The sequence below is a fragment of the Heteronotia binoei genome, chromosome 13 (genome assembly GCF_032191835.1).
Source record: "Heteronotia binoei isolate CCM8104 ecotype False Entrance Well chromosome 13, APGP_CSIRO_Hbin_v1, whole genome shotgun sequence".
Lineage (NCBI taxonomy): Eukaryota > Metazoa > Chordata > Lepidosauria > Squamata > Gekkonidae > Heteronotia > Heteronotia binoei.
Window position 1 is genome coordinate 34,535,793 of NC_083235.1, and position 53,426 is coordinate 34,589,218.

The 53,426-nt window shown below is 44.1% G+C and overlaps 2 protein-coding genes across 2 annotated transcripts; both read right to left on the bottom strand.

The window, feature by feature from the left end:
• Positions 1-4,876: 4,876 nt before the first annotated feature.
• Positions 4,877-17,931, bottom strand: LOC132581039 (keratin, type II cytoskeletal 1-like). Its single transcript, XM_060252076.1, has 7 exons — positions 17,419-17,931; positions 15,630-15,841; positions 12,045-12,105; positions 8,683-8,778; positions 7,393-7,557; positions 5,598-5,723; positions 4,877-5,101 (listed from the first exon to the last, which is right to left on the bottom strand). The coding sequence occupies exons 1-7, from the start codon at positions 17,899-17,901 to the stop codon at positions 4,877-4,879; spliced, it is 1,368 nt and encodes a 455-aa protein (XP_060108059.1). The 5' UTR covers positions 17,902-17,931.
• Positions 17,932-30,130: 12,199 nt separating this feature from the next.
• On the bottom strand, positions 30,131-47,112 carry LOC132581040 (keratin, type II cytoskeletal 4-like). Its single transcript, XM_060252077.1, has 7 exons — positions 46,633-47,112; positions 44,886-45,097; positions 42,890-42,950; positions 39,931-40,026; positions 37,661-37,828; positions 33,778-33,903; positions 30,131-30,358 (listed from the first exon to the last, which is right to left on the bottom strand). Exons 1-7 carry the CDS (start codon positions 47,065-47,067, stop codon positions 30,131-30,133), a joined length of 1,326 nt encoding a protein of 441 aa, XP_060108060.1. The 5' UTR covers positions 47,068-47,112.
• Positions 47,113-53,426: the final 6,314 nt, after the last annotated feature.

Below are 53,426 nucleotides of genomic sequence, written 5' to 3' on the forward strand. Positions count from 1 at the left end.
CCACAGTAGTCACCATATCCTCCTCCACCACTGTAGCTCTGACGTCTTCTGCATTGTCCATATCCTCTTCTGCTGAAGTCTGTACCATAGCCTATTCCATATAGTCCACCATATCCTCCAATTGCAATAGGGCCATATGCACATGGACCTGGGTAGCCAATGGCATTTTCAGTATAGGGAGGGTTGACAACATCTACAAAGGATAATATATAAACATAAATTTCAGCTTAAATGTAGACCCTTGGGTTAAGAAACTCATGTTAAAACATAAGCATTGGGCTGCCGGATCAGGCCAATGGTCATCCAGTGCAACATTTTGTTTCACAAAGTGGCCAATTTGATGCCCACAAAAGGTTTATAGTACAAATTGAAGCCAGTAACAACTTGGAGATCAATAAAATGTTCCAAAGTATAAGCTTTCATGGCTCAAAGTCATTTCATCAGAGAAAGAGGTACAAGTGTACAAGGGTCAAAGCCTTCCCCTGGAATTGCTCCCCAACCTGAGAATTGGCTTGGTGTTGTATACTGCCTCCGAACTTGGAGGTTCCATTTTAGCCATCATGACTAATAGCCACTTGGGGACCTGAATTTGTCCCATCCCCTTTTAAAGCCATTATCTGATCCAACAACTGCACATTAGAACAAAGTTTAAGTCCAGTGGTTAAGACCAACAAAGTTTTATTCAAGGTATGAGCCTCAGACACCCTAGGGCTGCCCCTGAGTATGAGGTAAAATCTCATGTTCAGCACTATGGATGATAAGTATTTTTAGAGCTGATAATGATGATATTCATAATCTTGGTGAATTTTAAATATTTGAGGTCTTAAAATGCTTAAACGCTTGATTCTGTTCTGCTTCAGCTCAAAAGAGGGCAAGAATAGCACTGAAAATGAATGATTCTAATACAACATAGCCTTGTTTATACTTACCAATGCTGACAAAATTGCCTGTGCAGATCCTATTAAGGTAAAAGAAAAGAGAATAATTACTGTAGATCCGGGAAGAATTCACTAACTTCTCCTGTGCCAATCTCATTGTACAGCATTGGAATTGCAGAAAGCATATTCATACAACTAACGTGTTTAATTAGTTTCATGGGAAATGCACTAGAAGTAAGGTCAGCTTTGCCCACTGAGGGTGGGAGATTTCCCAGCCAAAGTGGGCCTTTCACGTTAGGTTTACCATTCCCAAGGTGGGGTCAGGGGATCTCCTACTTTTCTGGGCTCCTGCCTGCTGGTGGCCAGCTTGCTGGCAGGACAAAATCCCCCCCCCCCCAAAAAAAAACCCAGTGGCATTGTGCACAATTTGCTGACATCAGTCAGAAGTGATATGGCATGTTGGTGACATTGAGGGGTGGTGCTCTGGCTTATGGACAAAACTGTAGTTTGAAGGCAATTTTACCATAGAATTTTGCCCCCAAACCAGAGCTTTATCCCCAGCATCACAGGCATGCCTACATCACTTATGGCTGATATATGCATGTTGTACAATGTCTCTGTCAACTCCCAGAATTCACCCCGCCCATTCCCCTATTGGCACAACAATCAGACTTGGCAACCCTATTTCCTGCTGGCACTCCAGCAGTCTTCAGAGAAAAAAAAATGCAGCCAGTGACAGTGTGACATCACTTCCAGGGAAGCCTAGATGTGATGACACACATTTCTAAGAATTGCCAAAAACTCTATGATAAAACCCAGAAATGATGTCAGTCTGTTCTAGGAATTGCTGAAAGCTCTATGGTTTTACCATGGTGTTTCTAGTGTTTCCTAGAGAAATGTGATGATGCCTTTTCTCAGAAGAGAGGTCATGCAATTGCTTACAGCTATCCCTGCCATATTCCCCCTTCCTGTCTCCTTCTGGTTGCCAGAACGGACCTGGAAACCATAACAAAAAGTTACTATTGGACTAATTTTATTTATAAAGCAACAGCCACGTGCTTAGTTCTGTAAAATCACAACTGTACAGACTACATGACCCTCATAATCTTCATAAAATCCCTATTATATCACTTATTTGGGGAATTTTGGTACTCTAATTAACATCACATATCCCAGATGCTCTGTTGTAGTTGCTTGTTGAAGTTGTAGTTGCCTGCCTGGGGCCTAGTTTTTACAGAACTGGTTTGGCTGAAATTTAGAGCTGCCAGCCTCCTGGTCTGGGTGGAGGTTCCCCTGATTTTGAGGGCTCTTTCCCACCCCAGGCCACTGAGCTTTTTCTTTCTTTCTGTTGAGCCTCTCCCTCTCCCCCCTTGGAGGAACAAGATGCTCCTGCAATTGATTGCAGGAAAATTAGACCAATCCCTCACTACCAGTCACTCCGCCCCTGGGCTTCTGCTTTCCTCAGATCAAGCAATCAATTCCCTACCAGTTGCTGCGCAGGTGCATTTTGATCCTCAGCTCCCTCCAATTTCCTTCGCAGCTTCCTGCTCTCTCCCTCTCTCTCTCTCTCTCGGGGCGTTTTCGCACTGACCTTCAAGTGGCGCGACCACCCTCTTCACACCGGAGGATCTGCGCGGATTTCGCACAAGAAGCGCCGGAGCACCCAAAAGAGCCGGCGACTTCCGTCGCGAAACCCGCTCAAACGGAAACCGCCAAGAAGCAGGAAAACGTTTGAGCGGCTTTTGCGACGGAAGTCGCCGGCTCTTTTGGGTGCTCCGGCGCTTCTTGTGCGAAATCCGCGCAGATCCTCCGGTGTGAAGAGGGTGGTCGCGCCACTTGAAGGTCAGTGCGAAAACGCCCTCTCACTCAGAGATTTGGAAGAGGGAATCACAAGTCAAAATGCAGCTGCACAGTGACTAGTAGGGAACTGATCACTTAATCCAAAGAAAGCAGAAGCCCAGGGGCCAAGCGACTGCTAGTAAGGAATTGGTCTTAGTTTTAAAGGACTCACTCTGTTATTTCTTTTTATTGGCCCCAGCTTGACAAGCCCTATTGGCCATAGGTCGAATTCCTCATCACCAGCCTAAAGTCATAGGTTGGATTCATCATCACCAGCCTACCACTCTGCTTTGCTAAGCATGGGCCTCTCCTTCAGTACAATGAGCTTTCATTGGAGCCTCCATGTGAGCCCATGAACACAGACCTATGAAGCTGCCTTATATATGAAGTCACACTGTTAGTCTACCAAGGTCAGTATTGTCTACATCAATATTGCCCCCAAACTTTTTGAGTTTGAGGGCACTTTTGGAATTCTGACACAGGGTGGTGAGCCAACCTGAATGAGATTATGCATAACTCTAATAGTAACTCTTCAGCATACTGTTTTGAAATATAATGCATATAATTACAGCTTACTGTAAGTCACTCAGTGAATATCCTTGTGCTGTGGTGGCCGCTGCTTCTGAAGCAACATTTTAAACAATCTGCTCAGCCAGTCGGAAACTCTCCTAGGCAAACACCCCATCTCGCCCTATGCACTTTCTAAAAACACTTGGCAGTAGAGTTGTCAGGTCCCCCCTGGCCACTGGCAGGAGCTGGAGGGGCAGAGAAGGTATCTGGCAGCAACAGGCACCATACTGGGGACCCTTAGTCTAGACTGACAGGCAGTGGCTCTCCAGTGTCTCAAGTCAGGGTCTAGTACCTGGTCCTTGTTAATTGAAGATACATGGGCTTGGACCTGGGATCTTCTGCATACAAAGCAGATGCTCCACTACTAAGCCACAGCTTTCCCCCAAAGTGCCAAAAGGATGTTCCATACTTAGCTGAGCAATGTTAGGATCTAATACACTGTTTTTGTTCATATTTATTGCTATGGACAGTGCCTTTTTCAGAAAAGAATGTCTGGCACCAACCAAAGGTAGGGTTAACCTGACCTCTCCACAAACCTAGATGATTGCCTAGGGTTCCAGAGTTAGAGGAGTGCCAGAAAGTCTGTGCTGAGTGGAGGGAGCACTGTCTCATAATGAGTCACCCATTGGCTTATCTAGCCTAGGGTTACCAACAAGCTAGAGAATAACTATCCTGCCTTTTAATAGAGGTTTACTTTATTCTCTAATGAATGGGCCCTTCCCTGCCTAGAGCACTGAAACCCCTTGGGCCAGCTCTGAGAACCTCTGTCAGCACAAGATAAAAGTTCAGTGCGGCCCCAGCTAGGTCCTTTCCTGCTGTAGCACATACAAACACACCCAGCGTTAGAATGTAAAAGAGAGCCAGGAAGATATCTCTAGGTCTGTAGCTGCTTTTGGAGGGGGGGGGGTGTCATTTTCATTTCCAAAGCTGAGTGCATATAGGTGTGATTCTGCTAATTCCATTATTATTCTGAAGTGAACTCATATTGGTGTTAGTCTACTGCTAGACTTTATTGATTTTGTAGGGCATTTTTAAATGAACGTTGTTTCAGTAAATGTTATTGTTCATTTTGTGTTTAGAAAAAAATTAAAAATAAAGAAATAAATTTTCCAGAGGACCAAGAGTTGCTTCCCATCCTTTCCCAAAAGAAATCCATCTCAACCGTCAGTTGATCTTTGGATACGGAACAAAAGATCTGTTCCCAGTTGCCACTCAGCCTAAATAACTTCCCCATGATATTTCAATTATCTGATGAATTCATTTGTTTGGGAAGAAGTGCACATCCCTAGAGCAGAGTTGCCACAGAATTTTTTTTCTAATGTGAAATTCTACTTGAATTTGGAAGTTCAGGGTCAGAAAAAGGATCAGAAGGATTTGCAAGGGAGTTTAAAAGAATGCCACAACAGGTCACATTTCTCGAAAGCGGCCAGTGAATTTTAGCTATAAATCCTAAATGGGTACAGAATGAAATCTGAGCCAAATTTGCCCAGGAGAAACATCTTTGTGGATATCAAAGGAGGCTAAAATATTTGTAAGATTTCCAAATGTCAAGGATGTTTGTGCATGCAGATCTTTAGAGCAATCCATTGTTACCTGCTCTCTTCTCCCTCTAGCAAAGTCTTATATGTAGCTATTTCAATATCCAGGGCCAGCTTGGTATTCAAAAGCTCATTGTAGTCCTTCAGCAAGCGAGCCAGGTCATCCTTGGCCTTCTGCAGTGCCGTTTGCAGCTCAGTGTGCTTATCCCGGGCATCTTTAAGAGCAACGTCACCCCGCTGCTCAACATCACAAATGGATGACTGCAAACAATCAACCTGTCCCCCCCCAAAAAAAAAGCGCCCACAGCTGAATTGATCCAAACAAGAAATGTCACCAGTATATAAGTTATCGTGGTAATAAGTGTAAAGCCACAACATCAGTGGATGTTAGCAAATAAATTCAGAACCTGATTTGGCTAATATGATGTCACTGAGAACAACTGAGAGCAAAACTGATTGGACTAGATAGATAGATAGATAGATAGATAGACAGACAGACAGACAGACAGACAGACAGACAGACAGACAGACAGACAGCCGGCCGGCCGGCCGGCCGGATGGATAGATGACAAACAGACAGACATAGAGATATTTATCAAATAGAACTGGAAAAACTCCCAAAGGAAGGGATGTTTCAATTCTGTGGAAAAAGTTCACCACCACCACACAGAAATGACAAGCTTGTTTATTCCATTCACATTGTTCTAGGATATATTCCATTCACATTGTTCAGATCCAAAGAAGAAATAATATATGCCATGGATTAGCCTACCTGCTTCTTCACTATGTCATGTTCAGACTGCAGCTTATTGAGCAACCGGGTCAGATCAGCAATTGCATGTTGATTGATCTTCAGATCATCAGAATATTTCCCTTTCTGCTGTTGAAGCTCTAGGAACTAAGATCCAGAAACAAGAAACAGGTCTGTCACTAACGCAAAATTTGTCGGCACTTCCTCCAGTGAAACACTTGAAGGGTTTTTGATAGCAGCCCATGAGTTTCAGTGAATCTAGCAAAATTTCTCAAGGTTGATTCCATATATAACTAGGTTGTCACCAGGCTTCATTTGAAGCAAATGAAATGGGGAGGGATGGTGGCTCAGTGGTAGAGCATCTGCTTGGTAAGCAGAAGGTCCCAGGTTCAATCCCCGGCATCTCCAATTTAAAAAGGGTCCAGGCAAATAGGTGTGAAAAACCTCAGCTCGAGACCATGGAGAGCTGCTGCCAGTCTGAGTAGACAATACTGACTTTGATGGATTGAGGGTCTGGTCCAGTATAAGGCAGCTTCATATGTTCATATATATTCAAATATTGAAGTAAATTTAGACACAGTACTGCAGTACTGTGGTCTGAACTCTCTGCTCACGACCTGAGTTCGATTCTGGCGGAAGCTGGATTCAGGTAACCGGCCCATGGTTGACTCAGCCTTCCATCCTTCCAAGGTCGATAAAATGAGTACCCAGCTTGCTGGGGGGAAAGTATAAAAGACTGGGGAAGGCAATGGCAAACCATCCCGTAAAAAGTCTGCCGTGAAAACTTTGTGAAAGCAACGTCACCCCAGAGTCGGAAAGGACTGGTGCCTGCACAGGGGACCTTTCCTTTTCCTAAGGCAAAATATCTGAGGAATTCTGAGGGGAAAAACAGGGAAACAAAACTGTGGAAACAATTTCTAGACTATTACAAATAATTGTATATATTGTGAATCATAAGAATAATTTTACATACGTAATCGGCAATTACAAATATAACCAAGTCCATATCTCTTAATAAACGAGCCTATTCTGAAAATGTTTTGCAATACATTAGTTATGGCTTGAAGACTCTGCTGTTTTCGTTTGAAACTGATGAATTTGTTCACAAATACATGGGAAAATCTCCAAGCTCTTGAGGAAGAGAAACTAAATTGAAATGATTGTTGGGCTTAGACTTATTTGACTTCATACCTGTCTAAACCAGAAAAATCCATTTGGACTTGGATTTATTGACTTTATACTTATCTACATAGAAAAAGTTTGCTTGGAGCAAACTTCTATCCTTTATTACTGTTTCCACAGTTTTGTTTCCCTGTATTTTGCTTGCATACCATGGTGCTCATTTTGTATTCAGAATTCTGAGAAATGCCAGTGAATTTTGGCAGTGAAAAGGCAATGAAACTTCTTAGGAATGGGATAGAGTTCTCATACATCCCATAACTTTGTCAGATATTATGGGAAGGCACGAAGTCACAGCAGCTGCCAGAAATCACCCCAGGAAGAGTTTAGGTGCCACTTTTCCCATGATGTATCTGTCTGTTCACAAGTACCTGTGCTGTCGTGCTGTTTAAGACAAGTAGCCAGCTGTTGAGATTGTATAAACTAGAACCAGTGCATGCCTCTTAAACCACTACAAATATGTCCATTGTGTGCTGTGGCAGTGAATGGACTTGCTAGATAAGAACATCCATGAGCAGTGCACCCCTAAGCACAGTTGCACCCTCCTAATCCCACTGATTTCAATTGACTTAGAAAACTGCAACTCTTTTGAGGATTGCACTGCAAATAAACGTAGTGCAGTCATGCTCTTTCCTACCCTGCTTTCATATAAAGCTTTTGCTTCTTCTTTGCTCCTCTGGGCAACGTTCTGATACCAGGCTTCGACATTTTTGATAATGAGGTCAGCATCTATGTTTCGGCTGTTGTCCATTTGCAAAAGGATGTTAGTGTCATAGACCTGACCGTCGAGCTGTGCTAGTTCCTGCAAGACAAAAGTCTGTGTCAGAATCAAGTATGCAAGGAAGTCCGTTTCTTTCTAACCCTTCTGCAGTTGGTTTACTAAAGGCCCTTTCTGCACTTGGACTTCAACCTGGGTTTTCTCTGAGTTCAACTTGTGGCCATTTACTTTGCATTTATCCCTGGTTATTACAGCATCCTTATATCCTGGGACAACTGTGGGGCAAAACCAAGTGACCTCAATTAATGTGGAAACAAAGAATAACCTGAGATTGAGAGTGAACTCGAGTGTAGTGTGGAATGTCAATTGGGGGACAGGGTTGAACCTGGATTAAAAATCTAGTGTGGAAAGGCCCTAAAAGAGACAATGGGTTGAAGCTCTGAGACCTTGATACCAAATGAACAGGGGCTCCCTGTGCTTAATCAGTGGTAAATGCCTAATTACTTTGTACATGTTCCATGTGCTGACCAGGGCTTTTTGTTGTAGCAGTAACTTGTTTGCATATTAGCCACAGCTCCCTGATGTAGCCAATCCTCCAAGAGCTTGCAGGGCTCTTCTTACAGGGCCTACTGTAAGCTCCTGGAGGATTGGCTACATCAGGGGGGTGTTCCTGCTACAAAAAAAAGCCCGGGTTAGCAGAGATGCATTGTAGGATTCAAGGCAGATTGTAGACAGTTATATTGAATTGCAAACCACCTTGGCTGCAATGGCAGAAAAGTAGCATATAAACATATTTAAGAAATATCCATATAAATACATGCTTCAAAAAAGGGAAGAAAAACATCCTTGTGTTCCTTTTCACTAATTCTGTGAGGCCTATTCCATAACTGTGAATAGAACTGACTCTGTTCCCACAATCACTAGGATGCCCTTTGAAGACTCGTCCAGCCAGGTGAGAACTGCAGTTCTGAGATTCTTTCCTGTACAATGGGACCATTATGGTGGCAGAAGTGTGTAAGGACTATTGTGGGAACAGTGTGGGGGGCATTGAGGCAGGGTAGTAGGGCAGTGAGGTAGGGGTGGTGGCCTCAGATAGAAAAACTCCCTGAGCTTCCACTGGGCACAGAGTGCCTCCCCGAATCATATTTTCAGTCTTCAGGACCTGAAGGTCTCTCTTTTCACCAAAGAATTTGTGTAGTCCACCCTTACCTCTGCATGGACGCATCTACGGAATTCTAGCTCCCGACTCAGTAGATCCACTTTCCCCTCCAGTTCTGCCTTGCTCAAGAAGATGCAGTCTACATCCTAAAAGAGGGTTTAACAGACAATTAAACATTATATACCTACAGTAGCTGAGAGTGTAGTGGCTAGATAGTTGAATCTTGAAGAGATTCTGAACAAGCATCTAAACGATTTCATACATCTGGGAAGCAGGGGGTTAATGTGACACTTTTTGTACAATTCCAAAAATTCTATGCAAATGTTGATGTGGAATTTTCTCTGGGTGCATGGATAATATTTGATGTTTGGTTGTAGCAGTATTTGAGAGGTGGCAGGCTCATCTTGATCAAGAGCAGATTGAGCAATGTAGTAGTGGTCTATAAACAGAGGTCTATACCCTTCAATGCCCATTCAATTATCTGGAAGGCTGTAATTCTGCTTAGGTTGGCTCTGTTGGCCTCTGACAACAGACACACAATAAATAATCAGTCTTGTGGTGAGTGACATGTAATTGTATCTAGTGAACTGTTCATTTGGTCATTTAGCTAATCAAAACAGGTTAATCCTCAGGCCTTTTTTAAAGCAGGAAAGCACAGGAACGCAGTTCCGCCTGTCCTTGCACCAGAGGGTGTGGCCTAATATGTAAATGAGTTCCTGCTGAGCTTTTTTCTACAAAAAACCCCTCGTCGTTTTCGCACTCACCTCCAGCCGGCGCGACCCCCCTCTTCACCGCGCAGGATCTGCGCGGATTTCGCACTAAATGCCGTGGAGCAGCCGGAAGAGCCGGAAACTCCTGTCGCAAAAGCCGCGCAAATGGAAACTGCTTTTTGGCGGTTTACGTTTGAGCGGCTTTTGCGCCGGGAGTTTCCGGCTCTTCTGGCTGCTCCGCGGCATTTAGTGCGAAATCTGCGCAGATCCTGCGTGGTGAAGAGGGGGGTCGCGCCGGCTGGAGGTGAGTGCGAAAACGAAGCCTGTGTGGAACAATGGTGATGTCAGGGAGTGTGCAATATGCAAATGAATTCCTGCTGGGCTTTTTCTACAAAAAAAGCCCTGCTAATCCTTAATTTCAAGGACAATTGGTTACTGAAAAATTTATGAAATTTCAAAATTTTGCAGACTTTCAGTTCTATTAAGAATGTTGATTTTCTATGCAGAGAGGAAAAAATAAAGAATCTCCAGAGAGATGAACACAAGCCCCTTACAGGTTCATTGAAATCAGTGTGTGTGCAGGGGAGTTGGCAGAAGTCAAAAGCCCACACCTCTGTCTATATGTGATCCCTGGCTTGTGAGCACAAAGTCTTTGAGCACAGGAAATGTGCATGTAGGGTTGGGAATGCTGCTTTGTAAGGTCAAAGGAAGGGAGTTTATGTATACTTCCTATTCCTGCAGACTTAACACTTGCAGGTGATCACATATAGGGCTTGATTATACCACACATCATGTCATCCACAGAGGGCTACAGGGAGAGATTCTGGGAACATTGTCTAGCAACATGGAAGGCTCCCTCTGGGAAGGAGAGCTGGAAAAAGCCAGCTCTTGGGAGATCAGTCTCATGACAAGGACAAAGGAAGAAGCAGAGCGTGACTCTCTCATACTGCTTTTGGCTCAGCCAGTGCAGCTTCTCATGTGTAGGGCTGCCAGCTCTGGGTTGGGAAATTCCTGGAGATTTGAGGGGTGGAGCCTGGGGAGGGCTGCGTCTGGGGAGTGGCCTGAGCATAGTGAAATGCCACCTTCCAAAGCTGCCATTTTCTCCATGGCAACTAGGGTTGCCAATCCCTAGTTGAGTTCTATTATAAAGTGGTGTATATATGGTGTATATTTTGTATTTTTGTATTTCATATATTGTGCTGCCACTGTTCTTTTGCAATCCCTAGTTGAGGGCAGGGGATCTCCTGGTTTTGATGACCCCCTGCTTCAGGGTTAGCAGAAAGAAGAGGGAGATGTCTATTGGCCATTATATCCTGTGGAGACCAGTCCCTGTGGGGTATAATGGAGAATCAATCTGTGGGTATCTGGGGCTTTGGGGGTTCTGTTTTTGAGGTAAAGGCACCAATGGCATTTGGTACCTCATCTCAAAAAAAAGTTTCAAAAAGATTGGACCAGGGGGTCCAATTCTATGAGCCCCCAAAGAAAGTGTCCCTATCCCCCATTATTTCCAATGGAAGGAAAGCATTTAAAAGAAATGCAGTCCCTTTAAATGTGATGGCCAGAACAATCATGTTTCTCTCATCCTTGCTCCTGGCTCCACCCCCAAAGTCCCCAGATATTTTCTGAGTCAGACCTGACCACCCCAAAGGCAGCTGATCTCTTTAGTCTGCAGATAAACCGTAATCCCTGGAGATGTCCAGGCCCCACCTGCAGTTTAATATCCCTAAGGGAACCATGCTGACCTAGAATAATAGAATCACACAAGTGGAAGGGAGCTCCAGGGTCATCTAGTCCAACCCCCTGCACAATGCAGGAAACTCACAAACACCTCCCCGCTAAATTCAAAGGATCTCCATTGCTGTCAGATGGCCATCTAGCCTCTGTTTAAAAACCTCCAAAGAAGGAGAGCCCACCACCTCCCGTGGAAGCCTGTTCCACTGAGGAATCGCTCTAACGGTCAGGAAGTTCTTCCTAATGTTGAGCCGGAAACTCGTTTGATTTAATTTCAACCCATTGGTTCTGGTCCTACCTTCTGGGGCCACAGAAAACAATTCCACACTATCCTCTATATGACAGCCCTTCAAGTACTTGAAGATGGTGATCATATCTCAGCCGCCTCCAGGCTAATCATGCCCAGCTCCTTCAACCTTTCCTTATAGGACTTGGTCTTCAGACCCCTCACTATCCTCTGGACCCATTCCAGCTTGTCTATATCCTTCTTAAAATGTGGTGCCCAAAACTGGACACAATACTCCAGGTGAGGTCTTACCAGAGCAAAGTAATACCATCACATAAGGTGATGTGGACACTATACTTCTGTTGATACAGCCCAAAATTGCATGTGCCTTTTTAACCACTGCATCACACTGTTGACTCATGTTCAGCATATGATCCACTAAGATCCCTAGATCCTTTTTGACCTAGTCAAAAGTGGTTTGTAAGGTGCCAGTCCTAGCTGGCATACACTGCTCTGCATAGGAAATGAGAACCTCCTGTCATTTCCTGTTGTTCCTACGTAACAAGTGGCAACTTGCAAGCAAAAGGTGATATGAGGCATGGTGGGGGTGGTGGGGACCAAGGGCACATAAAATACTATCAAGGATTCCATATGATCCTTCAATGGCTTTCCTTAATTAAACAAGTAAAGCAATTAACATTGTTTTGTGCTTCAGGTTTAAGGCAGCAAACTGAGACCTCCTTACCTTCTTGAGCAGCACAAATTCATTCTCTGCTGCTGTCCGTCTTTTGAGCTCCTCTTCATATCTGTTAAAATAGAAATTAAGAGCTCTGTGCAACTCAAAGCCATCATACCCCAGCCAGTAACCGTAGGTTACAGGGTTACTTTCCCCCAAAATGCAATTTAAACCAGATATCCTAGGGCTATAGTCAGACTGGAAGGTTGGTGTGGTATGGTTGCACCAGTTATCTCTCCGTTTCATTTGGGAATGGAGAATCTTGGTCAGACACCACACCCTGAGGCAGCTTTGCAATGTGCCGGGCCCACAATCAATCATTTATAATATTACAGCAAGTCATCCATGCAGCATGGTTTGGGTTTAATAAAGTTTTCCTGGAGCATGCACACATTGTGAGTTGGGTAAAAACCTGCCTGGAACGGATTGGAAGGTTCAGACTTCCCATTCGTTTTGTGTGTGCTCCCGTGAGTTCATACATCTAGAAATGTGGGATGAATGCACAGACATCCATAAGCACCAGACTTAGGGTTGCCAAGTCCCCTGTGGCCTCTGTCAGGGGATTTTTTAAAGTGATATCATTGCACAGACACTCTAGCAATTTGGAAGGGGAAAACTCTATGGTACCTATTGTATCATAGAGTTTTCCCTCCCAAGTTGCTAGAGCGTCCAGGAAAAGCATAGAGTTTTCCCGGAAATGCCTAGAGCGGCCAGCGGGCGGCATCGCCGGTGCAATGACATCACTTCCAGGTGACATCATTGTGCCAGCAACGTCAGGGAAGGTTCCCCCCACTGGCCCAATGTGGGCCATCGGGTTGGGAACCTCCAGGGTGGGAGAATCCTGTCCTGCCCGGGGACTTGGCAGCCCTAACCAGACTTTCTCCGGTGGCTGTTTACTCTGCATCCAACTCATCATACAATGGGGTGAGTATGACTGGGGAAAGGGTGCCAGATGTGGGTGTGTGAATGAGCCCATTAAATCCATAAGGGAACAGCAACTATATCAGGCAAAACTGCCTGTCTAACCACAGCCTAGGACAAACTCTTGGCACTGTAAAGAAAAAACTAATGGCTGAATCTCTCTGGCCTCCAATAGTTTTGTTTGCTGTTATGCTATGTGGACTGCAGATTCAGTGTTGCCTCTGATAATAAATTAAATGATCTTTCCATGGATAAAGAACACAACACAAAGGGACCCCCAGAGACAAAGCAGGGGTCTCAACATATTTGATAGGGACTGTATGGGTATGCAAAAATGATTTTATAAATGAACTATATGGGGGTAGGGGACGAGAAAATGCTTGACAAGAACTGATTTTACTCCCTTAATTCAGAATGCTGGGAATTGCTGAGAAGGGAAAGAAGGGGGGGAGGGGTAGAATTAGCTGACTGAACTACCTAAGAATCTGAAGAAACCTGGAGGGGATTTCCAAATTATACTCCTCCCACAGTTCCTCACTGGATTTTGCATCTTTAGAAAAGTGACATTATTTCCCTATAAAATACTTTCTACTTATTTGATCAGTGTTGACAATGCAAAACATTAAAACTCTTGACATGACATTAAGGGGCCTTCATACATAAGAACCTGTTTACAAAGAAAGACAATTCCTCCCCCCTTTAGAGGTGCCAGTTCCCCCAGCCACTGGCAGGGGGTGGAGGGGTAGGGTTGCCAGATTCAGGCTGGGAAACTCTTGGAGATTTGGGGATGGGATACAATATCCCAGAGTCCACCCTCTGATGTATCCATTTTCTCCAGGAGGACTGATCTCTGTAGTCTGGGGGATCCCCAGGTCCCACCTGGAGGCTGGCATCCCTACTTGAGGGCTATTTCATGCACTACCCAAAAATTGAGCTTGTGGTACATATTGACAGTTTCTAATTGGATTGAAAGGAATGGGCGTATAGGACAATGTTCTGTCCCCTCTTTAAGAAAGTTTTTTGACAATGTAACTAAAGGCCAGCAGGCTCTGTTAGAGAAGAAGAAGATGAAGATATTGGATTTATATTCTGTCCTGTACTCTGAATCTCAGAGTCACAGAGTGGTCACAATCTCCCTTACCCTCCCCCCCCCACCACAGCAGACACCCTGTGAGGTGGATGGGGCTGTGCGAGGGCTCTCACAGCAGCTGCCTTTTCAAGGACAATTTCTACGAGAGCTATGGCTAACCCAAGGCCATTCCAGCAGGTGCGAGTGGAGGAGTGAGGAATCAAACCCAGTTCTTCCAGATAAAAGTCCACGGACTTAACCACTACACCAAACTGGCTCTCTAGAGGTGGAATGGGAGTGTCCTTTCAACAATCCAAGTTTCGCATTTTGAAAACTGATGAACTGGAATTAATTTTTACAGCACAGGCACTTTCGTCTATTGAGAAATTTGGATATAAATTGAACCATGAACTGTGAACTTTGTAATAGGGTTGCCAAGTCCAATTAAAGAAAAATCTGGGGACTTTGGGGGTGGAGCCAGGAGACATTGGGGGTGGAGCCAGGAACAAGGATGTGACAAGCATAATTGAACTCCAAGGGAGTTCTGGCCATCACATTTAAAGGGACAGCACGCCTTTTTAAATGCCTTTCTTCCATAGGAAATAATTAAGGATAGGGGCACCATCTTTTGGGGCTCATAGAATTGGACCCTCTGGTCCAATATTTTTGAAACTTGGGGGGTATTTTGGGGAGAGGCACTAGCTACTATACTAAAAATCTGGTGCCTCTACCTCAAAAAATAGCCCCCGAGAGCCCCAATACCCATGGATCAATTCCCTATTATTCTCTATGGGAATCGTTCTCCATAGGGAATAATAGAGTGCCTAGTAGACATTTCCCTCCCCCCATGCTTTCTAAAGGGGGGAGAGGGCCTCCATACCAGGGACTCCCCCCTCTGTGCCCCCTCCCTCTCTCTCACACACACACAAACACTTACCGTACTTGGTCTTCTTCCAGCAGAATTTGCTCGCTGTGAAAACGAAAGTAAGGCTGCACAGGAAAAGAAAGGGAGGGGCCGTTCCTGTTTCCTGTGCAGCCTTAAAGGGCCATTCCTGTTTCCTGTGCAGCCTTAAAAACGGATCCCAAGCTGTAAAACAACATGATGCCTACAGGTATGTTCTCTCTCCCCCCACCCCCAGATTTTTTAAGAGCGGGGGAGGAGCTTGAAAATTCGGGGGTCCCCCGCCAGGGCGGGAGGGTTGGGAAGCCTACTTTGTATACATAATGAATGAACTAATGAGACTTTTTAATATATTGATTGGGAAATTGTATATAGTTATATGCATTGATTGTATGTATTTATGCATTGATTGCATGGAACTGACATTTAGATAATTAGAATATGTAGTTATTTATTTACGGTATATACTTTCTTTACATTAACCTCTAGGTGGTGCCTGGAGATTTCCTGGAATTACAACTGATCTCCAGACTTCAGAAATCTCCCCTGGAGAAAATGGCTGCTTCGGAGGGTGAACTCTATGTGTTATACAATGCCAAGGGCTCTCGCCTTTCCAAACCTTGTCCTCCCAAGGCTATACCCACACATCTTCAGGAATTTCCCAACCCAAAGTTAGGTGATGCTGATGTGCAAATGATCTTACCCGGTCTTGAATTCCTCCACCAGCTGCTGAATGGAAGCTTCTTCACTGGTGAGATGGTCTCTTTCACTTAACAAGCAGTCAAGCTGCTTTTTCATGTTGCTGATGAAATTTTCATAGTAGGGTTCAAGGTTCTTCCTTGCTGGCAAGGCACACTCTTGTAAGAGTCTCCACTTTGTTTCAAGAACTTTGTTCTGCTGCTCAAGGTATCGGACCTGATTTTTTTTAAAGAAATTACAATGTAATAGGAATTTGTATTAGAAAATAGTCTCAAGAACAAGTGTACTTCCAAAACAGACATTTAAACTTTTGTTTGTTTGTTTTATTATTTATCATTGTTTATTTATTATTTTGCTTTATAACCCACCATCTCCAAGAATGGGCTCAGGGTGGGGAACTACATATAAATCTTACAGGAAAAAAATACAGCCAATTACAAGTTTTTCGGTCTGCTATGCATTTCTGCAAGGAGTGGACATCACAGATGCACTACTGCATTTCTAGGAATAAAAATCTTTCTTAAAATTAATAGAAAGACTCCTAGAATTGTCAAGTAGATATTAAAACCAGCATCGTAACAGATTTTTGTTTTGAAGTTAATTTATTAATTTAGCAGGAATTATTATTAAGATGTGCATGGGAGGAAGGTCCTCATTAATTTCACAGGAAATAATTTATGCATAGTGAAATTAATGGGAAAATGGAACCGGGCAGGCAAGATCCATATATAGAATGGAATTCCTATAATCAGAATTGACTATTACACTGGTGTGCATCTGAGTATCTGTTCTACAGTGAATCTACACACACCATGTTCAGACTGCATATCAGATTCTGTGTATGCAGTAATTCCAAATCTCTGCTTCTGCAACAAGATGAACAGTTACTTGTTCTTCATACATGGTAGTATACACATTTGAACAATTTTCCTACACAATGATGACAGACATGTGTGAAGCAGCTCTGGGATCTACAGTTTTATGAATTAAGAAAGCAAAGATACACTGCTCTGTTCAAAATCCTACTGAAGTTTAATCAGTTGGGCTTGCTGCCAGGAAAGTGTTTCTAGGATTGCACCTCCAGGCAGTCAAACATCTAGCAAAGGACCGAGGTGACCCATCCTTTATGAGTACAATATAAAATAAAAGAAATAAATAACAATCAAATTTGAAATGGATCTGCAGTAAGTACAAATGATAACAACATCTAAGTCAAACAACAAAGATCTCTGCCAAACAAAACAATGCAATGGGGATACAACTGAAGAACTGGAAAAGAATGAAAGTCAAGAATAAAAACTGTTTTAAGGCAGAGAGAGAGAGAGAAACCAGTGTAGGCAGAGAACTGACTAAGACAACAAAACTCTCTAAGGTCTGACATACCATACAGAAGAAAGAGTTACAAAGGTAGAAGACACAGAATTGAATTAGCTGCCTTGATGGCCCATGTAAAATAAATAAATGACATAAACTGAAGTATAAAGAACATTGCAATATACAGCCTTATTTATACAGCCTCCTGAGCTGATCCATTATACTACAGTTCTAATTCCAAAATCTGAAAACACTATAATAAAATATTTGTAAGCAAATCTCAACTATAACATCTGTGCATAACCCATGTGCAGAAGAATAATGCAAAGCAAACCCCATGAGTCGGCTACATATTGATGTTATGGTGCAAGCAGCAGCATAGGGATTTGTATTAGAAAAACATGACTTGTGGTAGTTCTGGCCCACCTTTTTGTTTCATTTCACACTAAACAGAATTTTAGAACTCTTTGATTGATCACCTTATCAATGAAACATGCAAATTGATCATTCAGGGTCTTCATTTCTTCCCTCTCATGGTTCCGTGCTTCTTGCTCCTGGGGGTCAACTCCCACATGGAGGGGCTTCAAGAGCTTCTCGTTGATTGTGACTCCTCGGATGCCATCACCTCTGAAGCTGGAATATCCTCCGACAAGTCCTCCATTTCCAGTATGGCCCATCCTGCCACCAAACCCTATGGTCCCATAACCCATATGACCATAGCCATAAGCACCGTAGCTGCCATAACATCCAGAATTGCCATAGCCACCGTAGGAAATTCTTCTGCTTCCACCCAGATTGGAAAGACTTTGACTGCTGAAGCAACGGACTCCGTATCCATTTCCAATAGGATGGCCTACAGAGGCCACGTAGCTTCTGTGCCCGCCTAGTCCACCCATGGCAGATGCAGAGCTGAATCCCCTTCCTCCATAGAAGGGCATCCCAGCAGACACCTGTTGTGCCATTGTGACCTGCCCAAAGTCAGAATAGGATGTTCCAAGGAAGCAGGTGCAGCAGAAACAAAGGAGAGAGCAGCCCTCTGGCACAAGACTTCAGAGTCAACACTTATATACCATTGAAAAGCTGAGCTTGATTGGTTTAGTTTTAATTTAGATTTTCCCCGGGTTTGGCCTGCCTCAGGGCCATTACAAATGCTTTTCAATGTGCAAAACATCACAGTAAACATAAACTTATGGAATAATGAGAAATTTAAAGGAATTGCTTTGTTTGCAAGCTTCATTTGACTGATATTAAGCTTGAAATTTATTCCTGTGGCTCGCCTTAATTATAAAGTAGAAAGTTATATAAGAGAGTCTTCCACTTTTGCCGGCCACAATAGATATGCTGTGGAGGCACATGTGATAGCGCCAGTTAAAGCTGTGGTTTTAGGATCTTCTTTAAGCATCCCTGTCACTTCACCCAACTTTTGAAGCTCATATTTGCTCCTCTTGAATGAATCATGGGAGTTTTGCACAGGCAAAGGGATGTTTTCCCCAAATGGCATGTATCCCTTAGAGTGCACAAAGAACTCTGGATTGATGCAGTAAGTTTACTCCTTTCTGGCACCACTTTGTTCCTCCATTCATTTGAGAGGAAGGAATGTATCTCCAGGGCATTCTTCATTAAAATCACTGGGGAATCTCTTGTACACAAAAACTCTGTGTGTACATCTGCAAACAATATTGTAATAAACAAGTGTAACTAATTTTTTTAACTTTATTTTTATTACGTTTATTTAAAACATGCCACATACATTTTTGTCATTATTCAGTTGCACAGTCGAGTCTGACTCTTTGCGACCCCATGGACCAAGTCACGCCAGGCCCTCCTATCTTCCACCATCCTCTGAAGTCTCCTCAAATTTGTGTTAGTCACTCCACAAAAAATGGGGAAGGGACAGGGGGGAAAGGCAAAGCATTCTAGGATGTGGAGTAAATTTTAACAGTAAAATCCATAAAAACAAAAACTTTTACAGTCAAGAGCAATATCAACAAAAAATCAAGGTAGGAAGGGTCAACGTTGCATTGCAAGTTTTAACATAACATTCCCCCAACAAGTGTAACCAATTGATTAAGCTCACATATAAAAGGCTGAAGAGAGGAAGAAAGTTCCTTTAACTGTTGCAGTGTTGGATCTTTCCTACCTCACCACCCCAGTTCATAATGGGAGACATTGGAGGGTGAGATGTTACAAGCAAAAGTTGATTTTCAAGAAGCATAATCTGTTGGATGGGGAGGGACAGCGGCATGGTATAGCCTGATCTTGTCAGATCTTGGAGGCTTAGCAGGGCTAGTACATGGATGGGAGACTGCCAAGGAAGACTCTGCAGAGGAAGGCAATGGCCAACCACCTCTGCTTCTCACTTGCCTTGTGAGGGTTATCATAAGTCTGCTGTGACTTGACAGTACTTATGTAAGTAATCAGTTGTGGGGTGCAAATAAAAGACAAAAGAATGCAAGCTCTGGTGGGAACAAATGGTTTACTTGATTAACTCTTTAGAGAAGTGATTCTTTGCTATGAGAAGCAAAGAGAGACAATTCCTTTGTGTGTAGAGGGACTGTCCTCACAGGACTGGATCCAACTATCTACTTGTGCAAGGCTCTTTGCCCCTTTCCCCTGGGCCATGGGACCCACATGGGCCAGTAGGCACATAGATCAGTGGACTGCAGTGAGGAAAGGGACAAAAATACATTCCTGTCTCTCTCCTCTGCCCCCAGTAGGGCTTACCCTTGACTGTCTGGCACCCTAGGCAAGGCTAACTTCTGGCACTGCCCCCCCTTCCACTGATAATATCACTGAGTCACATGGAGGGCACCCAATTTGTTGCCCCCAGAAGGCTGGCACCCTAGACAATTGCCTAGTTTGCCTAGTGGCAGGGCCGTCCCTGGCCCCCAGGCTGCTGGAAAAGAGACCATAGGACCAGTTTCGCATCTCCCCTTCCTGCCCACATGTGTCCTGTGACCCCAGGAATCCACTTCCTTGTGGTTGGAACTGCTGAGGGGAGGAAGGGAGAAAGCAGGGAAGATCCACAACCATCAGTGCCTTCTGCTGATGGTTTGCTTGATCCACACCATGGTATCAGCACACCTACTATGACACTCTGGTGCTATAACATCATTACATGTATGTACTTATATGAGTAGACACTGGAAGACTATAGCATCATTACATGCACAGATGCAGGGCAATGAAGCTTGTGCTTCATCACAGCACACCTTTCCTGAATTCAATGGCTGCCATAAGCTCTTTCTTTCACAAAGCATTTATTCATTATTAAGACACTTTGAAAAAGAATGCTTTGTATTTGCAGCCACAACAAACCCTATGGGGGCAAATAAGTCATTAGCAACTTGAAAGAGAAGAAAATTAAAACATAAGGCATTTCCCCCTTCTAGCTTGATCTTTGGGATATTATTGCAGGTGACGTCTGGGTGTGGACTTTGGATGGAGGGCAGGAGGCAGAAAAAAGGAAAAGGCACAACACGCTTTTGATGTTGAGACACAATATGAAAAGTGTTATCATCTTGCCTGGAAGGAAAATACAGCACCTTTCAGCATATGGCTGTTCCATTTTGCTTTGATGATGGGAATTTTGGCTTGCTATAAACATTACTCTCATTTTACCTTTCCCACACAGATTGGTGAAAAGCTAAATTTCCCGTCAGCATTACACACATAAACATTTAGTTAAATAATATTAACTTAAGCTGCCTAGCATTTGAGAGTGTGGGTTGTAGGCGTCCTATGAATGTTCTCAATTTCAATTACTCACCTATCCCTTCATTGGAAGCAGCGTTTTGTCTGAGTTCAGCAGTGCATGAAACATCATTTGGCCAGATAAATCAGAGACATTGATGTGGCTGGGAAGACAATAAAAGATACTGAAATAATGGATGAATAAACTCCCTTAACAGCTTCATGTTAAATCCATGTTAGTCTGTAACAACCAGAGAGGTAAAGAACAATGTGATGTTGAGAAAAAAGGGATTAAAAAGACATTTTACAAACATTTTAACTAAATAAACTAGTGTCACATCTTTCTTGAGACTGGTAGATGTTAGGTTTTAAAATCTCCTCCTTTGTTTTAGACACCAAAAGTTGCAGATACATTCTGCCCCCCACACCTCAAAATGAGACACAAGAAACCAAAGATGTATTTGTTTGTTCATTTGTGTTATTTCTAGTCTGTCTTTTTTCGCAAGGTGACCCAAGCCAATATGGTTTAGTCTAGATGTATTTACTAGCATAACATTTAAAAATTCTTTCTTTCCTTCCTTCTGTTTCTCCAATGGCCTGTAACATTGTCCTCTGCTTTTGTTATTATCACAAGAACCCTGTGAGGTAGGTTGTGACCCAAGATCATCCAGTGAGCTTCCATCCATGGCAGAGTGCGGATTCAAACCTGTCCCTCCAAGCTCCTACCCCCACTATAACCACTGCGCCATGGTGGCTCTCCAGCATCATTCTAATATGACACCCGGAGAAAGATGAAAACAATCCATTTTTAAATGCCAGAGGACAGGGAGCGATGCAGACCATACGACCCCTGTAGTTGTTAGTAGTATATAAATTGGTATATCTGGTAAACAGCCTGAAGGATCTAAAGATGGAGTTTTTATAAGCCAGCCACTCATTAGCTGTGTGCCGTGGAGGCTGGGAGGACTCCCTTCAGTGCCAAACAACATCAGCCATGTCTTAGTTACTTTTTTGCTAGGGGGAGGGGGGAGGAAGAAGATAAAGTTTGGCACATCTCAGCACTGTGGAAGCCAGAAGAAACAAAGCCAGAAGCAATATAGGCTGAGTTTGGAGCCAGGCTGTTGTTGCCCTGAAAGTAAACCATGGAAGACAGCCAGTGTGGTTAAAATGTTGAAGTAGGGTCTGAGAGTCAAACCCCATTCTGCCATGGAAATTCATGAGGGGACAATGGGCCAGTCTCTTTTAGCCTAACTCATATCACAAGGTGGTTGTGGTGGAGATAAAATGGAAGAGCAGAGAACAATGTTTTAAGCTGCTTAGGATTCCTTATTAGGGAAGAAAACAGGGCATAAAGCTACAAACAAAGTGAAAATAAATGTCGGGAAATATGGAATCTTTTTACTCTGAGGAGTTCAATTTAAGCTGAAGATCTTCAGGTTTGCGGACATGAGTTCATAATAGATAGCTCACTGAAAATGTCAAGACAGTGTGTGATTGTAATAAAAAAGGAGGGGGGGTAAAAATTAATTTTTTTTAAAGCTATGCTTTTTATTAGGAATTATTAGGAAGGGAATTGAAAATAAATCAGCTGGTATCATAATGCTCCTGTATAAATTGATGATGTGGCCTCATTTGGAGTATTGTATACAATTCTGGTCACCACACCTCAAAAAAGATATTATAGCACTGGAAAAAGTCCAGAAAAGGGCAACTAGAATGATTAAAGGGTTGGAACACTTTCCCTTTGAAGAAAGGTTAAAAAGCTTGGGGCTTTAGCTTGGAGAGGGGTGACATGATAGAGGTTTACAGGATTATTCATGGGATAGAGAAGGTAGAGAAAGAAGTACTTTTTTACCCAAATGCTAGTGTCCCCAATGAAATAACATCACTTCCAGGTGATGTCATCTCGCCAGACATGCATTGCACACACAAGAAACATCCCGATGGGAGCCAGGTAAAACCTGGTAACCTTAGGAATTGTATTAAGTCCCACAGAGTATTTGGCAGTTGTCTGAAGAAGCTCACAAAACAGTTCTCTGGATGAAGGGGGCATGTGAGGAGGAGGGCAGGAGAGAATGAGCAAAAGCTGTTGCCTTTAGCCACTGAGGTGGCTAATTGGAAGACAAGCAGGGGAGGATGTGTAGGAGCCTCCAGCCAACCTCACTGCTGAGGCAGTGACACTCCTCCCACCCCCACCAAGATGGTGCTGCTGAAAGTGGGCCAGGGATGGTACATAGGAGGGGGAATAGGAGTTATCGCTGACCCCCAACCAAGGCAGCAGTGTGTTAGGCAAGCAGGGGGAGGAGGAGCAGAACTCCAAGCTGTTGTGGGAGCAGCATGGTGAGTGGGGAGGATGGGAGATGCACCCTCCCTAAATAGTTTGTTGTTGTTGCTTTTTTTTGCTGTCAAGTCACAGGTGGCTTATGAAGACCCTTGGTGGTATTATCAAGGCAAAAGTTGTTCAGAGGTGGTTTGCCATTGCCTGCCTTTGGATCACAACCCTGGGATTCCTGGAGGTTTCCCATCCAAATATTAGCCAGGACCAACCCTGCTTAGATTCTGAAGTCTGATGAGATCAGGCTAGCTGGGGCTATCCAGGTCAGTATTCCTTAAATCAGGGGTGCCAAACATCCAACCTGGGGGCTAAATCAGGTCCCCAGAGGGCTCCTATCAGGCCCCCGAGCAACTGGCTGCCATCTGCTTCTTTCTCCCTTTCTCTTGCTTTCTTATGTATAATAGCTTGCTTTATAAGGCTTGCTCAATCATACAGGAGCTACAGAGCAAAACTTCTATTTTCTCCATTGGCTGAGCCACCTCCCTTTCGGTGGAAGGGGGGGAAGCAGAGCTTGTTTTTCCAGGCTCTCTTAATCACACAGTAGAACTACTGAGCCAAGTCTCTCTTCCTTCTATGGGCTGAGCCTCCCCCCCCCCAAGTCCCCTAGGGAAGGAAGGAAAGAACCACAGCTTCCTTTGCCCAGTTCCATGGATCCCATGGGAGAAATACAAAGAAAGCACCTTTAAGTCTAAGAGTGCTAACATTTTAAGCATGTTTTAAGGGTTTTTTTTTAATCTTTAATTGTGTTTGTCTGTGTCTTTTATAAAGTTTATATCTCTGCCACCTAATCTTCAATAGGTATACACATGGCCTGGCCTGACATGGCCTGACTCAACCTGACTTGGCCTGGTCAGACAAGCTCTCATTTATGTCAGATTCGGCCCTCAAACCAATGAGTTTGTCACCCCTGCCTTAAAGAGTACACATATTTATTTAACACGTTTATATACTACCTTTCCATTAATGATCTAGTTCTAAAATATGGGGAGGCCAGGGACCTGTGGCTGTGCTCCCTGCAGTATGAACCTTCTCCAATTTCAGTTTAGCATTTCTAACTTACCCCTCCCCACCCCCATTTCATTTTATCTTTGTCGCTGTGCTTGTTATTACAATCGTCTACAACGATTACACCTCTTCCCACTTCTAGAGGTATACTGAGGAGTAATTCTCAATATCACTTGTTTTCTTGCATATGTGCATGAGAGAGAATCACAAGAAAAAGTCAACAAGACCAGTTCTTCATGCTGTTTATTGGAGACACAGCAGGCAAGTCAGAACTTTTATCAATAATCAAAGTACAGTAAGTGGTAGCAAGTTACCTTTTAAAATTATACAGAGTTTTAAAGCACAAGATCATCCATTATACATACTAAAGAGATTAAATGGAGTTGTGTGGGACATGAAAATTACTGCATAAATGTGAGAAACTGTGAGAAACATAAGCATGTTTATTTGATTTGAATAGACCCTTTTTACAGTTGATGACCCTCCCCAGGACCTTTTTTGTAGAAAAAGCCCAGCAGAAGCTAATTTGCATATTAGGCCACACCCCCTGATGCCAAGACAGCCGGAACTGCATTCCTGTGCGTTCCTGCTCAAAAAAACCCCTGACCCTCCCAACTTGGTTGCTGTATTCAGGCCCATGACTCTCTGTAAGATTACCAACCGCTAGATGGGGCCTAGAGTTCTCCTGGAATCACAACTAACCTCCAGGCTACAGAGACCAGTTCCCCTCTGGAGAAATGGCAGCAAGTAGGGCAGACTGTGTAATATACCATAGAGCCTTTCCTCTGTAGAAGTCCTAGAGTGACATCGTATTTATGCTGAGGCCCGCCTCCCTTCCAAGTACCGCTCCCAAATCGCATGTTAATCATTCTTATCTCAGTCTTCTAAAACTTTTCCAATTTTCCTTAACATTCTTTGTGAATCTGTACTGATCGGAACTGCTACCACAGAAGATCTAAATATGTGTATGGTTCTAAATAAATCACTTCTTGGCACCCTAAAATACTCTGCAGTACAAATAAAGGGTCTAACCCACCTGTCATTTATATCTGTGGCAAATTTTCACTGATTTAATAGGATTATCTGGACAGCACTCATAATTAAGAAGAGCCACATTAAAAACAGTGAAGTACTTAGCTTCTTTATGAATGTTTAAAGACAGAAACTTATTTTAAAAAGACAAGATCCCAGGATCATTAACAGCTGGTGCAATATTTTTTTTTAATAAGAAAACAGTTTCAAAAACATTTCCCCCCTTGCATTATTTTTAATATAGCATTTTCCAGCTCTTTGCAATGAACGTCACTGTGGAAATTCTGTACTTATCATTAATTCTGTCCATCACAAAACATGTACAAGCAGACACGATACATTACCCTGTAGGAAAGTGCATTTAACAAGCTTTGGTGATAATCTCTGCCAGCTCATTTGACCATTTACATATCAAAAGAATGCTGTTTACAAGGTATTAGCCCACAGCAGAAAGTCAGGAGCCTCAGTATCACTGGATACAAGGGAGGCTGTGGCAGCATATTGTAGTTTGTGGTATGCTTACAAAGCAAGCCTGCTACTTTGGAGCCTGTGTCATCAACATAGGCAGCAACTTCCATTGCAAAACACAAGCACAGCAGTGCCTATACAAAGTCCTTTCACTGAACATAAATGGGCAGGAGAATAGCAGAGCTCCACTCTGAGGCTGCGGTCAGACAGGAGGCTTGGTGCAATCTGGGTGTGCCTCTAAGTGCACCAGGTTAAAGTATTGCAGGAAGGACCAACCAGACAGCACACCCTGTGGCAGTTTCCCTGTGAACTCGCTTAGTGATGAGGCATCCACCTTACCGCAGCTCCTTGACCACAGAGCATGCTGTCAGGTTGGTTTCTTTAAAACTGATAGGTGCATGTGCATATGCACTCAGGCACTTATGAGCATATTGGCAGTAACTTTTTTAAAAGCTGCAGAAATGGATCTGTGAGTTCAGACTTTGTGAAAGGGCAGTTCAGACGCCTGGAAACATGAAGTGGAAGTGCTACTAGCCATAAATACTGGACTTTCCCCAGTGCCTAATTATTCAACTTCCAAAGCACAGCAAGCCTTGGTGTCAATGACAGGACATCAGAAGGCAAATGTTGTTGTCTGATCGAGCCCTTTAAATCCTTTAAAGGTAACACTAGTATGTCACGTCAAACTGTTAATCTGACCGCAGTCTGATTTTCTTTTTCTGACATTTCCTCTAATTAAGAAGCCGGTAGGCTTTCCAGACTCTGCAGCAGCCTGGGATGGTGGCTGCTGGGTTTTGTCATGCATCTGCAGAAGTCTTCACCCATATCCTAATTAATTTTTCAGACCCCAAGTCTTAGGGCTGGGCAAAACCTCTGCCTGAGGCCACAGAGAGGAATGGACAATCAATATTATTGGTACTGAGCTACATGAGTCATTGGTCTGAGCCACAATAAAAATAGTTTCTGATGTGAAAGATATGAGATTTTCACTCCTGGCAAATGATTCACACATGATTTTTCACCAAGCATCATGTGAATCTATCTCAAGACAGGTATTTAGTAGAGGGTACAGTCTACCAAGCACTGATTTAGAACAATGATGGATAAACTGCACATAAAGGCTTTACTTCACAAAAGCTGGTATTCTCCTTGCCATTGGATAGCTATATGGATTAAGAACAGAGAAATGAATTTTGAATCTCACCATAGCCACTGGTGTACTGAGGTAGCCTTGGGAAAGTCACAGATTTGGATCATGCCTACATTTCCATGGGACCATTTTTGCTGATTCCAGCTTCCTGAAATGCTGCTTTGGGGCAGGAGGGACTCCTAAGGATAGTTTAAGGGGGGAATTAGAGGTCTCTCACAGGAGGGGGGATTGGTGAAAATCTCTCCCCCTAGCACCAGTGGAAATCTAGGTGGGATTCAAGCCATAATCCCTCAGGTTATGTTTCCCATCAGTAAAATGGGAAGGGACAATGGCTCAGTGGTAGAGCATCTGCTTGGTAAGCAGAAGGTCCTAGGTTCAATCCCCAGCATCTCCAACTAAAAAGGGTTCAGGCAAGTAGGTGTAAAAAACCTCAGCTTGAGTAGACAATACTGACTTTGATGGACCGAGGGTCTGATTCAGTATAAGGCAGCTTCATATGTTCAATGGGACCAGTAGCAGCATCACAGATGTCTTGTGCAAGCAAAAAGATAATGATTGCAATACACTGTGCAGTTTGAAAATGTTACCAAAACAATTAATAACCGTAATTTTTTTTGTGTGCGACAGCTGATAGAATGAGTTGGATCTCATAGGCCCACTCTGCTCGTAGTGGTTCTTTCATTGGGCATAAGAAGGCTCCCACACTGAGGCAAGAAGTTCTTCCACCGAAAATTTATTGCATCTATACAAGATTTCTTGCACCAAAGGAAAGAGCTCAGTACTATCAAAATGGCACTATTTACTGCTTTAAATATTCTTTTCCTTTTATTTCTAATGTCATTTGGCTTTGGTCTTAGGGGCCTTGTATTTTAAAAACATTATTTGAAAATCTGCACCGCTTCTGATCGATATGAAACATTTATATCCTGTTGCCTGTGAAGAATGAGGTGCCAGAGCTACATGAATGTCCATGATGACAACATGCACCAGCCGCATTACCAGTACTGGGGTGGCCACACTGACACCTAGCTGCAACGGAAGTGGCATGCCCACCAGTTCCATAACTAGTAGCACTGGGCCTCTGGGCACTTCTGAAGGCATTGCTACCACTGGTGGAGTTGTACCCACCACTTTTGCTGCCCTCTTCACCTCCAGGGATGCACTGCTTACCCACACTCCTAGAAGTATATCCCACTGGGTAGCAGTCTACATTTCCATGGATTTGTCCCATCCCTGGACCTTCATGGTTACATTTTCTGTTTCTGCTGCTGAAACCTCCACTTAGAGAGCTATATCCGACTTCACTGCTAGGGTCATCTAGTTTGCTTGCGGTTGGGACCACAGCTGCAACAAAGAACATGCCCAGTGATTATAGTATACCAAAACTAAAAACTTTGCAAGATAATATTATATATTAAGGGTTGACTGAATGCCCATTTTGCATAAATAAGGTTAACAGTCCAATATCTCCAGTTAAACTATTTCTGATAGCAGGACTGGGACACACCTCAGCCTTAAATCCTGGAGAGGTTCTGCCAGGCTTGAAAACAAACCATGAAGCTGGATGCACATATAGAGCCAGTTTGGTGTAGTGGTTAAGTGTGTGGACTCTTATCTGAGAGAACCGGGTTTAATTCCCCACTCCTCCACTTGCAGCTGCTGGAATGCCTTGGGTTAGCCATAGCTCTCACAGGAGTTGTCCTTGAAAGGGCAGCTGCTGTGAGAGCCCTCTCAGCCCCACCCACCTCACAGGATATCTGTTGTGGGAGGAGAAGATATAGGAGATTGTAAGCCACTCTGAGTCTCTGATTCAGAGAGAAGGGTGAGGTATAAATCTGCAATTCTTCTTCTTTGTATTATTTTAGGATGCCATTTTGGAATGCAACCCAATATAAAAATCTCCCAGCAAGTAGAAATCAAGGACAGCAGGGGGGAAAGTTCTGGCTTTGTCCTTTTTGTTCTGTGTTATTTTTCTTCTTTCTGAGTTTACCCCCCCCCCCCGCAACAAGTCCAACATCATTCTGTTGCTTCATATGTTCATATATAAAGTACAATTTTTGCAGCTCCGAAAAGGAAACTGTATAATTACTTACCTATATTCACAGGGTTCTCAGAAATTAATCTGTTAGAGAAAATTATTTATGATAAGTTATGTGACAAACCAGGTTTTCTCTTTAAAATGTAGATTGTGTTGGATTAGACAGATGACAGTTAGCTAAATACAGGTACTATTCATATCCTTAGGAAACTACTTGCAATACTTATTTACTATATTTATTTGAAAACCATATGTGCCACTTTGCTGTTTAGAAAATGCACAAAGTGTTGAACAAATTGAAATGGCAAATAAAACGTGAAAAACAATAAAAACAATAGTGGCCAGAGTGATGTAGTGGATAAGGGTAGCAAACTCCAATCTGGAGAACCGGGTTTGATTCCCCACTTCTTCACATGGAGCCTGCTGGGTGCCCTTGGGTTAGTCACAGATCTCTCAGAACTCTCTGAGCCCCACCTGCCTCATAAGGTGCCTGTTGTGAGGAAAGGAAAGGAAGGCAATTGTAAGTGGCTCTGAGACTCCTTAAGGTAGAGAAATTTGAGGTATAAAAAAACTAAAACCTACACTTTTTCCTCTGCATTATATAAAATAGCAAAATTTACTAGAGCAAAATTCAAGTGCATTTACTCTGAAGCAGGTTCCATTGGCTTAGATGCACAGGAGCTTATCCAAGGATGGAAGGATTTCAACTAGCCCAGAATCCAGTAGTTTTGGTATGTACATTTTCCAAGGTGCATAATGTCCATATTAAGAACCATAGGCATTCTGGGAAAATTGCATTTCCAAGGAATTGCAACAACAGAGTTCAAGATGCCAGTAGGGAGGGAGGAAGGGAGGGAAAGGGAGACAGTTAGTGTGCAAGAGATCTCCCTTCAACGGCATGGAGAAGTATTCAGAGACCCAGCAGTGACCCTGATCTGCTGACTTTAATGGTACAGTCCTATTTTGGGCTGAACTATTTCTAAGTCAGATCTTTGCTAGTGGTTTCAGCTGAATTAGACAACTAAGATATTGGCCCAAACATTTACATACTGAAAGCCAAACTAGAGATTAGTTTTTCCCCACAAGTTTTTCTGGGCTGATTTGTAACCATAGTGCATAGTGTTTTTTACGCAACTTGTGCGTAAAAAACACAGCTGGGCCCACTTCTATTCAGTACAGTGGTGCCCAGGGAGGAAGGGCTCCTGCCTCTGTGCCATTTTCAGCTGCTAAAATAACATAGGGGCTGTGGGGGGAGGGGGGAATTATTTATCCTTTCTGCATGTGCAGCCTCCCAACAAGGTGAATAAGGCCTGCCCCTGGTCATTTCAGCTGGTGACATCAGCACAGGGGGAGACAGAAGCTCCTGCTTCCCCCATGCCACTGCCTAGTGTATGGCTGCAAATCCCCACAGCGGAATGTGTAAGAAAAGTAACATCTACTTTGGCTCCTAGTAACCCCCAAAGTAGAAGATTAATACCTGTTTTCTTCTCCTTCCAGCAATGACTTGTACGTGGCTATTTCAATATCTAGAGCCAGCTTGTCATTGAGAAGCTCCTGGTAGTTTCGCAGCATGCACGTTAGCTCATCCTTGGATTTATGCAGGGCACTGTGGAGCTCCTCCAGTTTCTCCTGGGCATCCTTAAGAGTCAAGTCACCACGGTGTTCAGTATCAAAAACAGTCGACTGCAAAGAAGCAACCTGCAGGTGGATTAAGCACAGTAAGAACTTTCTCTCAAGCACTGGTACATCAATACTGGCCATTCATTCCTGAATTCACTCAGCATAAAATTCAAACACTGGCTATGTTATGTATGTTATGTTACGTTAATGTTGTTATGTTATGTATTTTATGCTTGTTACTATGTGAACTGGCAAAATCCAGTTTGAAAGTGCATTGAAAGCAAGGCTGTAACTAATTTGTGGGCAGCGCAGGCAGCATCCCAGGGCATATTGGGCCACACACCCCTAATGTAGCCAATCCTCCAATAACTTATAGGGTTCTTAGTACAGGGCCTACAGTAAGATCTTGGATTGGCTACATAGGGCTGCCAAGCCCCTAGGCCAGGTGGGAGTTCTCCCGCCCTAGAGGTTCCAACAGCCAGTTCACATTGGATCGGTGGGGGATACTCTCCTGTCATCACCGGCGCAATGATGTCACTTGCAAGTGATGTCATTGCACTGGCGATGTTGCGGCCACTCTAGGTGTTTCTCGGGAAACTCTATGGGCGTTTTCGCACTTACCTTTTACTGGCGCGAACACCCTCCTCACGCCGGCGGATCTGCAGGGATTTCCCATCAGAAGCGCCGGCGCAGCCAAAAGAGCCGGCAACTTCCGTCGCGGAGCCAGCTCAAACGGAAACCGCCAAGAAGCAGGAAAACGTTTGAGCTGGCTCCGCGACGGAAGTTGCCGGCTCTTTTGGCTGCGCCGGCGCTTCTGGTGGGAAATCCCTGCAGATCCGCCGGCGTGAGGAGGGTGGTCGCGCTAGTAAAAGGTAAGTGCGAAAACGCCCAGCGGGTTTTCCAGACGTTCTAGCAATTTGGGAGGGAAAACTCTATGGTACACAAAACGCCTAGAGCGGCTGGCATGCAACATCACCAGCAATATTTTCCCCAGTAATATTTTCAGGAAGTGCCTTCTACTCCTATGATACTGCAGAAAAAAAGGCCCTGGTAAACTATTTGGGATTACTTCTCTGTAGTCTCTCCAGGTCTGAACTAGGGCTGCCAATCTCCAGGTGGGTAAAAAGCAAAGTAGCTACACAGCAAAATAGATCCAAAGCAAAGCTACTGTGTATGAGAAAAATAAAGAACTAATAAACAAATAGTGAGCTTGTGCCTTTTGAAAATTGAATAGTGAGCTTGTGCCTTTTGGAAACTGAATATGTTCTAGTTTGATGTCAATTATGTATGGTTACTGGATGGTTCTTGGATAAACTTACTTGCAAAACATGGTATACGAAGTTGACATACACGTAAAGGGAATAAAGAACCTTTTGGAGCCTTCATTTTGGGAGATTGGATCAACCACAGTTTATGGAACTGATTGCATTTGAATGTTCCAGGAAAAGTTTTTTTGAATGGATTCTTTGCATTCTCCTTGGAAGCTTTCTGAAAATTATTGTGGAATCCATCCCCTTATAGAAACTTCCTGCATATTTGTATGTGGTATCTTCATAAATAATTTGGACACTGTATTCACTATTTGTTTATTAGTTCTTCATTTTTCTCATACACAGTTTTGCTTTGAATCTCCAGGTGGGGGCAGGGGATACCCCAGCTTGAAGCCCCCCCCCCCTGCTTCAGACTCATCAGAAAGCGGAGGGCAGGAGAGACATGTTTGCTGGGCACTCCATTATAATGGAGAATTGATCCATGGGTATCTGGGGCTTTGAGGGGGGGGCTGTTTTTTGAAGTAGAGGCACCAAATTTGCAGCATAGCATCCGGTGCCTCTTCTCAAAACACTCTCCAAGTTTCAAAAAAGATTGGACAAAGAAGTCCGATTCTATGAGCTCCCAAAGAAGGTGCCCCTATCCTTCATTATTTCCAGTGGAGGGAAGGCATTTTAAAGGTGTGCAGTCCTTTTAAATGTGATGGCCAGAACTCCCTTTGGAGTTCAATCATGCTTGCCACAACCTTGCTCCTGGCTCCACCCCCAAAGTCTCCTATCTCCAAAATGTTTCTAAATGCCCCCCTGCAAAAAAAACAAACAAAACCCTGTTTTCAGGACTGATTGAAAGTGGATTGAAACTGCATTATTTAGAATGTGTGATTGCAGCCAATGTTTGAGATCTCAAGATGCCATTCAAAATCAGAGTGTGAGAATGTTTCTGCAACCCTATCTGAATTGTGTGAGGGTTCCTCCTGTTTCAAATGCATTTAAGCACTAATGATGAAAGAATTGTGGTAGCCAGCTCTCCAGTTTTAATGATGAGTTAACAGGGATTTGGTCAAGCCTTGCCTATTCTGTTTGTGTGAAAATTTGACTGTTGCCAAAGCAACAGAAAAGTAGAAGATGACTTAAAAGTTCTTTAATACAAAGCTCAATTTATGCTAGCTTTCGGAGAGCTTGGAATATTACGGCATATTTAAGGATGACATCAAAGCACCACAGGATTCTAGGTCCTCTCGCCACAATTCCTTTCTTCTGTGCCACCATTCCTACAACTGTCTTCCTGATGGGGAGTTAGCAGCAGCAGTGGGAAGTGGTTGAGGGGAGAGGAAATTCTAGTATCAGTCCTCCATTCTTCTTCAGTTCTCTTTTTTTCTTCTTTTATTTCCACCCCTAGTTGTTGGAATAGATAACATCCGTAGCACTGAATGCATTCTGGAAAATGTACATCCTTAACATTCAAAGAATCAGGGGTCGTTTTGTAGAAAAATAGGTGGTGGAGCTCATCCAGGGATTGTTATGCAGCAGCGCCTACTATTCAATGGACAAGGTAGGAAGGAGGAGGTGGAACTGTCAGAAAGGTTCAGGAGCTGTGCTCCTGTGAGCTCCCGCTGAACCTGAGGCCTGCAAAGAATTATATTTCCCAGAACACACCAGACACTATAGATGCTAGTCTATTAACTGTACAAGACCATCACATCTCATGCCCCCTCCCAGTGTACTTAGTAATGCTCAGGCCTCATTTTGGGCAGGAGCTCACAGGAGCCAAGATCTGGAACCTCTACATTTTATCGTGCTCTTTCTTTCTTAATCCCCCCATCCCAAAAAATACTTGCTTCTGGGCTCCATTGTTCAACCCGCCTGTGAGAATTTTGCTGAACGCTAAGATTTGACAAACTTTCTAATATTTTTCCCCACAAAAAATGAGAAAATAACCAAAACATATAAAGCAGACAGATGGAAATCTTCATCATGGCCACAATGGCCACATAGGAAAAAGGAATTTAAAAGGTTTTATGGGAGTAAAGTTTTATTATGACAATTCTAATTCAAGAAGAATTTTAATGTAGATGCTGAGCTGATATAATGTAGTACCCCTTCCGGTGATGTCAGGGGTGTTTGACATATGCAAATTAGTTATGCCAATGAGTTGTGCTAATGAGCTCCAGCACCTCTTTTTTTATAAAATGACCCCTGGTAATGCTGAAGGGTTTTGCCTCTCTTTACCTGCTTCTTGACTTTTTCCAGATCACAGAGCAGTCTCTGTGTTATTCGAGTCAGTTCTGCAACCTCACGTTTGTTGGTCTTCAGATCATCATTAATTTGACGTTTTCGGTTCTGAAGTTCCTGAAACTAAATGTTCATAAGAAGGGGGAGGACAATTATTATTATTGCCAGCATGGTGTAGTGGTAAAAAGTGTAGGACAAGTATCTGGGAGACCCGGGTTTGAATCTCTACTCATACCATGGAAGGTTACAGGGTGACCTTGGGCCAGTTACACACCCTCAGCCTAACCTACTTCACAGGGTTGTTGTGAGAATAAAACGGAGGAGAGGAGAATGATGGCACTCTGGGTCCCAGCTGGGGAGAAGGGCAGGGTACAATTGAACTAAGTAAAATAACAGTCAATAAATAAAAAAATAGTCACATTCGTATCTTGCCTCCAAGGAACTCAGCATGATATACATGGGGTTTGTTGTATTTTATCATATCTTCATGCATAATGCCCAAGAAACCACTCATGTTCTAGTTTTCTTTTCAGACACAGTGGTTTAGATCCAGGAATGAGCAGCAGAAACATACAAGCAACTTCTAATAGTTTCCTACTAATATTGATGCCCCAAAATTGGTTGCACAAGGTTTTGTGCAAGTGGAAATGCACAAGGAGATTCAATAATTCTGAATTAGCGTAAACAGCTACTGTGGTCTTTTTCTTACATTTCCACTTGCTGAAGAGCTCTAATAGAGGAAATTTTATACTGGATCTATCCCATAATCTGCATCGATTCTCAAAAATGAGTTATAGGAAAGAAGCAGCTATAGAAGAACAATTCAAGAGTGGTTTCCTTTATTCCATAGTTGGCATAAAATGGCCACCACAGCTATTTCCTGTTGTAGGAACCCCACCATGGGAATCATACCTGATGAGAATATGTATTTGACTGTTGTAGGGGTGTGTGAATAAGTGAAAGTAAACATTCTTCTTAGTTTAATGGGCCCAGGCTGCCTGCCTGCCTTTTCACTGACTACTCTCTTTTTACACCTCTGCTCTGAGATACAGTATTGGGAAATGTGCTAATTGCTAAATCCTCTAATTTTAATAACACATGGTAATTGTGAAGATAAATGGGTCTTGTCCCATAACTTATAGCTAGGTTACTAATCAGATGTATTGGATTCTAACAGTACTACTTATAATGATTAGGACGCAAAGTGTTCTGGGAGGGAGCAGCTCAGAGGAGCACTGGCTAAGAAACAGAAATGTAGAGCACCAGCCCTACCTCCATGTTAGTTGAGGGTTGCACAAAATGCCTTTGCTACATTTTACAGTCTACTGTTTGCTTCACTATAAAGGCGTACAGTATAGGGTTGCCAAGTCCAATTAAAGAAAAATCTGGGGGCGTTGGGGGCGGAGCCAGGAGACTTTGGGGGTGGAGCCAGGAGACATTGGGGGTGGAGCCAGGAATAAGGGTGTGACAAGCATAATTGAACTCCAAGGGAGTTCTGGCCATCACATTTAAAGGGACAGCACACCTTTTTAAATGCCTTTCTTCCATAGGAAATAATTAAGGATAGGGGCACCATCTTTTGGGGCTCATAGAATTGGACCCTCTGGTCCAATCGTTTTGAAACTTGGCAGGTAGTTTGGGGAGAGGCACTAGATGCTATACTAAAAATTTGGTGCCTCTACCTCAAAAAATACCCCCCCCAGATTCCCCAATACCCGCAGATCAATTTCCCATTATTCCCTATGGGAATCATTCTCCATAGGGAATAATAGAATGCCCAGTAGACATTTCCCTCCCCCGCAAGCTTTCTAAAGCGGGGGGAGGGAGGAGGGCCTCCAAACCAGGGAATCCCCTGTCTCCTCCCGCTCTCTCACACACAAATACTTACTAGATCTTGTTCCTGCAGAACTCTACTTGCTGTGAAAACAAAAGCAAAAGAAAGGGAGGGGCCGTTCTCCACCGAAACTGTTACTGACCCTTTTCCATGAAGCCCTTCCTGTTTCCTGTTTCCCGCTCAGCCTTAAAGGCACACATTTTACAAATGGATTAGTCTCTTCAACTACTTGGTGACTGTGGGGGTGGGGCTTCCCCCACTGGCCAGCTGGCTGGGGGCGGGGAGAAGCCTGTAAAAACCGGGGATCCCCGCTGGAACCTAGGGATTGGGAAGCCTAGTACAGTAGCCTTTGCTGACCCTCATCCAAGAGGCTGTAAGTTTGCAATGCAGTGGTCCTGGGAAAGGGAGGTCAGAGAAGGCCTATGACAAAAAGAGATGCATGGTAGTAATCCCGCCTTTCCCACTCCATTTGGTAAAGATTTTGGTAAGATTGCCAACCTCCAGGCGGCACCTGGAGATCTCCAGAAATTACATGTGATCTTCAGACAACAAGATCAGACTACAGACCTCCAAACTACAGAAGTCACTTCCATTGGAGAAAATGACAGTTTTGGAGGTAGACTCTATAGTAGGGGTGGCCAAACTGCAGCTTGGGAGCCACATGTAGTTCTTCACGCATATTGTGTGGCTCTCAAAGCCCCTGCCACCCGTCAGCCAGCTTGAAGAAGGCATTTTTCTCTTTAAATCGCTTCTCCAAGCTGAGCCAGTCGGAGGCTTGGAGAATGTATTTAAAGTTAAAGTTGCTTTCCATCTCTCTCTCCCTCCACCCTTCCTCCATCTATTTGCTCTTCCTGCCTTCCTGGCTCTTATGTTAAGCAAGTTTGGCCACCCCTGCTCTGTAGCATTATATCCTGAAACTGTTCATTCTGTCCCCAAATCCCATCTTCCTTGGGTATTATCCTCAAATTTCCTGGAATATCTCAACTTGGAATTGGCAATCTTCATTCTGAGGAAGACAAGGATTTTTATGTGTCATTTAGTTTCCTTCAAAACATGGTTAGGGGACCATAGGAACAGCACATCCCTTATATAATAAAAGGTCCTTTGTCTTGTGAATGAATAAAGATACCTGAGTTAAAGAAATCTTATGCACTAATTAGTGTTCAAGTGCATGGTATTTTTGTTCAGTTTTGCTCAACCTGTACATCATGTTGTTAACTGTTTTGTTGCAGCAGCCTCGGGATGGGACCTGGAGATCTCCTGCTTTTACAACTGCTCTCCAGCTGGCTCCAGCTGGGGAGACATCAGCTCCCCAGGATAACATGTCTGCTTTGAAGGGTGGACATTGTACCATGCTGAGCCCCCCTCCCCAAATTCTGCCCTCTTCCAGATCCACCCCCAGAGTCTCTTTCTAGAGCCCATTGCATTTTCCCCACAATGGACCTTATTCCTAGTCACAAATAAGCCTACAAATTACATTCTTAGCACTGCCATAAGGAACAGGAGTAACGAGATTTCTTGAGATTTGCATACTGAATGACTTGTCCCATAAAACATTTTCCTTAAATCCTTGACTGTTCTTCCTTTCATTCTTGTCATATTTGTACCATTATTTGAATTTCATTTTGCTTTCAGACTTTCCAGCTATATTTCTTAGTAAACTTTTGATTAGCAAAAGGTTTATGGTTGCCAACTTCCAGGTGATGGCTGGAAATCTTAAATTACAGCTGGTCTTCAACTGACAATTAACAGTTCCCCTGGAGAACATGGTTGCTTTGGAAGCTGGTCCACATAGTATTATACCCTGCTGAAGTCCCTCCCCTCTCTAAGCCCCACCTACCCAGGTTTATACCCCCAAATCTTCATGAATTTCCAACCCAGAGTTGGCAATCTAAATGTTTTCTCTAAAAGATGAGATGTTTCATCTAAGGTGTTTTTTGAGGGGAAAAAACGAGGAAAAAATAAACTACAAGGCATTCTTGGCATTCTGAGAGATCTATGTGCCCTACAGACACCTGTACACACAGCATCCATGTGATGACTCACTCTGCTTCGGTATAGAGCATTCACTTCTTCTTTGCTCCCTTGCACAATACTTTGATACCAGGAGTTGACATTTTGGAGGATGCAGTTCATGTCTAGGCCTCGGCTATTGTCCATCTCCACAACAACTGATGTTTCACACTGAATCTGCTGATTGAGCAATGACAATTCCTACAATTTGAAGGAGATCATAGTAAGCAGGTGATTCCTTCTTACCAGCACAATGCACACATCATGAAAAGTAAACATGGGTTGTCATTACAAGAAGAAGTCTGGCTTGTAGGATTCCACTCATTTCCTCCTTCCTTCACACATGGCTCAATAATTACAGGTTTGTTCCTTCGCAGGCAGCCATCATTTATGACTATGTCCAATCACAAGCTATGGTTCTGTTCCCTTCAAGCAAAGGTTCAAATTAAAAACTAGACTCTAGCCCCTATGGTTGGTTGCAGACTAGAGATTTGTGTCAACTACAATTGTGAAAACAAAGGGTGGCTCTTTCCCTGTCTAGAGTATTTAGTTGTCCCCACCCCTGCTACAATTGTTTGTTTGACATCTTGCTTTTGATTTCATGGGATAAAATTTGGGATTTCCTCATAGGAGGACACATAACAAGAAAACTAAATAACAGTTTTCCTGCCAATAAAACACAGCATTCTAGCATCCCTTAATGGCAGTTCCTATTGGCAGCAACTCCTCTCTTCCAGCTAGGGAGAGTAGGGGTACTTCCAGACCTCCACCAGCTGCCACTTGGGAGGTGAAAGGAAAATGGCTATGGCTAGAAAAATCAGTGACATGGTCTCAGTTCCAGCAAATATCCAGTGGTGAAGTTATTGCATCAGCTCAGAGATCTAATTTTCACCCCAGAGTTCTGGATAAATTCTAGACCCCCCCTCCCCTGCCAGCAGAGTTATGTCACTTCTGGGTATTCCCCATCCCTGCCCCCTTTCTTTCCCACCTCCAGGAATCCTCTACAACATCCCCTCCTCTTAGGGTTGCCAAGTCCAATTGAAGAAATAGCTGGGGACTTTGGGGGTGGAGCCAGGAGATGTTAGGGGTGGAGCCAATATCAAGGCTGTGACAAGCGCCGCAGCCACAGGTTCCCGCGCCGCAGCCGCACTAGCAGCTGTCCCTCCCTCCTCCTCCCGCTCGTCCTCCCCGCCCCTCCGCGGCCGCCTGAGGCTGGAGGCCTGGGTGAAGCAGGGCGGTGGCGCGGGCATGGAGAGCAGGGCCGGGGGCTCAGGGCCTCCTCCTCGGCCTCCGGCGCTGCTGCGCTGGTGCTGGCGGGGCTGTGCTGCACCCCTTCAAGAGCTCCCTCACCGCCCTGGGCCGCGCCTGGCTCCGCCGCCTCCGCTGCTCCGGCGCACCCGATCTCCTCGCCGCGCTCCTGCTGCCCCTCTGCTGCGCCAACGCCAACAGCGAGGCCCTCGGCCGACAGCTCCTCCGCCGCCGCCTTCTGCTGATGGGCGCCGGCGGGCCTGCCGCATACGGCTTCACTGGGCGGGGAGGGGGCGGCAGCGGCTCGCCATTTCCCCCCTCCCCCCGCTTCCGTTTTTTGGGGGAGCGGGGGAAGAGGGTGGAAATCCTGGGGTCCCCCGCCAGGGCGGGAGGGTTGGGACCCCTACCTCCTCTACATTTCTTATAAGGATGTGTTGCTAAATTATATGCATGTGCTGCTAAATTACAAGCAGGGCTTGATTTGTGCCAGGACCCAGCAACACCCTCTCTTCTCCAAGTCTGGGCTCCGCTATCTCTTTACTATCCCAAACAGCTTCTGAAAGGAATGCAAAAGTAACAGTAGTACTGGACTCTTTTGCTTCCTATCTCAGACACATGGCTGTGCCTCCTCACCCCGCGCCCCAGCAGTTTCAGCCTCACAGATATTTAAAGGCACACACACCACTTCCAAAACAGAAGCCATTTTGCAAGCTTCTAACCCTGCCTGAGATCTAAGGATACATTGTGGCTGTTGGGGTAGGGCTCCCCCTGCCAGCCAGCTGCAAAACTGGGAGCTCCCCACCCAGACCTGAAGACTGGCAAGCCTATTCTTTGCTGCTGCTTTTTTGTTGTTGTTGGTAAATTAATGTTTTGTAGTTTCAGCTTTTTGTAAGTTACCTCATGAATGTTTTACTGAGAGATAGGAAAGAACTAGTTTACATAAATGTGGCCCACATGGGTTCAAAGGTCTGGCTTTGAGATAACCTTTGTGCAGCCCTTCAAGGTATGGTGACAGGGATGATTTTTGTTAGGAGAGCAATGAGACAAATCCTTACCTCATCATAAATACACCTCAGGAATTCAACCTCCATTTTCAGGGCTGCCACTTGGACCTCCAGCTCCCTCTTATTCATGAAAGAATAGTCTACATCCTGGAAGAACAAAAGAGGACACTGCAAATTATTTTTGTTCTGGCTCAAAAGCATTTATAGCAATCATTGATTTGAGTTCCTGTTTTATAAAGTGTGGCTTTGGAAGAATGGCTTTTTAACCAGAATTTGAATTTATCAGATCATAAACATAATTTCCTTGAAGTTTTTTTTTTAATTTAAAAGACAATGGGCGTTTTCGCAATCACCTTCAGCAGGCGCGACCCCCCTCTTCACCGCGCAGGATCTGCGCGGATTTCGCACTAAATGCTGCGGAGCAGCCGGAAGAGCCGGAAACTCCTGTCGCAAAAGCCGCGCAAACGGAAACTGCTTTTTGGCGCTTTACGTTTGAGCGGCTTTTGCGCCGGGAGTTTCCGGCTCTTCCGGCTGCTCCGCGGCATTTAGTGCGAAATCCGCGCAGATCCTGCGCGGTGAAGAGGGGGGTCGCGCCGGCTGAAGGTGAGTGCGAAAACGCGCTATGTTTAAAATAATATGGGTCAGATCTAGCCAGCTTTTTTGTCCAGTCTTGGCCAGTTCCCCTCCTTACTAGAGCTCCTATATGACACACAGCATTGGTCTATCCAGGTTCTATTACTTTTCTGGTGGTCCAAGAGGACCCTTTCTCTCCTTTTCACCAGTGGAAAAACTGGTTAGATCCTAAACTATGAATCCCTGCCTCATGAAGTAGTATCCAGTGTTCACGTAAAAAAATGTTGTGAACTTCTCCTCATTTAGCAACTTATTCTGATCTAGAGCCTCATATATGCTCCAGTGTGCACATGAAGCTCTTTCATACCTGCTTTCTTTCAATGAAGACAACAGATATATATGCACAAAGGAATTTTTCCAAAAGATCTGCACACTCCATTGAAATTACTCAGAGTTGCTGAGAAACTACAATTCCCAGGAACCTCACTTTTAGGATTTATGGGAACTGTAGTACAGCAAGATTCCCAATTCCTAGGAGCCCAGAAGCTCTGAATAAAGCTTTCAGCAGCAAAAACCTGTTTTATGACTACTGCCAGAGCCAATTAAGTTGCTACAGGAGGGAGAGGGGAGAAGCTGCATTTTCAAGAGGGGCAGGGGCTGGAGCCAAACTAATTACAAGCAGAGCCTGACTGTCAGTGAGGTTTGGGCTCAGATCAAAATTAGATCAGAGGTTTTGAAGTGAAAAAGTCTGTATGGCTCTGTTCACACAGCGGGTTGAGTCCGTGTTAAACTGACCCGGTTCTGTTCTGTATATCTTTGTTCTGGATATAATCAATCAGACTGCCATACTGCAATTTGAATCACTCCGTGCTGAAATCGTCTTCTGCCATCCACACAATGGCACCATGCAGTTCTTTTTGTTGTTTCCCCCACTATTATGCGCATAAGCATAATAGCATGCGCATAGGTCAGAAAACATTATGTGGTTATGCACATATCACTAGGTAGTAAAAAAAAAATGGCGATTGTAAACCAGATGTCTGAGGCTCCTTTTGTTCTGGGACAGCCTTCAGACATCTGGAAGTTAGTTAATATCGCAGCAGAACTATCCAGATGGAGAAAACTATGAATTGAAACCGGACAACTAAAAAAAAACTACAATGGAGCAGGTAACAAAATAATCCAGTTTGGAGAAGGATTGGGGGGGGGGGGTGCTGGCTGATAACAACTGACTACCGGGAGGCAGATCTTGCTGTCTGGTCAGCCACTTTTAATCCAGCAGGAAACAGCAGCGACAACTGATTAAACTATGTGTCTGAACAGGCCCTATGCCTCTCTTCCCAAATTCAGCTGCCTCATTAGAATGAAGCCTGAACCTTTGCTTGAACAGAAGAGAGAGTACAATCAAGATTACTGAACAAAGTTTAGAAATCAGGGGTGTCAAATTCATTTGTTATGAGGGCTGGATCTCAGATGAATGAGACTTTGTTGGGCTGGGCCATGTGTGTCATAAAATGTAATGACAGGTAGCAGAAATACAGACTTTATAAAAAACACAAACACAAAGATTTATTAAAAGCTTACAGTAAAACATGCTTAAAACATTAGCACTCCGTGGTCTTAAAAGTGCTTTCTTTGTATCGCTCCCATACGATCCAGGGAACTGGGCAAAGGAAGCTCTGGCTCTTTCCTTCTTTCCTAGAAGGGGGAGGAACCTCAGCCAATAGAAGGAAGAGAGGCTAGGCTCAGTAGCTCTGCTGTGTGATTGAGAAAGTCTGGCAAAGCAAGCTATTCCTCCCCAAGGGAGGAGCCTCAGCCGATGGAGAAAATAGAGGCCTTGCTCTTTAGCTCCTGTGTGATTGAGCAAGCCTGGCAAAGCAGGCTGTGATGCAGATGAAAGCAAAAGAGAGGGAGAAGGAAGCAGATGGCAGCCAGTTGCTTGGGGGCCTGATAGGAGCCTTTCAGGGACCTGATTTGGCCCCCAGGCCACATTGACACCCCTGGTTTAGCTCAAGATGCATAGCCCTGTTAGTCTGTCTGTAGCAGTAGAGAAGAGCAAGAGTCCAGTACTTGCACCTTAAAGACTAGCAACACTAGTGGCAGGGTAGGAGCTTTCATGAGTCACTGCTCATTTCTTCAGATACAAAAATGAAATGTAGTCATCTTGCCATTTCAAACATGACTGTGAAAGAAGTGGAGGTATTCATTCATTTGTGACTGCAACTAAAGGCAGATTAATCTTTGAAGTTAGTGATAAAGTAAACTGTTTGCATAATGTGAACAGAAAAGAGAAGTTGCATGGAGTGCATACAAATGAATGCAAATGTTTATTTTGACACAATGCTATCTATATCCTCTTTTAATATTAAGTATACCCCCAGACTCCCTTTTAGGAGATGCCAACTCAAATCACCCTTCAGCAATTTGAATGTCTCACCTTCTTAAGCAAAACAAAGTCATTCTCTGCTGATGCACACCGGTTGATTATCTCTTCGTACCTATTGGGATATAGTAGAGAAAGAGGGCATGTGATGGAGTAACCTGGACCCAGATCCCAAAGATTTCAGGGGGCACACAAATCTAGGAATATTGCATTATTATCCAGGCAGTACATAATTATGATAGTGCCAACAACCTGTGGATCCTCCTTTACTTCAAAGGTGCACCAAGTGGATTGCTTGGGGCCCTGTCATCCTATCCATGTGGAGTCTTAAGAACATAAGAGAAGCCATGTTAGATCAGGCCAATGGCCCATCTACTCCAACACTCCGTGTCACACAGAGGCCAAAAAAAATTATACACACACACACACACACACTGTGGCTAATAGCCACTGATGGACCTCTGCTCCATATTTTTATCTAACCCCCTCTTGAAGGTGGCTATGCTTGTGGCTGCCACCACCTTCTGTGGCAGTGAATTCCACATGTTAATCACCCTTTGCGTGAAGAAGTACTTCCTTTTGCTCAGTCTTGCTCAGTAGCTGGTGGGAAAGGAGAGCAGACAGAGAACTGAGAAAGGAAGGAATTTCCCTTTAAGGTCACCAATTAGACTGTCATATAATAGCAGTTTAATGACTGGCAATGGGCAACTGAAGCCTTTAATGGCATGAAATTAAACAGCATTACGTGATAACTCCTTGCCGATCAAGATGAAATTAAAGGCAAGGCAAGAGAGACCAGTATAAAATTAGGATTCATGGGAAGTGAGGTGGCAACACTACCCCAACTTTTTCAATGCAACAGTTGATGCCTGCCAAGTGTTTTTTAGAAAGTGGGTGGAGCCAAAAGAGGTTTTTGCAGCAAGGCTTCTGACTGGGCACTGGAGATTTGATTGGCAGGACAGATTTTAAAAAACCATTGCTTTGGCAGCAGTTGCCACTTCAGTTCTTCGTTGTGTGACAGAATATGAGGGATAGCAGCCATTTTGTGGCTGTCTCCTCCCTCTCAGCCATTTGGTGCTGGACCCAACACATTGTCTCAAAATTCCAAATGCCCTCCTAGGCCAGTCACTCTCACCTAACTTACCTCACTGGGTTGTTGTGAGCATAAATGGAAGAGAAGAGAACTTGCTGTAAGCTGCTTTGAGTGCCCATTGGGGAGAAAGGTAGGATGTAAATACCCAAATAAAATAATAAACATTGATCTCTGGATTGCAGCCCAGCATTTCTACAACAAACAAGAAAGCATTGAGCATTTCCATAACTGCCAACAATGTTTTCTGAGATTGGAAACAAATTTTTACTTAGTACTTATTCCCCTTCCCGTCTATTCCCGCCCACCCACCCCAGGTCCTGTGCATAGTTCTGTAACTTTTCTAAATTCACACATAAACACAGTGTGTGTGTACTGCTGTTGTAAGGTAGCACCCCCTTTGTATGAGCTCCTGCCTGCAAGCCTCTCATCATGGGCCCAAGGCACCCCACCCCCCACCTGCAGGCGTAACCATTTCCAAATCAACTGTAATTATTATATGTAATAACTTTAGGTACGCAGTATGCAATTATGTGGCAATTAAACGTTTGTTATTCCCATGTAATGCAGGAGGTAGGCTGAGTGTGGATGAGCCGGTTTGCGTGAAAGCCAGTGTGGGTCAGTAGCTAGCATGCTGGACTTGGGCTGTAAGACCCTGATTCAAATCTCCACTTGGCCAAGGAATGGGTGACTCTGAGCCAGTCATTTGTAACCTAACCTAAGACTGTTGTGAGGATTAAGTGGAAGAAACCATATAAGCCACCTTGAACTTCTTTGGAGGACAAGTGGGATAAAAATGTACTCTGTGTGTGTTCATTTGTGTGTCGGGGGGGGGGGGTTTCCTATGCAACAGCCCATTCTCCTCAATACACAAACAAATGAAATTGTTGCCACAAGCAAAATGCAGAGAAGAGCCACAAGCAAAATGAAGTGTAACTGTCAAGCATGGCTAATGCGTACTTGCTTTTAAATTCCTCCGCACACTGCTGAGTTTTCTGCAGCTGGGGTCCAATCTGCCCCTTTTCACTCAGCAAGAAATCCAGCTGCTTGCGTAGGCCCCCAATAGTATTTTCAAAGAGAGGTCGGAGATCACTCTTAATTGGCGGCGTCTGCTGCTGCAGGAGATTCCACTTGGTTACCAGCATCTTGTTCTTCTGCTCCAGGTTTCGGACCTGAAATCAAAGAAGAAAAATATGCAGCCACAAAAACAGATGATAGGATGGAGGAGAGATGCAGGATACACACAGTTTTTAGTGTTAGGTTCTCAACAGGCCAGCCTTATGAAGTTATATGAACATATGATGCTGCCTTGGTCCATCAAAGTCAATATTGTCTACTCAGACTGGCAGCGGCTCTCCAGGGTCTCAAACTGAGGTTTTTCATGCCTACTTGACTGGACCCTTTTTAATTGGAGATGCCAGGGATTGAACCCGGGATCTTCTGCTTACCACTGAGCCACTGTCCCTCCAAGTTGTACTCCAAGGTGCTGTGAAACCTTTCCCACAGGACTTGCAGCCTAACCTTATAAAAAAAGAACCAGTAATGTTTGCAACTTACTTCCAGACCCTGATCTGGATAGTCCAGGCTATCCCATCAGATCTCAAAAGCTAAGCAGGGTTGGCCCTGGTTAGTACTTGGATGCGAGAGCACCAAGGGAGTCCAGGGTTGCCACACAAAGGCGGGCAGTGGCAAACCATCTCTAAATGCCTCTTATCTTTAAAACCCCATGGGATCTCCACATGTCAGCTGTGACTTGTCAACAAAAAAGAAGTCTGCAGCTTACTTCCATGTTTACGATTGGGGCTTTAAATTCATATAAGTGCACTGCTCTGCTTACAGGGCAGTGGGCAATCGGGAATATTCACAGACAGCTAAAGTGCCAGTCTATCCTGGCAGATATGGGTCTGGTCAGTGCCTAGATGGAAGAGCTCTCCTGGGAGGTCAATCTACACAGGAAAGAAAATAGGATGGCAAAATAACTACTTTTCCATATGCAGCGAATTTTTTTTTAAAAAAAAAATGTACAAAATCGGGGTGGCCAAACTGTGGCTTTGGAGCCACATGTGGTTCTTTCACACATATTGGGCAGCTCTCAAAGCCCCACTACCCCATTGGCTGGCTTGGAGAAGGCATTTGTCTCTTTAAATCACTTCTCCAAGTCAAGCCAGCCAGTGGCTTGGAAAATTCATTTAAAGTTAAAACTGCTTTCTTTCCACCTCCCCCATCTATTGCCTGCCTTCCTGCTGCTTGCCTTTCTTCCTGCCTTCCTGTCTTGTGGCTCTCAGACATTGGATGTTCATGTCTTGCAGCTCTCAAATATCTGACATTTATTCTATGTGTCTCTTATATTAAGCAAATTCGGCTGCCCCTCCACTAGATCATTCAGTGATACTATTCCCCCACCTCCATTCTAAAGTGGTAGAACACTATCCACATTTGTACTGCAAAGGGGCGGGGGGGGGGGGGAGATGTCAGTAAATGAACGGAACTGAAATTGGCATCACATTGTTCATGAAGATCTCAGTTTCAAAAGCCATTGTAAAAATTCTCCAAATTAAGACAAATATTAAGGAAGAGAAGAACACAGAAAAGAGAGACACTCTGAACCAGTGAAGGGGAGGAATGGTGCAGAAATCCACTCATCTCTCCTTTAAGGTTTTTCCTGCCATTTTATAAGAGAGAAGAACCTAGCCATTCAAGCTCTAACCTTGTCGATGAAGCAGGCAAACTGGGTGTTGAGTGACTTCATTTGCTCCCGCTCCTGAATTCGTATTTTTTGGATCTCAGGGTCAACTCCAACAGAGAATGGCTTTAAGAGGTGCTCGTTGACCTTGACTCCATGTAAGTGGTCATTCCGAAAGCTGCCAGAATAATTTTGGAGCTCAATGTAGTTCCTGGGGCTGCCGTAGTATATGTTACCATACTTCTGACCTCTGATCCAGTAGCTTCCACATGATATTCTTCTACTTCCTCCCATACTTGAAAGGCTTTTAGTGCTATAGCCACCAACTCTGTTTCTTCCACCAAGCTGAGATACAGCAGGGGCCCTCGGTCTACATCTGTTTAGACCACATATATCTGAAGCAGAAGAGAAACTTCTTCTTCCAGGGATGGAGTTTGCAGTGTACAGTTGTCGGCTCATAGCAAAGCTGGGTGAGATAATACCGGTGCGGTAGAAGAAAAAGAAAGGGTCTCCTCTGATATGACACCTTCAAGGTTCTGCTTTATATCTCTTCACAATATCTGGGCTTGGTTAATTCAGGCAAAAACATAATATAAAGTCTTCTTTGGAGTTTGGTTTTGCCTGCTAGCAGTAAATACCATTACAAAATAGCAAAGTAAACAAAAAAACTCCAATGGAGTGGTAATATATTTTTTAAAATGCTTAATTTGCAGACAAATATGGTTAAAATTATGCACCTGAAGAATTATATCTCAAGTAATTATAGCTTAGCAAATTGATTCCAGAGTTTTTTATGTGTCAATTTCAAAAGAAGAAAAATTGGGCAATGCAGATACTAACCGAAACCCCGATATCACCTGACTAGTAACTTAAGTTCAAATGAGTGCACTATTTGAGTTCCTTATTTGAGAACTATGAGTATTTATTATGTCATAAAACTTATATTTTACCTGATTGATTACAACCATCATTCAGTTATAATATTCTTAAATGTATCATGATCGTGTATAATTATAATTGAATGGCTTATTTCCCACTGCTCCTCTAAATCATTGGGACTGATACAATTATAGATAGGTGCCCTCATCCAGAAATTCATGCGCACGCAGGGCTTTTTTTTTTTTAGCAGAAATGCACAGGAACACAGTTCCGGCTGGCTTGGTGTCAGAGGGTGTGGCCTAATATGCAAATTTACCCCCTGCTGGGCTTTTCTTTTAAAAAGCCCTGTGTGCATAGAACTCCTGCCTCAGTGGGTTTTTCTGTTCACTTGTGCTGTATACTCTCTCTCTCTCTCTCGGCTTGGCTTCATGAACGAAGATTTAAGAAGGGTGCAATAGTCCACGTCTGCTGCAGGCTCGCTGGTGGCTGACAAGACCAATGCGGGACAGGCAGGTCCGGCCACAGTGGCTGCAGGGAAAAGTCTGATTTAGGGTTGGTGCTGTAGCAGTGCGATTCTTCCTCAATCTCCTTTTGTCCTCAAGACCAGCTATGCGTGCGTTCTCAAAGGAAGAGACAGCCTGGTGGATGGTGTGTCTCCATGCTTTGCGATCTGAGGCTAGGTCAGACCACTGGTGATGGTTGATGCGACAGGTGCCAAGGGATTTCTTCAAGGAGTCCTTGTACCTCTTCTTTGGTGCCCCTCTATTTCGATGGCCGGTGGAGAGTTCGCCATACAGGGCAATCTTGGGAAGGCGGTGGTTTTCCATCCTAGAAATATGCCCTGCCCAGCGCAGCTGCGTCTTCAGCAGCAGTGCCTCGATACTGGTAACCTCCGCCCGCTTGAGGACTTCAGTGTTGGTCACAAAGTCACTCCAGTGGATGTTGAGGATGGTGCGAAGGCAACACTGATGAAAGCGCTCGAGGAGTCGCAGGTGATGACGGTATAAAACCCACGATTCGGAGCCGTAGATGAGGGTTGTCATCACAACCGCTTTATACAGTGCTGCTGTATATGCACATCTCTTTGGGCTCAGAGTTGCTTTGGTCTGATTTGATGGAAGGAACTGTTGGGTCTGGTTTAAGATAGCTGGACTGGCCAGGCAGCCATCCTTACCTTCACTTAGCAAACTTCTCCTGAGCTTCAACACAGCAGCGTGGCCTAGTCGAATTTAAAAAAACAATACGGGTGGATTTATTTTAAAAAGAAACATAATATATTAGTGTAGTGGAGAGAAAGAGTGACTAAACTATTCTAGCTAACTGGATGGCTTTGGATTGCAATATGCCATCTGCTTAGTTCAGTTCAGGAGAAGAGACAGGATGGTGTTCCTCCTGATGCATGCAGGGAAGAAGAAGGAAGGGAGGGGAACAGGAAGAGGGAAGTTCCCTGAGATTACATTCTATTAATTTGAGAGGGTGAGTGAAAGCAGAACCAGACAGGAAGGAGACTGATATTGTCCTAGCTATCTAGCTTGCTCTATGGTGTGTGTAGTTTTGGAAGATGAGGAAGAGACATTGCCAGTCTTTTCTTCAAGCAAGGATCTGGATTCACCCAGAGCCCATTTTGGGGTGCCGTGGGGAGGAGTAAGAGTGAGGGCAGCCTTTTCCTGGGGGGAAGGGGTGGGCCAGGACCAAGCGCAGGAAGCAGGGGCCTGTCCCAGTTCAATGCTGGCCCTATTGGCTGTCTATGGGGAAGGTCAGAGAGCAGGGGTGGTCAGCAGCTACTTGAGGTGCAGCATTGTCACCGTCTGCCCTCTTTGGCTGTTGGATGGCTTGGCCCACCCTCCCAGCCCTTTATTTAAGTGTTTTTTTTTCAGAGGTTGCATATGGGTTGGTTTCTGTATTTTCTTGTCACAACTTGGTGGTATTAGCATGAGGCTGGATTCATTCTCAGGAAAATCGGCCTGCTTGTCCACTTCCAAAGTGTGGGGGTCCCCTTAAGGACTGATATGCCCAGCCTGGGAGGCATGTCCAGAGAATTACCCTCATGCTCAGGTGACAGGCAAGGCCACCTCTGGGCTTCCGCCCTAGTGGAATCCCAAACCTGCCATCCCAAGGTGACCAGAGGATCATCAACTGGCAGGAGGGTCAGTCGATGAGTGGGATCCTTACCCCCTGCTGTGCCAAGGCTTACTACAGCTGTAACCAATAAAGTTGTGGCCGAATTTATTCCACTTTTCTGAAAATGGCGTGTTTGTGTGTTATTTCAACTGAAACTGCAATTCAAACTAGAATGTGTTGGCAGGGAGGAGTCTTGCCTGGGGTGCCCGCCTGTCCCCTCCCCTTGGTGCTAGAACCGCAAACAGGAACTCCATACAGCAGGACTGGGATAAGGCTATGGGATGGCAAGGTGCTTGCATCCAAGGTAATGGTCATATCAGAGGACACCCTCAGGTTCTGAGTGTTTTATCAGATTTAGAGCCAAGAAGGTTTTCTTCTAGAGTTCAGAGAGAGAGTCAGCCATTCATTACCACCTATAGCGTCACTTGAATCCATTTGATATGTAAGTGGGGATGTGTGATCTCTTGCTCCATCTCCTCGGATTCAGTGGGAGCTCACAGGGGCACGTAGGTCCTGAACCTTTCTGAGAGTTCCACCTCCTCCTTCCTACCTTGTCCATTGAATAGTAGGTGCAGCTGCATAACAATCCCTGGATGAGCTCCACCACCTGTTTTTCTACAAAACAACCCCTGGGGGTTAGTTTCACTGCTTTCTCCATGCTGACCAACAGGGCAGTGGGGGCTTTGTTAGCCACACAATAAGCGTGAAAGAGCCACATGTGGTTCCTGAGCTGCAGTTTGGCCAGGCCTGATCTAGTTAGTCATGTCAGGGCTTTTATTTCTTTGTACCAACCTTTTACTGTTTTTCTGTATCCACTGTTGAGCTAGTGCCTATTGGAAATTTGATCAAGTGGTCTTAGTTGACGTCAAAAAGAAAAATTGAGCAGATTGGCTCTTCGAGGAAGCAATATGAAACATGATCCAAGTTGACGGACGCATAAGGGAGCATCACCTTTGGAGCCAGGATTTGCAAGGAATTTGGATACTACACGGGATTAAACAAGAAAGGAGAAGAACTAGACATTCTCTGGACATTGGTATATTGTGGATCCTTTCCTTTTGTGAAACTTTTTGATATACTGTGTATTTGGTATTGTTTGAAATTAATATAAACCTTAGAATTATTTTGTATATATTTTATGGTGGGTTTTGTACACAGTGGTTGTTGTTTTTTGTTGTTAAATTGGCTGGTCCTCATGTCTCTTCTGTCACAGTTAAAAGGTTCTTGCTAATAAGGAAGACGGGTGGATGGTTGCTCTGGGCCCTTCCACACAGACCCTTATCAGAGTGGTGGCTGCCAGTAGAGGCCCTCCCTGGTCACCCAGTGTGAGACAGTAGCCCAGTGATTTGAACATTGGACTGGGAAGTGGGAAGTCACTTATCCAAGCCAAGCCAGCCAGTGGCTTGGAGAATGCATTTAAAGTTGCTTTCTTTCCACCTCTCCCTCCCCATCTATTTTTCCTTCCTTCCTTCTCTCAAACATCTGACATGTATTCTATGTGGCTCTTACATTAAACAAGTTTGGCCACCCCTGAACTAGATGTTCCCTTTTTCTAACTTCAAACCATCTCACCTGCCTTGGATGAGGGATCTCTCTCTGGCTACAACCTGCCTCCAGCTCAGCCGTTTCCAAAGAGAACAACCCTGTCTGTAGCTTGGCCTTTTGATGCTTTCCTCCCAGGTCCCACCCCTCTGGACAAGTTTTCCCTCCAAGACTACTGCCCACCTAATCAGAGGAACAGAAAGGACCTTGGGAGATATAGGCCCTATATCTACTCCTACACAGACTTCCTGGAGCCTATACACTGCACTGGGATCATGACAGCTGCACAGATCATTTAAGATACTGTGGTCCAGACTGTATGTAAGGTTTGCCAGAGCTGGGGATGGGATGGTCTTTCCAGTTTTCCTTTATCCCTGGCTGCCACTTGGACTCCTATGCTTTCCTTAAAATGGGAGACTCTTCAAGAATATTAAGGACTTTGCTGCCTTTACTATATCCAGAGTACTTCTTCCTGAGGTCAGCGAAGGAGTATATATCCAGAAGAAAGGCAGAATGACAGCCTTATATAATTGTCAGGTACCTCTGGTGTCTATCACTTGTTCCTGCACTCAAAGTATAATCAGCCCTGGAACCCATCTTAGAGACACTGTCACAGCTGCTAGGCATCTGAACCTGTGGAACCAGATGCGCATATTTCTTTGATGTCACTGCACCTTGCACACAGACAAACAAAAGTAGTGGATTCATCTGTCAATTTCAATCTCTACTTTTTTTTTTCTTTTGAGCCAGCATTTTCTCACTATGGGGTAGCCAGAAGCAAACATTCCTCCTCCAAAACCAATTAATGCATCAGATGCTAATCTTAGCACTAGCATCCTATCCAACAGGTTCATGAGCAAAAACAGTCAGCAGAGAATATAAAAGCTAAGTACTGTCTATCATAGCTCATGAGCATCAGTCATCAATCTGCATTGGAAAGCCATCTTTCATACATGCTGCCCCAGATACTTTTTAGAACATTGAAAGATTCCTCAACTTTTTCTCGGCTTACACACACACAAACACACACACAGAGTTACGTAACTTGTGTTTACCACAGCAAATCAAACTAGAACCAGCAACAGGATTCCATGAAGGTGCCTTTTACTGAGTCAGACTTATGGTCTATCAAGGTGAATATGATCTGTTCTGACAAGCAGTAGCTCTCCAGGGACTGAAATCATTCACATCAACTAATACCAGATCCTTGGACCTGGAAAACATGAAAAGCAGATGCTCTAATACCAAGCCATGACCCGGTCTTCGAATGCCTCCTGCATCTCATGTGTCTGTTAACCTTCCATCAACACAAGCCATCTTCTCCAGATGCTAGCAGAAAAGCCTCTTGTATTAGGGGAAAGTGCCTTGCACTAGAGAAAAGTGTTGCTGTTAACAGGGTTGCCATATGTCCAAGGGTTGCAATGTGCCCACTGGGGATAGATCTCTTACTCCCCGTGGGTCTTGCCCACACAGGCTCCGGCAGCTGTCAGGAGGAAGAATTTTAAAAAATAAAAGCACCAGCGATGATGGTGTGATGTCACTTCCAAGAATTTCACACTTTATGGTTTTACCAAAGAGTTTCCAACTATTTCTAGAGAAATGTGACCCTCCTCCACATTACTGCTCTCTTGGTCTCCCACTGCCCACTAGAAACTGGGAATCCCCAGCTTGTGTTCCCCTTCTCCACTGGTACCCATCGGAGTGGCAGAGGAACAAATGAGGAGGAAAATAGTGTGTGATGCCACAATATCACTTCCAGCTAGGAAGTGATGTTATTGTCAGAAGTGATGTCATTGTGTTGCACAATGCTCTAGGAATTTCTCTGATCTCTATTGTTTTACCAGAGAGTTTCAGGGAAATCACATGGCACAGTGACATCACTTTTGGTTACCCAGCTGGAAGTGTCATCACAGTGTCATGTGATATCATTTTACCAAGTCTCCACACCCCAGTCTCCTGCTACTTGTCAGCACTGGGCTAGCAACCCTAATGGAACAGATCCATGGGATCAAATCCAATATTTTTACATCTTCCCCCACTGCTGAAAATCCCTAAAGAATTAAAGAAACAATAATTTTGGAATGCTGAAAATGAGGAAGTAAATTCCAGTTTGTAAGCAAATCAAAAGTATGCTTGAAGCCTTTTCCTCCATGTTAGTTTCAGCTTTAATCTAGATGCTTCTAGGATGTGTACATTTCTCCTTTCCCACAAGGTGGTGCTTAGCCAATGCATATTCTAGTGCTTCCAAAATATCTTTGCTTCGCTTTGCTGTTGTC

Excerpts from the sequence above, each read along its gene's own strand:
- LOC132581039 (XM_060252076.1), bottom strand. The coding sequence starts at position 17,901 with ATGGCACAACAGGTGTCTGCTGGGATGCCCTTCTATGGAGGAAGGGGA. Across the intron at positions 15,842-17,418 it reads TTGCATGTTTCATTGATAAG|GTCCGATACCTTGAGCAGCA; the intron begins GTGATCAATCAA and ends AAAAAAAATCAG. Across the intron at positions 5,724-7,392 it reads AAGCTTTATATGAAAGCAGG|TTCCTAGAGCTTCAACAGCA; the intron begins GTAGGAAAGAGC and ends TCTGGATCTTAG.
- LOC132581040 (XM_060252077.1), bottom strand. The coding sequence starts at position 47,067 with ATGAGCCGACAACTGTACACTGCAAACTCCATCCCTGGAAGAAGAAGT. Across the intron at positions 45,098-46,632 it reads TTGCCTGCTTCATCGACAAG|GTCCGAAACCTGGAGCAGAA; the intron begins GTTAGAGCTTGA and ends CTTTGATTTCAG. Across the intron at positions 40,027-42,889 it reads ACTTTGTTTTGCTTAAGAAG|GATGTAGACTATTCTTTCAT; the intron begins GTGAGACATTCA and ends TTGTTCTTCCAG.